Source organism: Pecten maximus, chromosome 13 (assembly GCF_902652985.1).
Source record: "Pecten maximus chromosome 13, xPecMax1.1, whole genome shotgun sequence".
Classification (NCBI taxonomy): Eukaryota; Metazoa; Mollusca; class Bivalvia; order Pectinida; family Pectinidae; genus Pecten; species Pecten maximus.
Window position 1 is genome coordinate 17,850,856 of NC_047027.1, and position 60,948 is coordinate 17,911,803.

At 36.4% G+C, this 60,948-nt stretch overlaps 1 protein-coding gene across 1 annotated transcript; it reads left to right on the top strand.

The window, feature by feature from the left end:
- The first annotated feature begins 21,393 nt into the window (after positions 1 to 21,393).
- On the top strand, positions 21,394 to 56,659 carry LOC117340511. The gene is made up of 4 exons (XM_033902270.1): positions 21,394 to 21,548; positions 54,433 to 54,791; positions 55,063 to 56,076; positions 56,529 to 56,659. The coding sequence occupies exons 1-4, from the start codon at positions 21,394 to 21,396 to the stop codon at positions 56,657 to 56,659; spliced, it is 1,659 nt and encodes a 552-aa protein (XP_033758161.1).
- The last annotated feature ends 4,289 nt before the right edge of the window (positions 56,660 to 60,948 follow it).

Consider the following 60,948-nt stretch of genomic DNA (forward strand, 5'->3'; position numbering starts at 1 on the left):
CCTAGATTGGTGTTCGCGTTTGCTTGCATTCGTATACAAATGAAAATACAATTTTTATCTGCATACGTATCGGCCGTATACATGCATGTGTATACACAATTACATGAACACGAATTCCCGTTCTGTGATCCTGGAATAAACCTATGTTTGGTGGATTTGAATTGTCTAAACAATAAATCATTATTGAATCTATCAATTATAATACATGTAACAACTGTCTGCCACGCATGTTGTTAAATCGAAATCCAAAGAAATAAGTATACATCGGATCTACCGTGTCGTTACTTACAACCAACTCTGTTCCCGCCAGAAGGCGCAACAACTTGCACTATATTTGGAGCATATCTATATTTGACGTGGGCTTTCCCAACACTTAAACTGACCATAATGGACATTGGCTACGTAGCAGATAACTGTTGACCGTAGATTATTTAGTCTGGGTATATGTTATATCGATTCTGCTTGAATTATAAAAAGGATGCTTGACTAAATTGTCCCTTTAAATCACATAGTATTTTAACAGAATAAGACCATTTCAATTGATATAATGTACAAATTCTATAAGAAAATCTCAGTCGTAGTTGTAATTGATTAAAATCTAGAAAATGATAAATTTGAGATACGGCCCTTTATTTCTAAGCACCACATGTTAGAGATACGTCCTTGTTCCTGTAAAGAATCGAAATGTCTGTGGGATTAAATAGTTGATTTATAAATATATATATACACCTTATGGAATTTTCAAAGGGAAGTTCTACCAAAGCTAAGCCATTGTCAAGATCAATCCGGTGCTCTGTCCAACAGTCTTTCAGCGTAACGTCATAGAAATCCTAAAACAGATAATTTGAATAGAAAATTAATACTTTTAACAAATTAATTTTTTGACGTATTTAAAGGTAACTTTATATAACGATTACATTCATTTTAAACTTACAAAAGTTGCGTTTAGTCAAGCGTTCGCCTCTGTGAGGAAGGCTGTGGTTCTGGCCCCTGGCCAAAACGTACCCGAATCTATAAAAAGGGTAGTTGCTAGAGTAGTTACTGCTCAGAATAATAGGAAGGGGGCAACTGGTTCACCCGTTGTCAGTATAATGTGACCGGGAGGGGTACACAGCTGGGTGTCTTCGGTAGCACCATAAATCGGCAGCACCATATATCGGCAATAATCTCCGACTATCACAAGTAAACTAAACACGAACTTGTCGTAGCCTCCAAAAACACAAATAACGCACTCACCACACACATGCACGTTGCACGCGCGGGAGACCGTCTTTAAATAACCCTAGCTGAAAGGACGTTAAACATTAATTGGCCAAGCCAGCAAACAAACACGTACAGAGTACATCTACAAAACAATACTGAAATGCTACGTTTGTAACCGACTCCTCGTCTGGTAATTATAGTTGAATACAATACGTAAGTACAAACACAGATAGAGGGATTATTTTCTGACAAAATAGGATTTTGCAATCTAATAATAGCCACGCACATTATAAAATATATAATTCAAATTTTTTAAGAATATTAACTACTTTGTTGTAGGGATGTTATTATTATTGTTAGGATTTACGCTTTACTGTACCTCCCACACAAGATGATGAGCTTCTTTGTTGTGAATTCTGTGTACACTGTAAGAATAAACTGCCAATACACCACCTGGCCGGAGCACACGAGTCGCCTCCCTCCAAAATGACAACTTGTTTATCCAATGAATAGCGGTACCAGCCGTCACTAGGTCAACTGTTTCATCCCCTTGGAAACTCATATCCTCAGCAAGACCAACACTAAATTCGACATTGCTTCTGGTTTTTCTTGCTTCAGCTATTTGTTCTTCGCTGACGTCTATTCCGATGACATTTTCCCATATTTGTGCCAAAGGAAAGGTACTCTGTCCATTTCCACAACCTACGTCAATGGCCTGGTTCAACGTGGTAGTCGCTGATTGTTGACAATATTCTTTAATAGTATCATACAGTTTCTGTGGATAGGATGGTCGGTATTTTGAATACAATTTAGCATGCTCCTCTCCCTTAAATCGGCCATGTATACCCATGTTATTTGAAGACATTCTGCAAAATATTCAACATACACAATTATTTAAAATTTCTCTTTCTTTGCTGTGATATCATTTTCCAAGCTTTCTATTCATCCTAATTTTAATCTATGATTTACCATCCGTTCCATTAATTGGGTTCCTGCAAGTTGATCCGGTATGAATTAAGTATAATGGAACGCTGCAAACCAGATTGACATAACGTTCGCGTGTTTTTTTTTTTCAAACGAACACCCAACATGGTAAAACTCAAAGTTATCGTTCCTTCCACTAACATACTTGTTCGTGAGGGTAAGGAATGGCAACTCTTGTAGCAATTGGATGGAATTGGAAGGCTTCATATGATCCAATTAATTTCAATAACTATTGGCAAAACGTTCATTAATGTTGGCTTTTTTAGTGATACAACTTACTAATTATGTACAATGCATATCCGTATACAAGAAAACAAACACAACCAGTCACCGTGTGCAACCATGTCACGGTTTGGTGGGTAAAATCTCACTAAATAATAGAAATATAAGCCATAGACAGACGTATACCTCCGCTCTAACTTGAACATTATCATTACAATTTACCATTTTTTTTGTGTGTAATTTTAATGTTTAATGTTTTCCAAGTTAAAAGCTGTTTTTATGGCTAACGTGAAAAATGTACTCTAATAAAAAAAACAGACAAAAAAAACAAAAAAAAAAACGAAAAAATATTTGAACATTCCATGAGTAACGTTTGATCACAATTTTAACATAAATCAGAATAACTTGTCTGATACTCATATTTCTAATACAGTAAGTTGTAAGCAAAAGTTACATTTTTATGGGTATCTATTGAAAATAACTAGAAATTTATATTAATATTAAAAAACAAGGATTAAATTAATTTAACACTTAATATTACAGTCATAAAGTACTTAAACAACTTAAATCTTAATTTCTTATTCCTTAATGATTTCATTTTGATAATGCAGGCTAAATAGGCGATAAAGATTTGACCTCATAGGTTCGGTTCTGTTAACTTTATCATAAAATGATTAAAATGTATACTTACATCTTGCGTAAATTACAATCCAGTTTCAGATCAAGAAACAGTTGAGGTGAAGGGGCCTGGTGGCGTGACAGCTGCAACTCACTTATCTGTTAAATATCTTTCCTCAAATGTATATATATATATATATACGTGGCAGATATGATAATTATACAAGAAGCTTTTCGAAAAGCCAATGAACGGTGCCTGATAGTAATAAATGATAATGATACATATAGAAATAAAATAGCAAATGTTAATATTTTGTTATCACAATCTGTGTTACAAGTGCTGTATTTACATTAAGGTTAAGGGGCATATCTATCTGAAAACAAATGCTGAATTTGAAAGTAGAGTTACTGTGTGGTAAGATGAAGCAAGGTATATGTGTCTACTGCACACAAGAGGAGCCTGTGTTTGACCGGATTCGACTCTAACGTATAAACACTTATTTAGATTTTACCTTGAAATGCAAATGGCAGCTATACATAATATTACACAATATGTCGTTAATATATGCTTTTGTGGACTCTATATTAATACTTTAACTAACATTAGGAATGTTAAAAGTGCGGGTTGGTTTGGTTTATTTTGTTTAACGTCCTAACAGCTAAGGTCATTTAAGGACGGCCTCCCGTGCTTGCGAGATGCATGCGTGAGGTTAGTGCGTATGTGTGTTTTGGGAGGCTGCGATATGTTCGTGTTAAGTCTCCTTGTAATAAGCCGGAACTTTTGCCGATTTATAGTGCTATCTCACTTAAGCATAGTGCCGAAGACACCCAGCAGCACACCCCACCCGGTCACATTATACTGTTAAAAGTGCGGAGAAAATGGTAAAAGGTCCTGCATCATCTGGTCCGACTGATTTGTCAGAGGCTGCATGTTTTCATGTGTAATACATGTATACCCTAAAACATTCTCAATTCCAGTAGAAACACTGAAAGAAACAAAATGTTTTAGATATTCTTTTTGTTTTTACTAATTTTTTTCGACAATTCTTGTTTTTGTTTTGCCTGTTTGTTATTTTATCTGTTTTTCCTAAATGCAATTTCAGACTGTTTCTTGCCGATGTTCAATAAATTTCATAATGGGACGAATTTGAACATGTTCTGCACCGAGAACAGACACGGTGGTTGCTCACAAAGAATGATTAGTGTAGATGTTACTTAATCCTGATTTTTCCTGATTTCGCACATAAACTTGCCAAGTTAATTGTGTTCAATCGCAACATTGTTCTAACCGATTTATCGGTTCCTTTCTGGCATGTTGGAACAGCTTGTTGCAATCTGCGTTAGGTATTCTTGGGAATGTAACAAAAGACAAAATCGTGTCATATTTGACATTTTCATTTTTATAGAAAGATCATACTTTTGACGTCATATATTATAACATTAGAACTGTTCTCGCTGTCGTCTTGATAGTTCTTTGTTTATTCATCTGTTGTCTGATATTCACACAATGTGCTATCAATGTCTTATGTTACAGCAAAATCGCTTCTTTTTAGGTCCCTCTTCCCTTCTACTTAAGTGTATTATTATGTCGAGGAATACCTGATGAATGAAAACAAAAACATATCTTATACAAGACTGAACTGACAAAAATGAGTATTAGTCCAGGAGAATAACCTATGTTGTGACTAGATAATACCACAAACCTATTATAGATTAAAATGCATGGCAACGACTGGTTTAGGTTTAGCGCCGCCTTCTTATAAGGGTCTCCCTTCTAAGACCTCATTCCTTGGTAAAAGTTGTCCTGTTCAGTTTTGTAAGAGTTTGTAAAAATCCTCGAAGTAAAATCTTTAATCTTTAAATAAAAACATATTCACTGAAGACTTTAACCGCTGTCGAAGTGTTGCGTTTGGTGTTATTATTTCCATCAATAATAGCGTCCTTTTCGTCGTTTGGAAGAATGGAAAACCGGATGTCTGCCATTTATTTTGTTGTTTCAAGCAGTGTCAAGGCCGTCGCCTCGCTTTTAATTACGATATCAATCTTATTTGCACATCCGGTTAATATGACTTTTATCGGGAATAACGCGATACTTTTTTAGCCGGTTAGAAACTATGAAAAATATGATTTTATAATAAAACAAACTGATGTAATCTAAATCTTCTCAAACAAAAGGAAACACCATAAGCAATGGTTATGGCTTACTTTCAATAATGACTTAATTTAGTTCAAGGAAAGTAAGGTATTAACAGACCGTTTTTTTGCCCCGTTTGGTCCTATTTTATTCCTCCGCCCATAACCAACTGATCGTCGTAGGGGCCTCGGGGAAGAAATCAAGGTTTTGACTTGAATGATTCAAAAATAGTGTGTAAATTATGTTTTATCTAATTTTGTGTAGTCGTTGAATAGAATTTAAAAAAACCCGTACGTACCCAAGTTTTGTCGTTTCAAAAAAATGGCCGTCAAGATTTTGCCTTTGATAGGTCGGATATCAATCAAGATGTAGCATGCCGCCATATACACACTTCGGTTTCAGGTTTCGACATATATCGAATGTTTTGTCGCCTCCTAGGCATCGACAACACCTAAGAATTTTAGCATCACTGACGAGTTCTAGAAGGACAAAACAACGGCATGATTGTGCAGTTAAACGTACTTCGACACGACTTTTCTTTACATTCGTTTTGAAGGTGTTAATATTTTGTGTGACGATTGTACGAGATTGTAAGATTGTGTTAGACACTTCTGATGGACTGTTAAATCGTCCGAGCGTCATTGACAGTTTAATTCATTTTGAATAATTAATATAAATTTTTACTTATTACTCTTTTGTAATCAAATATTGAAAATTCAAAAAATTGAATCTTGTTTCTTTTGAACCTTCCCTCTACCCGATTTGACATTTTTGTCGACATATTCCGAGGTCTGTATCGCCTCTTTCTGTTTCTAACTTTGGATTTTGAAAGATACTAATTCCTGCGTGTCATTGATACAACCGTTTGATAAGAAACATATATCGTTTTTAATGTTTTAAGATATCATTTGTAAGTGTATGAATAATATTTTTTATCTTTGAATTAATATTTTAGTTAGTATTATTTATGCTGTCAATGTATTTCACACACATGCAAAAATAGCTTACGATGTTTTTATACAAACCCTCTTTGTCAATTTTTTTTTATTATACTCTTCACTATGTATAAATACATGTACTTAGCACAGATGTTGTTTTTTTATCATCTTTAAAAGAAAACGGGTGACATATGTTGCATACATTTATATATTTATTCAAACAAAGCAACAAAAAACGTATATATAATGTTGACAAAAATATAATATCTTGTCCCTATAGCATTTTTATATTAATAATAAATACAATATAACAAGCGTTTTATGGCTATGTTTACATTTACATATATGATAAACTCTGTCTTTGCTAAATAAATACATGTACGTCTTTCATTTTTCATCAATTTCCCTGTATGTTCATTAGAAAGAATAGCATCTTCAGATCTAATTTCTTTCTGTGATTGATTCGCAATCATTCTACACCCACTACAAATCCTTACCGCGACGATGATCAATCAAAATGACGTCATAGTAACGCAATTATCTCAATCAATATCATCGCTGCGTTTTATTCATTCGTAACGCACAGCGAAGCATTTCCATGATGTTGATCAAAATGTAAGGTTAATAATATCTATGTTCGGATTGTTCTTTCAATGCTACAGGAGACGGAGAAGGTTAAGAAGATCTGAATTACTAGTGATAGTTGTACGGCATATTCGAGAGAATAATTTTTCAAAATAGTTACTAGTTCTACATAACGGTGTGTTAATAAGACTAGTTTGTCTTATAGGGTAAGGGAGATCATTTTGATTTTTTAACAGGTTCAACTTAGATTCAAAATACCAAAGAATCAAATAAATTAGGCGAAGTTTTGTCTTAGTTAACAGCGCCGACAAAAAAGCAATATGGTATTATTGTATATCGTAGACATCCTTGAGCCTTATGACTCTCAGTTTGGTTTATCGTTACTTAACGTCAACAGCTAAGGTAATTTAATGACGTTAAACAATAATGAACCAAACCAAACCAACGTGTCTTGTGAGGTAGGAAGTCAGTAATCTGAATCCCACACACGTTATGTCATGTATACGTAAATTGCACCATCATTTTAGATGAAAAAACAACACATTACAGCATTCGGAATACTCTATAGCTAATGATAATAATAATTCTTGCAAATTATATTTTTTGTTTACTTTGTTTACATGATTCGTATAACGCTTTGATTTACATTTCCGAATAATCACCCTGCTTTTCAGTCAATCTAAAGATTCAGTCTTTATCATTATATAGCACTACCACTAAAATTTAAAAGTGTCTTCACTCAAAATAACTACAAATAATACTTCGTCTGGTTTCCTTCCAAGTAACAACGTGATTGGAGTTGTCAGGGACATTGGTTTGACCTCCCCGGACACTGAATCTCTGTACAAAGTCCTCAATCTGAAATTAAGTCGATAAATAAGGATACCGTATTTGAAAGACAGAAATTCACCTTATATTACTCATAGCACATACATGTAAAGAAACAACCACAGTAATAATTGTTTTGATTAGTCCTACATATGCCAGAAATCTTATACTGACGAAGCAATCAAGCAATTGATCAGCAAGATGGATCTTGTTCAGTTTACTTTAAGATCCTTTTAAGAAGACAAAAGTGTCATCTGAAGACCCTGATTTACCACAAATTATATAAGATTGGTGTTAAAAAATCTAATAAAAGAAATGTCGACATTGATTAGAAATTCGCTTTCAGGTCCTTCGAATATATGAAAGCATTGGAACGATGAATATTTTCAATTCAACTTTATTCCGTAAGTTTAACAACCTTTTGGATCTCCTCCTTTTTTCTTTCCTAAAGCATTACTATACCCCCGCAACGAAGTTAGGGGGTATATTGGAATCAGGTTGTCTGTCAGTCTGTCCGTCCGTCCGTCTGTCTGTAGACACATTTTGTCCGGACAAATCCTCCTAAACCGATGGACCGATTCCCATGAACCTTCACACAATTAAGAATGATCATGTGTAGATGTGCATGCCACTTTCTTTTTCTCAAATTATGGTTGCTATGGCAACTGGTCACTATAAACAGGTTTTCCGATAAGAACCATAACTTTAAGTTTGTCCAGACAACTTCTCCTAAACTGAAGGGCCGATTTCAATGAAACTTCACACAAATATAGAGGACCATGTGTATATGTGCATGCCACTTTCTTTTTCTCAAATTATGGTTGCTATGGCAACTGGTCACTATAAACAGGTTTTCCGATAAGAACCATAACTTTAAGTTTGCCTCCTAAACCAAATGGCCGATTTCAATGAAACTTCACACAAATATAGAGGAACATATGAAGAAGTGCATGCCACTTTCTTTTTCTCAAATTATGGTTGCTATGGCAACTGGTCACTATAAACAGGTTTTCCGATAAGAACCATAACTTTAAGTTTGTTCGGACAACTCCTCCTAAACCGAAGGGCTGATTTCAATGAAACTTCACACATATATAGAGGACCATGTGTAGATGTGCATGCCACTTTCTTTTTCTCAAAATTATGGTTGCTATGGCAACTGGTCACTATAAACAGGTTTTCCGATAAGAACCATAACTTTAAGTTTGTTCGGACAACACCTCCTAAACTGAAGGGCTGCTTTCAATGACACTTCCCACAAATATAGTTTTCCAATAAGAACCATAACTTTAAGTTTGTCCGGACAACTCCTCCTAAACCGAAGGGCCGATTTCAATGAAACTTCACACAAATATAGAGGACCATGTGTAGATGTACATGCCACTTTCTTTTTCTCAAAATTATGGTTGCTATGGCAACTGGTCACTATATTACTGGGTTATATTAGTTAGCCTCTATTTCCAGTTCCAACCGTTCCAATTCACCATTGACTCGTGCAGATTGCGGGAGTATTAGTCAGCCATCCTGGCGACAGTTCTAGTTTTGCCTTGGTTTTGAGCAATAATAAAACAAATTGAAGTTCGCCCGTTGTCAGTATAATGTGACCGGGTGGGGTGTCCTGCTGGGTGTCTTCGGCAGTATGCTTCAGTGAAGTAGCACTATAAATAGGCAAAGGTTCCGGCCTATCACAAGGAGACTTAACACGAACATACCGCAACCTCCCATAACACACATACGCACTCACCACACGCATGCATGTCGCACGCACGGGAGGCCGTCCTTAAATGACCTTAGCTGTTAATAGGATGTTAAACAAAATAAACCAAACCAAACAAAATCGTGTAAACCATATCAAATCAGTTGTTGGTTGTAGCTATAATAGTATTTGTCAAGGTGATGTATGTAATTTTACCAAAGGTTGATAAAGACGTAATTATGTGTTGAGTAATTTTGATGGGAATATTATTGATGTAATCAATGTATTATTTTACTTCCTCTTTAATTTGCAATGACGTCGAACTTAAATGAGAAAAGACTGTTATTAAGATTAACAATAAGTTTAAAGACATTGATTCTACCGCCTTCGAGGGGACATGATCAAAATGTACAAGATCGCAACCAGATACAACCATCTACTGATATTCAGGTTTTGTTTTCTTTGTTTTGTTGTTGTTTTTTGTTTAACGTCCTATAAACAGCTGAGGACAGCTTCCCGTGCATGCGATATGCATGCGTGTGGTGAGTGCGTATGTGTGTTTCGGGAGGCTGTGGTATGTTTTTGGAGTAAGGAATCTGTCAGAAACAGGACAAGAGGAAACACCATCGTTAAGGAGAAACTTGTTTTACATTTCGTTCAGTCAAAACATGGAACAATCCTCCGGAGCAATTTTGCATTATTAAACGTATTAGAACACGTTAAGTAAAGGGCTAATTGATGTGTTATAGTCTGTGTTGTCTGCTAACCCCGTTAACATAGTCATGCAAATTCTATGCTAAGGAAATTTACAATAAACTTGTAGTTATCTTTATCAGTAAGACTGCCACCGTTGGCCACAACTTATACTATTTGTTCGACATTAAACAAATAAAACCAAACCGACCTATTTGTTCGAGTACTGGGGTATGACGCTTACCTTTGATGTAATTCCAGCAAGTCATCACTGTCTTGATTCTTTTGTTTAAAGGTTTGCCAAGCTTACCATGATGACAGGTAACCAATGTAGGCCTCGATATCGACTTTTCTCTCAATGTATAGGTGTTCCCTACAAGAAATATATTGATTGAATAAATATGTTATGCAAACATAGATGTATGTAAGAATCAAACCTCAGTTTTAAAAATCAAAAACGAAAGAATGTTGCTATTGTTATATTTTCGTTTGGTATTGATCTTAATGATGGTCGACCTGCGTTGTCAGACAAAAGAGGAAAAAGTCATAGCGCGGTAATAATAACGTGACATTGTTACAAAAAAAATACGCTCGTTAGTACATGTACCTCTATAAATTAGACGTCGCGAGAGGCTGAGATATATGCGTTTAGCGACCATAATTAATCAGTTCACAAGAAATTTCCATGTTTGGGAATATATATAATTTCATTTACGCGCAACAGCCTTTTAATGTTTGGAAAATTAAAGTTTTCAACGAAAAAAAGCTAATGCTTAAACACATCATCACATTTCCATCCTATCATTCCTTTATTTGGTACGAAAACATGTTATTCAATGACGTAAGTGCTTGTCATTAGATTGGTCAAATTACGTTAATGTTATGGTAAACTACTTTGACATGTTACAATGGTTGCTGTAAAAGCGAATTGCATATTTCCACACATACGTTTTCATAGATGAATACATTGTAGTACACATTTAACATTTTCTTCTCCTACACAGAATTCATTATCACATTTGTATCATGGAAGTATGATTACCGTACTTCTCCCTCTTAAGTAATGCATACTTTGCATATTTTCTCCTTCTTGCACAGATTTTATCAAAACAGTGTCTGCTAGACTGTGGATCTGTGTGTGAGGATGATTGTTATGTCTGTGCTGCGAGAGTATGAAACAATGAATGGATGCGTTAAAGACGTGTTATCGGAATATTACCTGGCAAACATCTTACAAACTATATAAAATTACCGATAACTTTTATAGTACGAATATAAGGCAAATGACTGAAGATTGAGGGGTAAACGAAATGATGAACAGAAAATAAGTATTGAAAGAGACTTCCTCTAATTTAGTAAGGGGTTGCCATACTTGCAGCATTACAAGTGCGTTCTCATTCGATAATCAGTAATTGTGACATTAAATGTTGATAAATGCACAAAGCCGTTATTTTTGTGAACAAGTTGGTGCGCATATTTCAAAATTTAGCATTTCGGGTAAAATTGTATGGAACCTACAGATTATCGTATAGAATTTGACATGCGATGATCAAAAAGTAAAATACGATTACAATCAATACGTCTATCGTCATTTTATAAATACACTCAGGTCAATCATTTAAATGGTAAAGCCTTGGTCGCAAAAGACTGACTCGTGTTAATAATAAAATCGATAATTACTCAGAACAGGTCGGTATTAAAGTGTAGCAAAAAAGAAAATGTTCAAATGCAGGTCAATGGGCGAATGAACGCCGACTAAACTGCATGTAGTATGCTACAAATTGATATGGCACGGCGATACCGAGCGTTACAGAATGCTATCGGAAAATGTACCTCATAAATCATTTGTTGGGCTTCTTTGAGGTGTATCCGGTCGTCCAGGAAAGAATATACTGCCAATACACCTCCTGGTCGCAGCACTCGCGTCACTTCCTCCCAAAATTTCGGCATATCAATCCAATGAACGGCAGTAGCAGTTGTCACTATGTCTACGGTTCCATCACCCTGGAAACTTAAGTCCTCAGCCTCTCCCACTCTAAAGTCAATATTCCTTGCGACTTTTCTAGCCTCTGATATTTGTTCTTTACTGATATCTAATCCAATGACACGAGAACATATGTTGGTCAAATGGAAGACTACTCTGCCCACTTCCACACCCGACGTCTATTGCTAGTTCCAAAGCATTTTTGTCAGATTTCCTACAATAATTTTGTATTTTGTTGTATACTTCCTCTGGGTACGATGGTCGGTATTTCACATATAACTCTGCATGTTCCTTCCCCTCGAATAAACTAAATTCGTTTGATCTTGTCGATGACATTCTGTGAAAAACCAAATGCATTAAAATGTAAGTACTGTATACTTGTATCGTAGTTTCCCCCATGTGATTTATTTTGATAATAAAGTATATCACAAAACATTGTTTTATTGATCAGTATCGACTGTCCAGAAACACTCACATCACGAATGAGATGTCGATTTAAATGCCCGACTACATAATAAGTCCCCTAAATTCACCTATCAGACTCGGCACCAATCCTTCTGGATTTCAAATAAAAATTGTGGATGGTAGCCTTGACCTATTACCTTTGATTTGATTACATGCAGTATTGATGGTTTTATTTATTTTATTAATATCCGATGATTTTTTGGTTTATTTAGAGGTTGATTTCGACATGGCAAATACCAAATAATGTTTGGTGTACAAACAAACCGGTATTTGTTTTGTCACTTCCATAAAATAAAACAACACGAGATCCCAGAGGGATCTTGGCCAGAGTCTCTGTATTTTTACTGTAGATTCAATAACTATGGACGGATTAAAAGGAGTGTCAGATTTAATTAAGTGACTGGTCCATAAATGGTAATTTTAAAAACCATGGAATTTCTCTTGTTTCCTTAGGATTCGATTTTGTTGACACTAATAATGTTGGTTTTGTTTTGTTTGAGTTTTACGGCCAATCGACAACTAGGGTCATGTAGGGCCAAACAATAATATCATTTTGATTTTAGATGTTAAAATCAGATAAAATTGGTCGTTGGTTTTGTAATATGGCAGAAATGCGTTAATCAATTGTTAGAACACATTTTGATTAAATTTGAAATATTTTTAGATCGCCGAGCTGAAGCCATGGCGCGGCGTCCGTCGTCCGTCAAAATTTAACACCCGCCTTTAAATCGCTACTCTTCATAAAATACTTGGTGGATTTCAACCAATTTTGGTCAGAAACATCGTTGGGGGAGGAGAAACAGATTTTGTATAAATGGTGACTCTGACCCTTAAGGGGTCAAATGGGCCAAATGGGTGGGGCTAAATAGGGGAAGTAGAGATAATTCCTTTAAATCGCTACTGTTCATAAAGTTATGAAGAGATTTAAACCCAATTTAGTCAGAAACATCCTTGTGGAAATGGGGAGAGATTTTGCATAAATGGTGACTCTGACCCCCAAGGGCCAAAGGGGCGGGGTCAAATAGGGGAGATAGAGGCAATTCTTTTAAATCGCTACTAGTAATAAAATTTTGAATGGAATTGAACTCATGTATAGCATCTCTGGACGTTAAGGGATAAACACAATTCTGATGTACAAATAGGTCCATGGGTCTTTTCCATCCCAAGGGGACTTAGTTTCTTCAAACACAATCATGTTGTAAAAAACAATCCTTGCGGTCTTTCAGGCCCTTAGAGTGTCTGGACTTCGTTATTTCTTTAAAGCAGTTGGGATCCCCACACATACGTATTAACGAATTGAACAGGAACATTATTTTGACGTTTGGTCAAATCCAGCCAGTTGAGCGATACAGGCCCCATGGGCCTCTTGTTTCATAATTAGGATTGAACACAAGTATATAAGGATTTCAAATAAAAATTGTGGATGGTAGCCGCCTTGACCTTTTACCTTTGATTTGATTACATGCAGTATTGATGGTCTTATTTATTTTATTAATATCCGATAAATTTTTGGTTTATTTAGAAGTTGATTTCAACATGGCAAATACCAAATATTGTTTTGTGTACAAACAAACCGGTATTTGTTTTGTCACTTAAATAAAATGAAACAACACGAGATCACAGAGGGATCTTGGCCCCCACCATTGAATGATCTTTATAGGTTCCATTTTTCCCTTTCTCTTACTAATCTGTGAAAACTGAGAAACATCCCTCCAGTACTATTCAAACAAGGGGAACTTAAATATGAAATATGAAATATTAAATATAAAGATGGCTGCCTGTCAGCCATGTTGTTTTCAGATTGGTTCCAAAATGCAATATGCATAACTAGGGACCATGGAGTACCTATATATGAAATTTCAGAAAGATCCCTCCGGTACTTTTTGAGAAATATCGATACCAAACTTTAATTTTCAAAATCCAAGATGGCTGTCTGTCGGCCATATTACTATCTGACTGGTCCGAAAATGAAATATGCATTACTAGGGACCAGGGGCAACCTATATATCAAATTTCAGAAAGATCCCTTCAGTTCTTTGTGAGAAATAGCGATAGCAAACTTCAACTGTCAAAATCGAAGATGGCTGCCTGTCGGCAATGTTGATCTCTGATCGATCCCAAAATGCAATATGCATCACTACATACCAAGGGAAACTTACAAATGAAATTTGAGAAAGATCCCTCCAGTACTATCTGAGAAATAGCGATAACAAACTTCAATTGTCAAAATCCAAGATGGCTGCCTGTCGGCCATGTCGTTTTTCGATTAGTCCCAAAATGCAATATGCATAACTACAGACCACGGGAACCTGCATATGGAAATGCATATGAGAAAGATCCCTTCAGTACTTTCTCAGAATTACCGATAACAAGAATTGTGGACGGACGGACGGACCACGGACCACGGACGCAAGGCGATTTGAATAGCCCACCATCTGAAAAATGTCCCTACAATTCTAGCATTTTAAATTTAAGATTTTTCCCTCTGCAATACGTGTATTGAGCTTCATATTTGAGCTCATAGAGAGCAGTATATCAATATTCTATTCCATTCCTATCAACCAATTAACAACGGCAACCTTATGATCATCCCGAGTCCCTGTGTTTTTTTTACTGTAGATTCAAAAACGATGGACGGAATAAAGGAGTTCAGTGGTAATTTAAAAAAACCATGGAATTTCGCTTGTTTTCTTAGGACTCTATTTTGTCGACACTAATAGTGTTGGTTTTGTTTTGTTTGCTTGTTTGAGTTTTACAGCCATCGACAACTAGGGTCATGTAGGGCCAAAAAATAATATCGTTAAAATCAGATAAAATTGGTCGTTGGTTTTGTAATATGACAGAAATGCGTTTAGCAATTGTTGGAACACATTTTGATTAACTTTGAAACATTTTTAGCTCGCCGAGCTTAAGCCATGGCGCGGCGTCCGTCGTCCGTCAACATTTAACATCCAGCTTTAAATCGCTACTCTTCATAAAATATTTAGTGGATTTTAACCAATTTTGGTCAGAAAAAATCCTTGGAGGAGGAGGAACAGTTTTTGTATAAATGGTGACGCTGACCCTAAAGGGGTCAAATGGGCCAAAGGGGCGGGGCTAAATAGGAGAAGTAGAGTTAATTCCTTTAAATCGCTACTGTTCATGAAGTTATGAAGAGATTAAAACCCAATTCTGTCAGAACCATCCTTGGGGGAAGGGAAACCGATTTTGCATAAATGGTGACTATGACCCCAAAGGGACCAAAGAAGCCGGGCCAAATGGGGGAAATAGAGGTAATGCTTTTAAATTGCTACTAGTCATTAAGCTATGAATGGATTTAAACCCAAATTAGTCAGAAACATCCTTGGGGAAATGGGAAGAGATTTTGCATAAATGGTGACTCTGACCCCCAAGGGCCAGGTCAAATAGGGGAGATAGAGGCAATTCTTTTAAATCGCTACTAGTAATAAATCTATGAATGGAATTGAACCATAACTTTATGACTTGTAGCGATTTAAAGGAATTACCTCCATTTCCCCTATTGGGCCCCGTCCCTTTGGCCCCTCAGGGGTCAGAGTCACCATTTATGCAAAATCTGTTCCCCTTCCCCCAAGGATGTTTCTGACCAAATTGGGTTCAAATCCATTCATTTTGGCACCTATATAACATATTTGTCCTTTGGCACCAACTCTGTTTACCTGTTGACGTAGTTGATCGAATATTAACGGTACATGTTGTACATGGTTATCTAATATTGTCTCAGGCTATACGACAGACGACTTCTGTGTTATCATGTATCAATCGATTATACTCATACCTAGGACTACCTAGGACTATATAAGGTTAGATATTACTGTACTGTTTTGTCGTTTCCAAGGACTGTACTGAGCAGTTCTACACACGTGAATAACCCAGATATAACTACTTGGACTCCGTCTTCCTCTCTTACACCATACACAACAATTCTACAAGTGACTACAAACCTTGTAGTTCACAATGTCAAACCGTTAAAACCATGCAGTCATGTGTCATATGACCTTAGTAACAAAGATACGGAAGGTATTATCGGGTCACATATCAGGCTAAAAGGCGTATCTACTTATATATGGCATATCTGCCTGCATATGTTAAATTAAGTGTGTTATTTTATCATTTATTGTTGTTTCTCAGATTTATTAATCTTTTATTTGCAACGTTTCCATACATATAAACATTTATGTTTTAACTCTTAAATATACACATTAACACGAAGCAATTAAATGACATTATATTGTATCTAAAACACATCAATGGATTTTCAAAACAGAACGTTGTTCAGTATTTAAACAGGGCAATGCTCTATATTTTGTTGAAAACTTTTGAGTCAAAAACATACTCACGTACGCCTCCTTTAGAACCTTTCCCCTTTTGAATGAGTTGAATATACTAAACACGAATGACCGTGTTCGTGTATTAACAATAAGATAAACATGCAGACCAACAGGCTTTATCAGAATAGATAATATATGCAACGTCATCAGTCAAAGTCAACACACAGGGAAAAACATGCACAAAATGGGACCATTGGTCTACAACAGTGAACAAATGAGTGAGGTTCATCCTTATAAAGATATGGGTAATGATTCTCAGTCATATATGCGTAATGGACTATGACGTTTCTATATGGGGGATGGGGTGCATAGACTATGGGGGTTCAGCCTTATGTCGGTATGTAACGCAACACCTTTTTATTTTGATGTATTTAATGTGTATTTGCATTATGTTTATATAATATAAGTTAATGCAAATATCTGATGTATTGTGGGATTTCTTTTGGGGAAAAGATCTTTTAATGTCTTTGTCTAAAATTTGTATATTATGTATGTTTATGATACTGATGAGTCGGAAGACTCAAAGTCAATAAAGAACTTGAACTTGACTAAGATATTTTCATCACACGTTTTTAATTTTCTTTGTTAACTCACTTTTGTTCTGACACCTGAGCGTGTTCAACATACTTCTCTCCAAGAGCTAACTGACTATTTGGTGAGTTCATATACTTAAACCATTAAGGATTTTATTGATATCTTGCAATGTAGTAATAAGTAGTTTGGCTTATTGTTTTGAAAAAAATCTGGATTAAGAAAGTCATAATCCCTTATTTTCATTTGATAATAACAATAGCTTATGAATTACTTATTGATGGAAGTCATAGGTTGTACTTATTTTGTTACAGTCCGTGTACTAGAAATCCAGGCTGGGTGTTATCAGAATTTGGGGAACCACCGTATGATATGTCGGGTAAGTTGTGATATTCCCTTGCTTAAACTGTATTTCAAAACCGCACGGCAAGTGTTTAGTGATATGCCATTGAACTTTTTGTAGTAAACTTACACATGTTGTATTTATAGTCAAATGTATGGAAGTTGTGAAATGATTTGGTAATTATCTAATTAAATATTTATATATCAATCTATTATCTTTTTGAAGTAAATAATTGGGATTATATACTCCAATTATTGATATATATATATATATATTCTAAAATTGTAATATTATGAGTATCATGATATGTTAACGCATCTATCATGGGGGATAATATGGCGGAGGGCGCAAACGGTGAGTATTAACTGATGTAAATTATCAATGTGTTTTCAACTTTATATGGCATTCTGAGTGAGTGTATCGATAGTTTTTTTCAATATAAATGTAATCTAAGGCGATGAGATAGAGATAATTGGTGTAATCAGTAAGCATCGTTGTTCTTTATTTCCAGTAAAAAGTTGATATATTTGCAGATTTCAGTGAAGTACACAGTTTTCGGGACTAAAACAACACCAGACAGTACCAACATAATAACGAAGTCGTAAAACTCGGAATCGATAAAGGGACGGTAAAATATGAACGAGAAATCTAGATGTGGAAGCTCATATGAAACCTCTTGTAAGGTACAAGGATGATACGAATATGTGTTTCGGCGGAGTAAACTTGTTTCATCGGCGGCATTTTCCAAACAAATAAAGGTCAAATCCTTAGACTAGATCACACTGGCTTGAGATTAAAGGATCCATGTCACCGTCTTTTTTAACTGTATACATTATATACAATCTTTATATAATTGAAAAAATGCTTAAAGATGTTTACAAAATGCACTGATACTTTGCGTATGAACTTTACAACAAGGTACAGTCCAATGTATATTAGCATTAGAATATCTGGTGTTATTATTGTCTTGTTCAATTCGCGACAACAAATAAAATTCGAACAGCGCATCTAGGCATTTTTTTATTTTTTTTTTAATAAAATATCTATAAAATCAAAATAGTGATACTCGTTTCTGTATTATCATTGCCTTTTGTTCAGACTTGCTCAAAACTGAATTGAAAAATAAACTACTCTTAGCGTCAAGGTGAAAACATTTTATTTACAAATACCCAACAATGTTAACTCCTTATCAAATATACAATCGATTGTATTTTGCAGCATTAAAAACATATTTTTTACTAAATTATTGAACGTTTGATCCGGAGTTTGTTGTTTATACTAGGAGTCTGCTTGAGTTTCATTTAAAATTACCTGAATTCAATTAATTCTTTTTGTTCTACTTCGCCTGCAGATGACAGATCTCGCATTTCTCAAGGAGACGATGAACAGTAATACGGATTGAACGATATGGGCTTTTTAAAGTAAATGATTATTCAATTAAATTTTCAAACAGTAGTCGTATCTTCGCGATTAATATCTAAACCACTTTTATTTTCCCCCGTGCTTTCATCCGATTTTCTTTTTTTATCAGCAATGATCAGCATCGAATACAACCGGATATCCGAAACATACAACTATCAGAATGGGGTAGGATTAGGTGAGGAATGCTAGATGTTCGTGAAATATTTTATAATTCATAAGTTCAATTCATAATTTCCCTTTATCTTGATTTACATATTTTGCAAAAATATGTATTCTATGTAGGTTTAGAATTTCACAATTTTATATAATTTAATTTATATTATCGTTAATTGAATAAATATTTAATGTTTCATTTACAGGCAGAACGTCGTGGACATTTCATGTTGGTGATAAGCAATAAGATTTTTAAAAGACATTCCATCAATGATGATTTAGATCGCACATGTTAACGGTGTAGCAATGCTTCACTTGCCTTTCACCAAATGCTTTGTTATGCTTCCGTTGCAGAAGTGTCCATATGACCTTTCACACCATGAATTACAATTGGCATTTTTCTTGCTTCATTGCCTTTTACATAAAATGGACAAAAATAAACGACAAAGTACATATAGATGTGAAAACAGGACAAACGTATACCACAAAGTCGATACAGAACTGTAAACAGGACAAACGTATACCACAAAGTCAAAACAGGACAAACGTATACAAAAAAGTCAAAACAGGACAAACGTATACCACAAAGTCCATACAGAACTGTAAACATGACAAATGTATACCACAAAGTCGATACAGAACTGTAAACAGGACAAACGTATACCACAAAGTCAAAACAGGACAAACGTATACCAAAAAGTCAAAACAGGACAAACGTATACCACAAAGTCCATACAGAACTGTAAACAGGACAAACGTATACCACAAAGTCAAAACAGGACAAACGTATACCACAAAGTCCAGACAGGACAAACGTATACCACAAAGTCAAAAAAGGACAAATGTATACCACAAAGTCGATACAGAACTGTAAACAGGACAAACGTATACCACAAAGTCAAAACAGGACAAACGTATACCAAAAAGTCAAAACAGGACAAACGTATACCACAAAGTCCATACAGAACTGTAAACAGGACAAACGTATACCACAAAGTCAAAACAGGACAAACGTATACCACAAAGTCAAAACAGGACAAACGTATACCACAAAGTCCAAACAGGACAAACGTATACCACAAAGTCAAAAAAGGACAAACGTATACCAAAAAGTCAAAACAGGACAAACTTATACCACAAAGTCCATACAGAACTGTAAACAGGACAAACGTATACCACAAAGTCAAAACAGGACAAACGTATACCACAAAGTCCAACGAGGACAAACGCTATGGCAACTGGTCACTATAACTGGGTTATCTTAGTTGGCCTCTAATTATCAGTTCCAATTCACATTGACTCGTGCAGTTGACGACAGACTTCGTGGTGAAAAATAATATTAAAAATACTATTTCGTAATGCAATCAGGAAAGTTATTGATGCTACAAATATGTAACTACACATAAGAGGTAGGTCAAAGTTGTCATTATGTCTTGCTGAAATAACATCGACCCGTCCCCGCTTACAGATGATGAATCAAATTATGAAGGCCTATTACATAAACACCTGGGAAAGCTTCTAGATCGTATATGGTAAAAAGATGGGCTATGGTAAAAATATAATCTATGGTAAAAGATGGTCTATGGTAAAAAGGTGGTCTATGGTAACAAGATCGTATATGGTAAAAAAATGGGCTATGGTAAAAATATAATCTATGGTAAAAGATGGTCTATGATAAAAAGATCGTATATGGTAAAAAGATCGTTTATGGTAAAAAGATGGTATATGGTAAAAATATAGTCTATGGTAAAAAGATCGTATACATGTATGGTAAAAAGATCGTTTATGGTAAAAAGATGGTCTATGGTAAAAAGATGGTCTATGGTAAAAAGATCGTATATGGTAAATAGGTGGTCTATGGTAAAAATATAATCTATGGTAAAAAGATGGTCTATGGTAAAAAGATTGTATATGGTAAAAAGATGGTCTATGGTAAAAAGATCGTTTATGGTAAAAAGATCGTATATGGTAAAAAGATCGTTTATGGTAAAAAGATCGTAAATGGTAAAAAGTTGGGCTATGGTAAAAAGATCGTATATGGTAAAAAGATGGGCTATGGTAAAAATATAATCTATGGTAAAAATATGGTCTATGGTAAAAAGGCGGTCTATGGTAGCAAGATCGTATATGGTAAAAAAATGGGCTATGGTAAAAATATAATCTATGGTAAATGATGGTATATGGTAAAAAGATCGTTTATGGTAAAAAGGTGGTCTATGGTAAAAAGATCGTAAATGGTAAAAAGATGGGCTATGGTAAAAAGATCGTATATGGTAAAAATATCGTATATGGTAAAAATATAATCTATGGTAAAAAGATCGTAAATGGTAAAAAGGTGGTCTATGGTAGCAAGATCGTATATGGTAAAAAAATGGGCTATGGTAAAAAATATGATCTATGGTAAATGATGGTATTTGATAAAAAGATCGTATATGGTAAAAAGATCGTTGATGGTAAAAAGTTGGTCTATGGTAAAAAGATCGTATATGGTAAAAATATCGTATATGGTAAAAAGATGGTCTATGGTAAAAAGATCGTATATGGTAAAAAGGATGGGTTATGGTAAAAAGATCGTATATGGTTAAAAGATGGGCTATGGTAAAAAGATCGAATATAGTAAAAAGATGGGCTATAGTAAAAATATGATCTATGGTAAAAAGAGCCGATGCAGGATACACAGCGTTTGAACCGTTTCGCATTTCAATTATATAATTTTTACAGTACTCCAGTCATAAAGTTACCAGTTTTGACAACAAAACAATATTCAGAGTCTGTTCTTATGTTATGATTAGTAACACCACGCTGAACATTATCAACTTGGAGACTTGCAGAGCTCATTGTTTTGTATTTAAGTTGTTCCGTGTCATTGACGATTCACAAAAGGTGCACCCACGAAATATTTGGAAAGCTCCACACCATGGAGGTAAAATACACACGATCTGTTCCTGTTATACAATATCGAACATATTTTGTAGTTTTCAGATTGACCATTGTTCATTTACAAGTAGTATCCTCATCCGTATCATTGCTTATTGCATCTGACATTGACGGTGTTAACATATGTCCTTTGGTCACCTGAAATCACAGAACACTCATATGTCATATTCTACTCTGCATTGACATGTGTTAGTTTTACGAATGAAACAAAAAAAATTAATTGCGATCAACATAAAAAAAACATAAACATACATTATTTTACTAATTGTTCCGTATCCTAATTTTTTACTTAGATGAAATCAAAAGATGTGTACCATGAAAATTAACAGATGATGCAACTCGATCAATCCCTTTTCTCATCGTCTTTATATCTTTATATACTTATTTCTACAGCATCATATGTACATAACTTCTTAAACTGACTTTGCGTCTTCCGAATGGAAACAATCACTTACCAGACGCTGTGCCATGAAGTTGTTCATATACGTTTGGATTAGAGCGGCCCTTCAACGACTCGTACTTTCTGTAAATAAAAGTACCCGTCATCCCTATTATGGACTTGATCATTGTGTTGTCCTTCAAATAAAAAAAGATAAATTAGTCAGTATTTTTATTTGAAACTAATGTGAGAATATAGGATAATATTACTAGTTGTCCGAGTAATTTGTAACTTCACATAAAGGAAAGGCGTGGAATTCGAAGTCATGGCACATTCATTCCTTATGTATGCACAACAGTATTTTCAGAAAAGTAGGTGTATATAGGATAACGAACACCGCATGCGACAGGCATGCGACAGGTATGCACACCACAAATACTTTTCATTATAAACCTTAAAAGTAAGAAAGAAAATTTCCTAAAAATCTATCCTAGACAACATCTGCAATCCAAGAACAAGAGGCGCAGAGGGCCTGTTCGCTAACCTGGTTAGATTGGACCAAACGTCAAAATAATGTTCAAGTTCAATTCGTTAATAGCTTTACTTGTTGATATCTTACAATTATATACATTAAATATGTTTATGGGGTCAGCATGCCACCGGTTTCAAAACACAACCACGAGTTTCAAGTCCCTGGGTTAGTTTGGTTTGATTTTATTTGTTTAACGTGCTATCAACAGGGTGAGGAAGTTTGGTTAGGTTTATTTTGTTTAACGTCGTATTAACATCTAAGGTCATTTAAGGACGGCCTCCCATGCGTGCGACATGTATGCGTGTGGTGAGTGCGTATAGGGTGAGGAAGACCCCAAGACCAAGGGCCTATCATTACATCACGACTGTTTACCTTTGTATGCCCAGCAATGCTATATATGGTAATTGGATGGAGATATCAACGGTTTCAAAAATACAAGTAGCGATTTTAAGGACTTTCTCCTATTTCCCTCTGGCTCCACGGGTCCGACTCATTATTTATTCAAAATCTGTTCTTCCCCAAAGGATGTTTCTGACCAAATTTGGTTAATATCTAATCAGTTCTTTATGACAACAGCTATTCAAAGAAAAAGTTAACGTACGGCGGACGCCACGCCATGGCATAAACTCGAAGGACCTTCAGACCAGGTGAGCTAAAAATTAGTACTTCGAAGTTTCATATAATTTTACACATCAATTATAATGAATGCCAGGTAGATGATCCATATTTCTAAATCACGAAGATATTATTTAGAAAAAAGAAACATGTTAACCTTCATTCAAATATAAAACATGGTAAACCCACCAAGTTTAAATGTTTTAATACTCTCATACGAAATTACATAGTAACTTTTTCAAACGATTTTAGTTACTTTAAAATTCTGAAAACAACTTACCAGGCATCGTATCCCGAAGTACTTCATAATGGTTTGGATTAGAGATCCCCACCAACGCCTCATAATTTCTATAAGTATAAAGTTAAGATTCTTAATACGGTAACTCCATTCGCATGTAATCACACAGATATGACGATACCGTAGTTTATGCATTGTAATACCCTCAAAAATCATAGCGAATGAATTGTATATATATACTTTAAGACGTGGTAATTTACGTCTTCAATTACCTACCGTTCATCCTCGTCATTGACCGGACATGTCGGGTTACCTGTAATCAAAACTGATCTGGTCAGATGTGATCTATTTATCACTAAAAAGATAAATAAATGTAATGTAATAAACACAAATCCCGAGAATATATATATATATATATATATATATATATATATTTACCATAGTCTGTGACATATTAAGATATTAACGAATTATGAAAGACTAAGACTAGTATGTGACAGTACATCTAGAGCATGAGAGGACGTTATCTTACATGCATCAGGACATTTCACAGATTTCTTGAACTTGTTTTATCACATGTTTCTATAACGTTTCATCACACATTTCTAAAACACGTCTTAAACACATTTATAGAGCACGTTTCTACAACTCATTTTTATAACGGGTTAGATTACATATTTGTATAACCCGTTTTATAACACGTATCTAATTACGCTTTTGAAATACAATTTTGTACTTCGAGCCGAATTCATCAAAAATTGTCAGAATAATTGATACGTACATATCATAAAGTGCAGCAATGCAACAGCACGTTTGGTCAGATGGACAACCCGATATAAACAAGAATGTTCAATGTTAATTGATATCTTTCTTCGACACACACTTCTATCCCGATTCAATGCCAAATAAGTGTAATCCAACTTGTAAATGACGACGTAAAGCGCCTTACCTTGACTATGCTCTCCAACCTCAGAGTATACAGAAGGCTTGGCAATGTCATTTTTATCTAGTTGTTGATACTGTGATCTATGTGGAATATAGATAACATTGAAAGATGAATGTAATGTTATAGCGTGAAAGAATATCAATTTAAATTTATGTCGTGAATGACGTCAGGGATAAGCAATGTAAAAATGACATACAATCGGCATTTAGTGAAAAGCAATGTTACAACATAAAACAAGCAAATAAAATTATATTTTTATTAAAGTATATGAGCTTAAAGTTAGTCTTACCGCTCGTTATCTTCACGAGATATGCCATCTGTAAATAAGATTTTAAATGTACATAATAAACTAAAACAGAATCAATGCATGTTCCTAACTGATACAGATTAAACCATATTCTCTATTAATGCTCATTAAAACAATACACAAATAATAGGAAAATTATGATTTGGAAAATAGCTACGCTTATTATTGCTTAACGTCCTATTATATTGTTTACCGACATGCACGCGTGAGGTGATGCGTATGTGTGTATGATCAAAGGGCAATAACTCTTACAAAAATAGTGGAATCAAAATTCCGTTCAGAGACAACTGGTAATCATGATTATAAAGCATTACAAGTTTCAAAGAATTCGGTTAAAATATGTAGGTGCATATCTCCAAAATTCAAATACCAAAATAAACAGGGCATTGATTTTGCAAAATAAAAAGTCGGATCAAACTTATCTCAGGGAAACCATGAACTACAAGGTAATAATAATGCACACCAGATTTCAAAGTTTACGACAACTGACGGGCATATAAAAAACTAAAAACACCAGCTTTTTTAGATTACTTTACAGGCCAACGGTTCAGTCAGATAAAGTATAATTAAAATATCTAGCAAAATTGTGTATCTGGTATTCCCCTAAAATATTTATTACCTCGTTCTGATTGTTGTATGCTCTGGAATTCCAGTTGTTCTTGATGCTGACCTTTGCTGGAACACCAAAGTAAATGATATATTTGAAGGGAAAAACTTTGTGAGCACGCAATATGATTTTTACCTGCAAAACGTTTAGCTTTTTAATCGACTATATATATAATATCTTTTAATTGATTTATGTTATGAAATGATTGGGGGGGGGGGGGGGGGGACCAATCGTTTACCAAGATAGTATCGAAAGATATGTAAACTATTTTACTTACGAACACGAAAGTCGTCTTTTTCCTATAAAATCAAAAAATAACATTTTACATTCGTACGAGAGATTTGGTTTGGTTTATTTTGTTTAACGTCCTATAAACAACAGCTAAGGTAGAACAAGGATTTTGAAAACGACAATTTAGTGATAATCTAAAGAAGTATAAATTCTATATTTGAGATATTGGTTTGGTTTATTTTGTTTGACGTCCTATTAACAGCTAAGGTCATTTAAGGACGGCCTCCCGTGTGTGCGACATGCATGCGTGTGGCGAGTGCGTATGTGTGTTTTGGGAGGCTGCGGTATGGTATGTTCGTGTTAAGTCTCCTTGTGATAGGCCGGAACTTTTGCCGAATTATAGTGCTACCCCACTGAAGCATACTCCCGAAGACACCCATCAGATATACTAGATAGTATACATTCATTTATTTATATTGCCTGTTCTTTTCTTTGTTTCAAATGTTAAATATGCAGGCAACCGTTTGTTTGCCGACGTTTAATAAAACTTGGAACATGCTGATCAGTGAGTAAACGAATGAAATATTTAAGACCGCAAGTGATGCAATGGGAGCATAAGATATTTTTAGTATTTTCAATATCCCTCGACCCCCCCCCCCCCCCTCCCGATTTCTCAGGATCTGGCATGAGATTGCCTAATCAAAATGAAATACAGTATTAAATAAATAAAGTACATTAATATATATTATATACATACGTGTGATCAATATCCAGAGTCCCACAATTACTAAAAAAATGACTACAGACGTAACGATCAGAACCGCTATTATTACACCACTGGAAAGCTCTAAACAAAACAGAAATAAATCAGACAATTACAACATATATGTTCTTCCTCAGATCAATCGGCATACTAGACAATCTTAAAAATTGACCTAGGAATATCACTCCTACATAATAGAATACATTTACAGTTCAGACTGATCCACATGTTATACATAACGCGAGAACGCTTTAAATACTCATTGTAAGCAGAACTACTTATGGTACGAACTGTTAGACGGAAATTGATAAAAATTGTTCAATAAAGTAGCCAGACAAGTTGCAACGAATGCTAAATCACACGCGAAGAATCCAGTCAAGAACATTTACGGTATTGTGCAGGTATGTAATAAATGCTAAAATGCGACGACAAATTTCATGACAACTGTTATATTTGCAAACCTGTTCGTGATGCAGTTGTTTTTAAATCGAAACCATAATCAATAGAAGTGTACTGCTAAAAATAGAGCAAGTTATAATAAAAAAACTTTCATTATTGTAAGCTTGCTATATACTGAAGTATGGTTTTTGATATTGACTTACGTTCTCGTAGTGTGCAACTAACTGTTTCAACCGACGTTGTGTTACCGTTCTCATTGTATGCTGAAATCTTGAAAAAATAATCGTGTCCTCTCTCTAGGTTGTAAATATTTACACTAAACATGTCACTTCCGTCAGGGGTTTTAGAAATTGCCACAGGATACACCACTTTTGACTTGCGAAATTTGTCAATGCTGAGCATAACATAGTAATATTGAGAGTTTCCTCCATCTCTCCAAGATACCTCTGCAGATGGGATGTTCTCGGTACAATCAACTGTCAAATTGTTTGGAAGACCAGGTTTCGCTGTAAAATGAATAAAAATGATGAAGATCGTTTCTCGGGACCACAGAACCAAATCAAAAATAGATTGTGGGTTTCCCCCGTTTGGGCAGAATATTTAATAGGGAAGGTGAAAGCATCGGAGCCTACCGATGGGATACTCAGGTGCAAGAAGTTTCCAAAATTGTATGTGTGGACTGGGCAATCATGCAGATGTAAAGAAAAAGTTATTTTTTCAAGTCTGTTTTCGTCAATTTTCGGTGCTGTAATCCAAACAAGATTGTGGCCCCCATATAAAAAAAAATTCTAGAATTTCAAAATATTCTATTTAAAGGTTGGCGAAATGACATTCTTCAAAATTATGTTGAGTGGACCAGTGTTGAAAACTCCATTTAAGCAGAATAGTGGTAAACGTTATTATTATCGTCTAGGGAAATCATTTAGCTCCCTGGTTCCTTTGATATGAATGGAATCAAATTGGCCACCTCAATAGAGAAATGTACAGGGAGTTGGGTCGTCAATATAGCGTTTTTGTTTAATAGTGTTTTTTTTAACATTGATTCGCTATCCGAGAAACCTATAATTCAAACGAGATACCAAATGCTTCAGCAAACTTATTTTTTTTCATAAAATTTCAAAAAACCTGAGATTCTGCTTTCATGATTTTTAGTTCCAGTGACAATTAATAAGCCATGCTTACCATGTCAAATCTGAGGAACTGTTTCTGTCTTCAACAGTTAAGTAATACTCCCAAAATACTCACGCTGTACAGTAACTCTGGTTATTACAGTGGATTCCCCAATAACATTTCTAGCTGTACACCTGTACGTCCCGTTTTCTGATATGTCCAGCTGTCCCAGTGATAACGAAGGTGAGGCAGCTAACATGGTGTTGTCCGGTCGCGTCCATACAAATGTACAGCCAGGTCTGCAGTCTGCTGTACATATGATGTCTGGTACCGTGTCTCCCTCTGTCCTGTTGAAAGTAGTGTCCGGCGGCGACAGTGCTATGGATGTATCCGGGCCATCTGTAACATTTTTCTTAATAATCAATTGTTTTCCTATATTTTATTTTCAGAATTTGTAAACAGAATAAAAGAACTATGGGTTATGTGACACTTGACCAAAGATATAAACATAATATTTTTTGTTTACATTCATAAATCTCCGAGTGATAACAAGACTTTTATTGAGGATTATTTCATATATTTGTTTTGGTTTGATTTGTTTAACGTCCTATCAACAGCTATGGTCATTTAAGGACGGCCCCCGTGCGAGCAATGTGCATGTGTGTAGTGGATGCGTATGTGTTTTGGGAGGCTACGGTATGTATGTGCGTCAAGTCTTCCTGATATAGGCCGAAAATATCTCTTGATAAAGGTTGAGCCAATGCCAATGTAGATTTTACATTTGCACCGGCCCCCAACGTCGATATCTTTTATTTTTTCACGGTGTGTAGATATATCAATATGAACAGTAGAAAAAAAGTAAAACAAAATCAAAAGATATTCGTAGAGCAACTACGACTTTCAGTAGAAACAACGGCTAATCATTTATATGAAATGAATAGATCATGTTGTTAAAACGAGCAACTTCCTTTGTTATATTTCCATTTAGATGTCCAATCCTTTTTCCTCAAACATCACTGACGAGTACTAAAAAGGCCAATAAAGCTGTATAGCATATGATCGGATATATAATGTCCGATGCTTAGCTCATATGTATATTATTTAGTCGACCTAAACATTATAAGCATAAACTAAAAAGGACATAGCCATATTTTCTTTAGGCAGCAGGGCATATTGCGAAACTCTTAAATAAAAAGGAAATATCATTCTCATCCATATACTCCAGGGATCAGTATCTGCAATAAGCCTTTCTCTTCGAATTTATAGAGTAAATCGTGACTGTCGAACACACTTGAATCAAATACATCTGATTTATTTGTGTAGTCAAGATAAGGACACGAAGGGTCAGGATGACCTATAGCTATCGAGTTTAATCCGTCGTCGTTTAAATGAATGAGGCTGGTCTGACCCACCACTGGGGGATACTACTCCTTACTCGAATACAACCAGATTTGTTCGAAATGTATAATTAATTCTAGTTTAATCCCTTAGGATGGAGGGGAGCCTCTACTGTAAGTTTCATTTCAAATGAGATTTTATGAAACAAGTCTAAGAGCAAAAAAGTTAACTGCGAGATGAGGTTGATCAAATCCCATATAAAATGGCAAAAGACAGATTTTGATACTTGTGATTATTTAGCTAAGACAACTTACATTAACACATGTTTTAAAGTAAATATGAGGATTTCTTTAATGGAGTGTTTATTTTTATGTCATTCAGAAACATAGACCATAACATGACATTACAATTGATGTTTGAATAGCATAGGTTACATTACACTAGTAGGTTGTGACATATCAAAAATATAACAAAGGCAACTCATTGGAAAACCGGCTGATTATGTAATCAAAATGTGTATGAAGAATTAATTGAGTGTATATGTTGAAACCAGATTTATCACAGTGTCAAAGTTGACATTAATCATCATTGTACACAATCTGTAACTTATCAACTATAGTAAGGTTAACCGTGTATAATGCTCTTGAAATTTACAGCAAACCGGAAGTCATGATCATTTTGTTTCTGGATAACTCACACTGTACAATGATATTGGTCGCTGTGGTGGACTCCTCCACAACATTCCTTGCAGTACATCTATACGTCCCGTGTTCTGATCTGTCCAGTTGTCCAAGTGACAACACAGGTGAGACAGTAAAGTTGGTGTTGTCCGGTCGTGTCCAGACAAAGGTACAGTCAGGTCTACAGTCCGCTGTACAGGTGATGTCCGATAACGTGTCACCCTCTGTCCTGGTGTAGGTAGTTTGAAGTGGGAACAAAGCTATGGAAGTACCGGGGCCGTCTGTTAAAAATACGTGTTTGATATATAGATATACATTGTATATATATTAACTGCTTTTGACAATTTAAAATGTAATCAAAATCCGTTTTCATATCATAAGAGATTTTATGGAACGGAAATTTCCATTTCTATCAGCATTTACAAGCAAACTTTGAAATTCAAGTTGAGGCTAACAGAATCCCATACGTGTTAAATATATTCATAATATTAAAAAGTTTTTTAGGTTTTTTTTTAAGTATGTTATTTAAAGAGTGCAATGCAGCAAATCTGGAAATGAAAGAACGATAAATCTGGACGTGTAGAACGAACATACAACATCACAAACTAATATTGCTCTGTGATTGCTTACATCATTAAACTTTTTCAGATAGACATTATTTAAGGATTTAATTTACTGAGTCACGTCTGTGGGGAAGTCAAACGGTATATTGAACACGTGTCATTAGTTACAGAACGGAAATACTTCCTTTTTATTTGAATGTTGAAGCAGTGCAATATTGGATACAATGCAATCTGATACATTAAAGCATTGATATCAACGGATACATACCGATCGAATTTAGAGTGTTGAAAGGTGACGAAATAACACTAATATGTAACACTTTTTACAGGTTGTCATTGAATTACTATCAAAATAATCACGGTTGTCATTGAATTACTATCAAAATAATCACTTAACTGCGTAAGTTATTTTTCAAACATCAATTCATATACGTAAAGCAGCATGCTGCAGCTCGTTATTAAATAAATAATAAATTGTAACTACGTTATGTCGTAGCAATAAGATGTATTGTGATATTAAGCACCTACTTGCTACCTTCAGTGTATAATCAGTACTGTTCTGTATTTCAGATCCAGGAAGATTAAAGTTGAAGCGTGAACAGAACCACACAGATCCATGGTTTTGCGACTTTGGCTGTATGACCCACCGGAACGCTATACCAAGACTTTCGTCAGACACTATACATGAGCAGGCATCCAGTTTACAAGGGATAATAGGGTTTACTGGGATAGCTCTTCTGTTTTTACATTGACTATCATCAACACGTAAATCGGCAACCTGGGTAGTGTCAGGCCGTCGGTAAAATCTAACAATGCTGGCCTTGTCGGGTACATCACACGTCAATGTAAACGGATTCCCAGGGACAGCGTACTCAGACGATCCAGTCAATCTAACAGCATCTAAGTGTATTATAAATGTAAACAGGAAATTCACAGTAATAAACGTTGACATCTACAGATTGGCATTTATTTTGCTTAAAATTGTAAAACAAAATTAATCTTTATAACGAATATGATATTTTGTTCTTTGGCACCCCTCAGATGATCAAACAAATTGTATTGATATTTTTAACGATTGGTATAAACTACCTTTTTGAGGGATTGGGTTTGGTTTTATTTGTTTAATGTCCTATTAACAGCTAAGGTCATTTAAGGATGGTCTTTTGTGCGTGCGACATGCATGTGGTGAGTGCGTATGCGAGTTGGGAGGCTGCGGTATGTTTGTGTTATGTCTCCTTGTGATTGGCCGGAACTGTTGCCGATATATAGTGATACCTCACCGAGGTATACTGTCGAAGACATCCTATCCGGTCACATTGTACCCACAATAGGCGAACCAGTCATCCAACTATTAATATGTTGAGCACTAAGCAGGAGTAGCACCTACCATTATTATAATACCACAAATAGCACCGCATGTAAAATTCGAACTAGCAACTGCTGTAAAGGATCGCCTTACGTTTCCTGTATAAATATTACCAGGTCCGTTGCCGCTTCTAGAGCCGTCTCTCTGACAAGCAGGAGTAGCAACTACCACTTTTAAAGACTCTGGTATGTCTCGGCCACCAGACAGTCTCACAGGGGTGAACGCTCAACAAAAAGCCAAAAGTTAGGCATTGTCAAGGGAGATATTTAGGAAGAAAAAAACATTAGGAAAGAGAACAGATAATATCCCAAATTAAGTCGCCTCTAACAATAAATTGCGCCTTACATGCAAGACACTTAAAACATTAAAACTGACAGTGGGCGACAATGCATCACCGTTTTAAACAAAACGCTTATCTTTTACAAACGCCAAGATAAGAACATTTACTGTTATGAATATAATGAAACCTTGCTGTCAGCTAAGGGCGTACGTTTTTTCACCAAGAAAAGAAACTTTGCATTGTTTAAGCATTAAATCCACTTTTAACTCACTAAATTAATGAACTAAATGCCGTATGTCATAATGAAACGCAACTAACGTCGCAACTACTTCAGACTTCCAGAATGCATAATTAGCGAAAAGTATTTCAAAGATATGAACTTATGGTCCAGACTCATCCGAAGCAAGGATTGGCATAAATACCTTGTCTGTTCGTCCCCTTTACCAGTGTACGACAGGGTTTCGACCAATAACTCCTCTGATTTAAATCAATATGACCACAGGCGTAAAGGTAATGATTGTCGTTGTGCTTAAATGCTTTGCATATAGTTTATGATGGATCAGACCTATTCGTTATATACATATCATCAGCAAGGCAAGTTATGATATATATATTGTTTACAAATAAGGATATAGTTAATACATACCTGACGATGATATTGCTGCAAGCAGTAGTAAGATGAAAAAAATAATTTTGATGACACATCGAGGTGAAATTCTTTGCAGATAGAATATAGACGTATATCTGTATACGTACATTTTGTGCGAACTTCCTGGTCGGTGTTATTCTTAAATATATATATATTGTTATATGTATATAAATAGCGGGCTTAGGATATGTATGTGTTAAACCGTGTTTCATCATATAACTGCACGACAACAAGCCGTTTGACATACCAGATTCTTTCGATCGTCAGCAATAGGATTGTCTGTAATATGATAAATAATATTGAAACTCGAGTAATTGTTCCAGAAATGAATCTGTCTTATGTGTCTAATACAGATTTCTGTAAGAAGTGAAATTCAACTCACTTACACGTGTGTGCGTGTGTCCCCATCAATATCATATAGATATATGTTCCCTTAATCTCTACCAATATGTTATTTGTATTGCTTGATTCATCAATATTTCTGAATTGAAGGCTCATTACTTTAAAGTTCCAGAAAAGCATTATGAATTACCAAAGCAATATCTTCAAATCCAAAAATACCTAACTATTAAAAAGATCAGGAATTGTAATTAAACAAATGCATTTATATATATATATTTCAGTAGATTAGCACCATGTGACCTTGAATGAAGGTCAAGCTCATCGATTTGAACAAACTTGGAAGCTTTTCCACTCAGCATACTTTAAATCAAATACCAGGTTTCTGGGCATCTTTGTTCTCAAGAAGTTGTTTTAATATTTTAGCATATTTGAACCATGAAGGCCAAGGTCATCCATTCGACGAACATAGTACCTCCATCACAGCATATTTAGCACCCAGATTAGTTTGGTTTGTTTTGTTTAACGTCCTCTTAACAGCTTAGGTCATTTAAGGACGGCCTCCAGTGCGTGCGACATACATGCGTGTGGCGGGCGCGTATGTGTTTTGGAAGGCTGCGGTATGTTCGTGTTAAGTCTCCTTGTGATAGGCCGGATATTTTGCCGATTTATTGTGCTACCTCCCTGAAGCATACTGCGGAAGACACCCAGCAGCACACCCGGTTACATAATACTGACAACGAGCGAACCAGTCGTCCCATTTGGTTTGGTTTATTTTGTTTAACGTCCTATTAACAGCTAAGGTCATTTAAGGACGGCCTCCCGTGCGTGCGACATGCATGCGTGTGATGAGTGCGTATGTGTGTTTTGAGAGGCTGCGGTATGCTTGTGTTAAGTCTCCTTGTGATAGGCCGGATCTTTTGCCGATTTATAGTGCTACCTCACTGAAGCATACTGCCGAAGACACCCAGCAGCACACCCCACCCGGTCACATTATACTGACAACGGGCGAACCAGTCGTCCCACTCCTAATTTGCTGAGCGCTAAGCAGGAGGAGCAACTACCATTTTTAAAGACTCTGGTATGTCTCGGCCAGGGGACAGAATCCAAAGCCTTCCTCACAGGGGCGAACGCTCAACTAAAGGCCAAAAGTGAGGCATTGTCAAGGGAGACATTAGGAAGAAGAAAGTTGTTAAGAAAGAAGAGAAAAGATAAGTTTAGTCGCCTCTTACGATCATGCAATGGGGGCAGCAGGTACAATTCTTACGCCCTACCTGCAGGGCAAGAAAACTCTGGTATGTCTCGACTAGGGGATAGATTCCAAAGACTTCCTTACAGCGGCGAATGATCAACGAAAGACAGAAAGTGAGACATTAGGAAGAAGAACGTTGTTAAGAATATATAAGATCCCAAATTTAGTCGCCTCTTACGATCATGCAATGGGGACAGCAGGTACAATTCTTAAGCCCTAACTGCAGGGCAGTATGCGTTCAGTATTTTTGGAGATGGACAACTGGTTCGCCCTGTTGTCATCAGGTTTTCGCTTGAACAAGGGTTTGGTTTGGTTTGGTTTATTTTGTTTAACGTCCTATTAGCAGCTGAAGTCATTTGTGGACGGCCCGCCGTGCGTGCGAATAACAGCAACATATTACTGCCTCCCAAAACACGCACAGACACTCGGCACACACATTCAGTTGGAGAGGCTGTCCTGAAACGACCAACGCTGCCGATAGAACTTTAAAACAAACGTCAAATAAGATATAATCCATGTATTTCCGTTTGTTTTAACAGAGTAAGTGTATACTTCCCGTGCTATTGGATTCTGAAATAAGTATTCATTTCCTTTGTGGTATGATGTATTTCCCTGTTTATTCCCCAGTAAGCATACAATTAAATTTTATCATGCTTATGGATTTTTAATTCGGTGTGATGCAGTGTTAGAGGAAAACTATAACAATCGACGGGAATACATTAAATTCACTCTTATTTGATGAATTGGGTTTTATTTAGTTTCAATTATAAGATCATGATTTTATTGATGTGATGAGACAGTTACGTCCAGTTCTGGCGATTTTTAAGGCTGACAGTTGCCAGTCGTCCATATTGTTTACAAAATGTAAGCACGTGGTTAGAATGACATCCGAGAGGTTACGGGAACATGTAAACAAAAGTTTCCGAGTAGACTTCTCACCTGCACTCTACTTCCGGAAACCGCCATTAGAAGCCGTAGACTAGTTGTAAAGAAATGGCGGACTGACCTGAGCTGTTAATAGGACGTTAAACAAAATAAACCAAACCAAACCAAACTAAAGACTGGACGCAATCGCCAATCTATGTCGGTAAGCGTTAAATATAGCTATTTATTGACATTTCTGAGAAAACCAACGTAAAATTGGTCGACGCCACTCGTTTGGGAACCTCTATATCTCCAATAGCTATATCAGAACTACTGACTATGAAAAAGGACTGAAAGTAAACAAATAAAAGAAAAAATCGATAAGTTTATACAGCATCATCAATATTATGATAACTGATATTTACACTTTAAGCAATTGTAAAAGATAGAGGTTATGGTAATGGACAATACTCTACTTTAACGGTAACTTGTATTCCCCAATACTGAACGACTCCCTCTGTCGTAATAAATATGCAAGCCTATCCAAGAAACTCTAGTGTTCATTAAACAATTAGTCAAACTACTGGAGATCTCAAATTATGAGCTAAGTATACCAATAACTTTATCCATAAAAGAGTCAGGACTCTAATCACAACTAATATTTAACCATTAATATCTGTTTCAATTTCAACATATTTTATTTACTGATGTTAATATCAATATAGGATTGGACATCAGGCAGAGCCTATATAAGTCCTCTCCTTACATCAAACAGGTAAACAAACTTAAACATATTTACATACAACAAATATTAGTTATATAATAAGAAGGGAGGTATCTTCATAGATTGTTTTGATTTTTGCATGATTAGAAGAAAGTAACTTCTTATGAGATGATTTGATTTTTGTGGTGAGACGTATAGATATGCCTATTTGGTCAAATTGAGCTTATTCCCCAAACAGCTACAGGCCGACAGTCCATATGTATATAACACAATAGCCATCCACTGATGGGGATCAAAACCCAGTTTTACCAAATAGGTATATATAGTTTATGAGTAACAGTAAAGCTTACAAATTATATTTTCAGTCTAAAATTGCTGCTGTAGAAGTCACCTCGTTTTAACATATATATTATATCAATTATATCAATTATATTACAACAATGCCAATTTCTATCAAGTCCATTCTCCATCATTTGTGCATTATAAAATAATATTATGGTGTTAGAGGTGTACTGTATCAGTTTCATGTATGTATTGTGTTACACATTTTAGTATGTAAATATTGACATTATTGTTACATAGCGCTCAGCATACAAGGAGTGGGACGACTGGTTAGTTGTCAGTATAATGTGACCGGGTGGGGTGTGCTGCTGGGTGTCTTCGGCAGTATGCTTCAGTGAGGTAGCACTTTAAATCGGCAAAAGTTCCGGCCTATCACAAGGAGACTTAACACGAACATACCGCAGCCTCCCAAAACACACATACGCACTCACCACACGCATGCATGTCGCACGCACGGGGGGCCGTCCTTAAATGACCTTAGCTGTTAATAGGACGTTAAACAAAATAAACCAAACCAAAAGTTACATAGATTACATCCTTTTAAAAGAGCATTAATATTATAGTGATTGTGATCATCTTGAGTGATTATTTGTGCTAAGTTTTGAATTAGATGTTGTCTAGCATTATCAAATAAAGGACATTCAAACATGAAATGTTGAATATTTTCACTTTCATAGTTACATACACATGCTGCTGATTCAACTATGTGGTCATTATAAAGATCTGAGTTTAGGTTTGAGGCATTATTTCTTAATTGGCAGAGTATTATGTTATATTTTCTTTGTTCATTGTACTTGAATATATTACCTCATATATGTCATTATTATTATCATTTGTATATTTAATTAATTGATTTAATGTATTAACATTTAAGATTCCTCTAATTGATTAAGCTCATTAAGAGTTGATGGGGAAACAACTTTTTGAATAACTTTCAGTTCTGCAAAGTGGGGGGTTGAAAAGACGATTATATTTAAGTGGATATCTAATGTGGGTGTTGTCATGAATGTGTGGTTCAACAATATCTGCAAGGTATTTAGGTGTTTCATTGTTTAGTATTTTGTACATTAATATAAGTTTGTGATTCTTTCGTCTACAGTCAAGAGTTTCAATTCCAGTTTCGATGTATAAGTCATCATGGATGTCCCCCTTCTTAATCCTGTATTATTCTCAGAGCTTCTAAATGGATTGATTCTAAACAGATTTTGTTTTAGTTTGTACAATTATCCCAGATTACATCCCCATATTCTAAAATTGGTCTTATGTATGAGGTATAAATGGTCAATAGGCTTTTTCTATCAAGTTTGTGTTTTAGCAATCTTAGTATGTTCATTCTTTTATATGCTTTATTAAAAGTATTATTTATGAGTGTTCCATTTGCCATCATTACTAAAAGTTAGACCTAAATGTTTATTATCCACAACACAATTAACCATATTATTAACAAATATAATATCTGGATTTAGTACCTCCCTTTTCTCGTTTATGAATTGTACCTGCTGCCTCCATTGCATGATCGTAAGAGGCGACTAAACTTGGGATCTTATCTTTTCTCTTCTTTCTTAACAACTTTCTTCTTCCTAATATCTTCCTTGACAGTGCCTAACTTTTGGCCTTTAGTTGAGCGTTCGCCCCTGTGAGGAAGGCTTCGGGTTCTGTCCCCTGGCCGAGACATACCAGAGTCTTTAAAAATGGTAGTTGCTGCTCAGCATATTTGGAGTGGGACGACTGGTTCGCCCGTTGTCAGTATAATGTGACCGGGTTGGGTGTGCTGCTGGGTGTCTTCGGTAGTATGCTTCAGTGGGATAGCACTTTAAATCGGCAAAACTTCCGGCCTATCACAAGGAGACTTAACACGAAAATACCACAGCCTCCCAAAACACACATACGCACTCACCACACGCATACATTTCGGACGCACGGGAGGCCGTCCTTAAATGACCTTCGCTGTTAATAGGACGTTAAACTAAATAAACCAAACCAAATTTCTCGAGAAAAGTACTGATTTTGTTTTTAATGAATTAAAATTATATCCCCTTTTATTGCCCATGTATTTATATTATCTAGATCATTAGTTAACTTTTCAGAAATTCCCATTTGGTTATTGTCTATTATTTCATATAATGAAGTATCATCAGCAAAGAGTTTAATTTTGCTTTCGATACAATTAATGATGTCATTGATATATATTAGAAATAAGAAATGACCGAGCACTAATCATTGAGGAACACCTGCATTTACTGTTCTGAATGTTGAATGAAAGCCTTCTGTTGATACTTGTTTTCTATCAGTCAGATAATTTTTAAACCACTGCAGTACTTTACCTTTAATACCACATTTTTCTAGTTTGTAGAGTAAACCTTCATGCCATACTCAATCAAAGGCTTTACTGATGTCACAGAATATAAATTTAATTTCATTATTTTTATCCAGGTTACTTACAATAGTGTCATATTTCTAATAATTGATTAATAGTGGAGTCTTTTGGTAGAAAACCTGACTGGTGTTTTGTAATTATGTCACAGTTTTTCATATAATTGAACAGATATTTAAGAATAACTTTTTCGATTATTTTACGGAAGCAAGGTGTGATAGATATTGGTCAATAGTTAATAACATCACTATTTGATCCTTTTCCTTTGTAAAATGCATTTATATTAGCTGTTTTCCAAGAAGATTCAATTATACCTGTTTCTAAAGTTGTATTGCATAACAGTGTTAGGGGATGTATTAGAGATGGGGATAATTGTTTGATTATTTAAGTATCATGTTGTCAGGACCAGGTGGTTTTTTATCATTAAGTATGAATAGCTTATCTTTAATGTCTTGCTCTGTGATAATGATATTTTCTATACTAAATGGAAATTATTTTCAAGTGGATCAGGGAGTTCAATGTTGATATTGAGCTAAACTAATTATTTAAACATTCTGCTTTATCATATGGGTGATGGATACGTGTATTATTATCACATAGTGGAGGCAGGCTATTAGATATATTATTACAGTTCATTACCGACTTAGCTATTTTCCACCATTTGCTAGTAGGAATGGTTTTATCATGTAGAGATTTTTGCAAGTTTTCATCAAAAAATTCCGTTTGGGTTCTCTTACAAGGTCAACAATTTCATTCCTCAGGTGTCTAAAATTAGCCCAATCTGTTTCTGAGTTAGTATTTTTAGCTTTACGGTGTATCCTATTTCGTTGTCTGATTTTCAGCCTAATATTGTTTTTTATCCAAGGTTTGTCATTCGGGCGTATAGTTATAATTATACAAGGAATACATTAATCTATTTGCTTATTAATGTCGAAAGATATCTGTTAGGTGGTTATTAAATTCATTAGAGTTTAAATTATTTGCTAATGTATCCCAACCAATGTTATTTATGGTCATATTCATTTGATCAAAATCTGCATCATAATAGATTAATTTTTTTTTGTAGGCTTTATGTTTAAATACAGAGTTTGAACAAGTAAAGTGAACAATTGAATGATCGCTGCATATTGGTGTTTTCACTGTAGTGTTTTTTAGCTCACCTGCCCGAAGGGCAAGTGAGCTTATGCCGTGGCGCGGCGTCCGTCGTCCGTCCGTCGTCCGTCTGGCCGTCCGGCCGTCCGGCCGTCCGTCCGGCCGTCCGTCCGGCGTCAACTTTTCCATTCAAGCAACTTCTTCTCAATAACCAAAAGGCCCAGAGACCTAATATTGGGCCTGTAGCATGCTGGGGTGAAGGGCTACCAAGTTTGTTCAAATGAATAACGTTGACCTTCATTCAAGGTCACAGGGGTCAAAAAGGCTAAAATCTTTAAACGACTTCTTCTCAATAACCAAGAGTCCCAGGGAGTTGATATTAGGTCTGTAGCATGCTGGGGTGAAGGGCTACCAAGTTTGTTCAAATGAATGACCTTGACTTTCATTCAAGGTCACAGGGGTCAAATATGCTAAAAAAAAATTAAACGACTTCTAAATAGCCAAAAGACCCAGGGACTTGATATTGGGTCTGAAGCATGCTGGGGTGAAGGGCTACCAAGTTTGTTCAAATGAATGACCTTGACCTTCATTCAAGGTCACAGGAGTCAAAAAGGCTAAAATCTTTAAACGACTTCTTCTCAATAACCAACAGATCCAGAGACCTAATATTTGGCCTGCAGCATGCTAGGGTGAAGGGCTCCCAAGTTTGTTCAAATGAATGACCTTGACCTTCATTCAAGGTCACAGGAGTCAAAAAGGCTAAAATCTTTGAACGACTTCTTCTCAATAACCAAGAGGCCCAGGGAGCTGATATTTGGCCTGTAGCATGCTGGGGTGAAGGGCTACCAAGTTTGTTCAAATGAATGACCGTGACCTTCATTCAAGGTCACAGGAGTCAAAAAGGCTAAAATCTTTAAACGACTTCTTCTCAATAACCAACAGATCCAGAGACCTAATATTTGGCCTGCAGCATGCTAGGGTGAAGGGCTCCCAAGTTTGTTCAAATGAATGACCTTGACCTTCATTCAAGGTCACAGGAGTCAAAAAGGCTAAAATCTTTGAACGCCTTCTTCTCAATAACCAAGAGGCCCAGGGAGCTGATATTTGGCCTGTAGCATGCTGGGGTGAAGGGCTACCAAGTTTGTTCAAATGAATGACCTTGACCTTCATTCAAGGTCACAGGAGTCAAAAAGGCTAAAATCTTTAAACGACTTCTTCTCAATAACCAACAGACCCAGAGACCTAATATTTGGCCTGCAGCATGCTAGGGTGAAGGGCTCCCAAGTTTGTTCAAATGAATGAATTTGACCTTCATTCAAGGTCACAGGAGTCAAAAAGGCTGAAATCTTTAAACGACTTCTTCTCAATAACCAAGAGGCCCAGGGAGCTGATAATGGGTCTGTAGCATGCTGGGGTAAAGGGCTACCAAGTTTGTTCAAATGAATGACCTTGATCTTTATTCAAGGTCACAGGAGTCAAAAAGGCTAAAATCTTTAAACGAATTCTTCTCAATAACCAACAGTCCCAGGGAGTTTATATTGGGTCTGTAGCATGCTGCAGTAAAGGGTTACCAAGTTTGTTCAATTGAATGACCTTGACCTTCATTCAAGGTCACAGCGGTCAAAAAGGCTAAAAATTTTAACAACTTCTTCTCAATTACCAACAGTCCCAGAGACCTAATATTTGGCCTGTAGCATGCTGGGGTGAAGGGCTCGCAAGTTTGTTCAAATGAATGACCTTGATCTTCATTCAAGGTCACAGAAGTCAAAAAGGCTAAAATCTTTAAACGACTTCTTCTCAATAACCAAGAGTCCCAGGGAGTTGATATTAGGTCTGTAGCATGCTTGGGTAAAGGGCTACCAAGTTTGTTGAAATGAATGACCTTGACCTTCATTCAAGGTCACAGGAGTCAAAAAGGCTAAAATCTTTAAACGACTTCTCAATAACCAACAGACCCAGAGACCTAATATTTGGCCTGCAGCATGCTAGGGTGAAGGGCTCCCAAGTTTGTTCAAATGAATGAATTTGACCTTCATTCAAGGTCACAGGAGTCAAAAAGGCTAAAATCTTTAAATGACTTCTTCTCAATAACCAAGAGGCCCAGGGAGTTGATATTGGGTCTGTAGCATGCTGGGGTAAAGGGCTACCAAGTGTGTTGAAATGAATGACCTTGACCTTCATTCAAGGTCACAGGAGTCAAAAAGGCTAAAATCTTTAAACGACTTCTTCTCAATAACCAACAGACCCAGAGACCTAATATTTGGCCTGCAGCATGCTAGGGTGAAGGGCTCCCAAGTTTGTTCAAATGAATGAATTTGACCTTCATTCAAGGTCACAGGAGTCAAAAAGGCTAAAATCTTTAAATGACTTCTTCTCAATAACCAAGAGGCCCAGGGAGTTGATATTGGGTCTGTAGCATGCTGGGGTAAAGGGCTACCAAGTGTGTTGAAATGAATGACCTTGACCTTCATTCAAGGTCACAGGAGTCAAAAAGGCTAAAATCTTTAAACAACTTCTTCTCAATAACCAAGAGTCCCAGAGAACTAATATTTGGCCTGTAGCATGCTGGGGTGAAGGGCTCCCAAGTTTGTTCAAATGAATGACCTTGATCTTCATTCAAGGTCACAGGAGTCAAAAAGGCTGAAATCTTTAAACGACTTCTTCTCAATAACCAAGAGGCCCAGGGAGTTGATAATGGGTCTGTAGCATGCTGGGGTAAAGGGCTACCAAGTTTGTTCAAATGAATGACCTTGATCTTTATTCAAGGTCACAGGAGTCAAAAAGGCTAAAATCTTTAAACGAATTCTTCTCAATAACCAACAGTCCCAGGGAGTTGATATTGGGTCTGTAGCATGCTGAGGTGAAGGGCTACCTAGTTTGTTCAAATGAATGACCTTGACCTTCATTCAATGTCACAGGGACCAAACAGGCTAAAATTTTTAAACGACTTCTTCTCAATAACCAAGAGTCCCAGGGAGTTGACATTGGGTTTGTAGCATGCTGCGGTAAAGGGCTACCAAATTTGTTCAAATGAATGACTTTGACCTTCATTCAAGGTCACAGGAGTCAAAAAGGCTAAAAAATTTAAACGACTTCTTCTCAATAACCAACAGTCCCAGAGACCTAATATTTGGCCTGTAGCATGCTGGGGTGAAGGGCTCCCAAGTTTGTTCAAATGAATGACCTTGACCTTCATTCAAGGTCACTGGAGTCAAAAAGGCTAACATTTTAAAACGACTTCTTCTCAATAACCAAGAGTCCCAGGGAGTTTATATTGGGTCTGTAGCATGCTGCAGTAAAGGGTTACCAAGTTTGTTCAATTGAATGACCTTGACCTTCATTCAAGGTCACAGCGGTCAAAAAGGCTAAAAATTTTAACAACTTCTTCTCAATTACCAACAGTCCCAGAGACCTAATATTTGGCCTGTAGCATGCTGGGGTGAAGGGCTCGCAAGTTTGTTCAAATGAATGACCTTGATCTTCATTCAAGGTCACAGAAGTCAAAAAGGCTAAAATCTTTAAACGACTTCTTCTCAATAACCAAGAGTCCCAGGGAGTTGATATTAGGTCTGTAGCATGCTTGGGTAAAGGGCTACCAAGTTTGTTGAAATGAATGACCTTGACCTTCATTCAAGGTCACAGGAGTCAAAAAGGCTAAAATCTTGAAACGACTTCTTCTCAATAACCAAGAGTCCCATGGAGTTAATATTGGGTCTGTAGCATGCTGGGGTAAAGGGCTACCAAGTTTGTTCAAATGAATGACCCTGACTTGCATTCAAGGTCACGTCGATCAAGTATGCTTAAATCTTTGAATGACTTTTAGTGAAAAGCCAAAATGCAGAGAGACATTATTATATTGGTCCTGTAGCATGCTTTCAAATAACTGCAGGATCCATATATGAAAAGATCACTGCATTGCAGGTGAGCGATTTGGGCCCATTGGTTCATCAATTAAACTAGTAAGGTTGTATTTAACTTACAGTCTACTTAGATGATGGTTACCAGTAATGTTCAGCATATCTACATTTATGTCACCTGTTATTATAATGTCCATAGCAGTATCACAGGCATTATCTAGAGCATGGTCATGCTTATTCCAGTATTCTACATTTGATTTGGTCTATATATACAGCCTAACAATATCTTTTTATCAATAAGTACTTCAATCCAAATCAATATCTGTTAGTTAAATAAGTAGAAATTATATCTACTAGTATATACTCAAAACTCCCCGACTTTATATTCAGACAGCGAATGCATTCACATAACTCGTCGGCTTTATTGTCCCAGATCTAGTTTGACCACCGATGTCTTATGTATTCCCTGCCCTGCAGGTAGGGCGTAAGAATTGTACCTGCTGCCCCCGTTGCATGATCGTAAGAGGCGACTAAACATGGGATCTTATCTTTTCTCTTCTTTCTCAACAACTTTCTTCTTCCTAATGTCTCCCTTGACAATGCCTCACTTTTAGCCTTTAGTTGAGCGAAGGCTTTGGGTTCTGTCCCCTGGCCGAGACATACCAGAGTCTTTAAAAATGGTAGTTGCTGCTCCTGCTTAGCGCTCAGCAAATAAGGAGTGGAACGACTGGTTCGCCCGTTGTCAGTATAATGTGACCGGGTGGGATGTGCTGCTGGGTGTCTTCGGCAGTATGCTTCAGTGAGGTAGCACTCTAAATCGGCAAAAGATCCGGCCTATCACAAGGAGACTTAACACAAACATACCACAGCCTCCCAGGGCACACATACGCACTCATCACACGCATACATTTCGCACGCACGTGAGGCCGTCCTTAAATGACCATAGCTGTTAATAGGACGTTAAACAAAATAAACCAAACTAAACCAAACGTCGGGTTTTGATTACATTGAAATTATGAATTTTTAAATAGCTGTTTAACACCTCTTCTGAAAGTATCCATTCTAGGTATGTATACCAGTAAAAGTCCTTTATTACTACTTTTAAGATAGTTATTCAGCCACACAATATACAAATCTGTTAAATAATTAGATTCTACACCAATGCCAAACCACAGAGTATATTTCACTCTGGTAGGTAGCTAGCTTCAAAGTTTTGGCCTTTAGTTGAGCGTTCACCGCTGTGAGGAAGGTTCTGGGTTCTGTCCCCTAGCCGAGACATACCGGAGTCTTTAAAAATGGTAGTTGCTACTCCTGCTTGGCCCTCAGGATATTTGGAGTGGAACGACCGGTTTGCCCGTTGTCAGCATAATGTGACCGGGTGGAGTGTGCTGCTGGGAGTCTTCGACAGTATGCTTCAGTAAGGTAGCACTATAAATCGACAAAAGTTCCGGCATATCACAAAGAGACTTTACACGAACATACCGCAGCCTCCCAAAACCCACGTTTGTAATCGCCACACGCATGCATGTCGCTCACACGGAAGGCCGTCATTAAATGACCAAAGCTGTTAATAGGACGTTAAACAAAATAAACCAAACCAAACCAAACCAAACTTATCCTGCTTAGCGTTCATTATTTTCGGATTCGGACATTGTCAGTAAAATATGACTAGAGTCCCTGCATATTATTGAAGTCGGGATCAAGTTTCGCGCTTTCACAAGGGAATCAAACGAATATACCGCAGCCTCCCAAAGCCACGCACACTCCAATCTCATATTCAGCTCTCACATGGGGAGGCCGTCCTAAATATATTTTATATGTAGAAACATCTACCAAGGGACAAAATTTAAAAAGGGATATGATACACGTACCCTTAATATGTGTTCACATTTTATTCTTAGAAATTGTACACTACCACGATGTCGCTTCATCTAAGGCAGGGTTCATGAGATTTAACTTACTCATTTTTGAAGAAAAACATCTACAAATAACCTACATGCGTATAGTTTAATAGCGATATGAAATATCCATGGAAAAAAAACATGTTTACAATAAGGTACTCGGTATATAGTTGAAGCTTTGTTTTTTTTCCATTGCGCAATCTAGTCATCAAAAACATTTAAATCACGGCATTTATAACATGAGCAAGATTAAAGCGTCTGTTACACCTGCTCACATATATAACCGATGGCTGTACCGCATGTGCCTTTAAGAACAACACCATCACGTCGAACTCGAACACAATCCCCATTGCTTCCAAGAATTTCGGTTATCTCTGGTCCATCTGTCCATTTATACGCATGCGCAATAGTGTCCCAAGCAGCGCCCACCCAGCAATCTAGAACAAATTAAACCGATTCATTTATCACGCAACAGGCATTTAAACAGATAATAATGATAAGATAATCATGAAAATATTTAAATGGACTAAAATGAAAGCTTCAGAGCAACTCAACTATCATCTCAAGCTGGTATAAAGGAAACAAGACATGATCATGCCGCAGTTTTCCAAACCAATCACGCAACTCACGACGAATGTATCTCGCGCACGGATGCCATCCTTAAATTACCAAGTGGTTAACTGTTGACAGTTACACTATACAAAGCAAAAGAAACCTCTGGTTGTGCAACGCCTGTGTTTTTTGTTAAGTATTTCATAATCAACCACAAAAGATGTCACACCAGAGTACTACACCAAAGTTTCAAACCAAGGCACCGCACAAAATGCCGGTAGGGCGTAAGAATTGTACCTGATGCCCCAATTTCATGATCGTAGAAGGCGACTTAACTTGGGATCTTATCTTTTCTCTTCTTTCTGAATAACTTTCTTCTTCCTAATGTCTCCCTTGACAATGCCTCACTGTTGACCTTTAGTTGAGCGCTCGCCCCTGTGAGGAAGGCTTTGGGTTCTTTCCTCTGGCCGAGACATACCACACTCTTTAAAAATGGTTGTTGCTACTCCTGCTTAACGCTCGGCATATTTGGAGTTGGACGACTAGTTCGCCCGTTGTCAGTATAATGTGACCGGGTGGGGTATCCTGCTGGATGTCTTCGGCAGTATGCTTCAGTGAGATAGCACTATGAATCGGCAAAAATTCCGGCCTATCACAAGGAGACCTCAAGAACATACCGCAGCCTCCCAAAACACACATACGCACTCACCACGCACATGCATGTCGCACGCACGGGAGGCCGTCCTTAAATGACCCTAGCTGCTAATAGGACATGAAACAAAATAAACCAAACCAAGTATATAACAGTCTGTATAATTATTGATGTCAAATTATATCGATACAATATAAAAAGGTTTGTAAAAAATGATTAGGGTTAATTTTTACAAATCTTTCCTAAGAAGCTAAAATTAAGACGTACTATTGTGCGTATTCCACATTAACACTCCTAGTGCTGCCTGTTTTGTCGTTGTCTCCGCGACAACAAGCCGACCACTAATCGACCTGCATTTATTGACGGCATCCGGCTGACTGGCCGTACTGGGACCGATGAACAGACACAGGCTTGATTCAGCATTGAACGTGTAAGGAGCGCCACAGGTTGTTGCAGGGTCTACAATAAACGCAAATAATTGTGAGTATTTTGATATCTGAGCGGTTGATTCGGGATAGCAACCAACATGTTGAACAGGTCCATACATGTAATTCCGCCTTTTTAATTTCCGTAGTTTCATGTAATAAGCCCAGGAGTCCCCTTTGCATACCTAAACAGAAAGTTTAAGGCTTATTGTAGAGCAATAAAATATTATTTATAAGCATATTCTAGCGTATTGATCTGTATCAAACGTTGATTGACTCAGTACCAGGCAACAATCCAAATAAATACGATATAAAACTAGAAATTGTTGGTTAACAATTTGACGGGCTTTTCACTACTTAGCATTAATGACCTAAAGGCTTGGTATTTTCAAACATAAAAAAACTATTTTAGAACACTTAATAGGTCATCCACATTCTAGTTTTGAATTAATCTGGCATTCGAGATATAACGTTTCAGCAAAGGAGTTGGACGAGGGGATATAACTCGTACAGCTGTATCAAGTTCCTAGGCCTCTTGGTTATTGAGTAGATGCCGTTTGAAGATTTAGCAATGATTGCAATCATAAAAAAATCAAAATGGCGTACAACTTGAACCGGAAGTGCTAAATAAAAACCGAAGGTACCAAAATCATCAGAATGACATACTGCATCGAACTATGTAATAATTTTCAAAAACTGAAAAAGTTCAAAATGTTGTGACCTTTAACCCCATAGCTAACTTATTTATTTGACCTCTGACTTGAAAACTTTTGGTGAGTAAAGGTTAGCGCCAGGCATTATCTACAAATAGCATAAGTACATGACCTCAGTAAAGTGAATGCTTTTTGAGTTTTCGCAATTTTAATTTTTTCAATACATGACGTCATGGCGGCCATATTGAATTTCGGACCGTCCCCATGATAACAAGACTTGGTCAGTATTATCTCATGGTCATTTTGTCATAGTTTGTCGCACTGGTGGAATTTGAGAAGCTTAAAATGTGAGTTTCTGGCATACCCAAAAGAATAGAAATATTCAAAATGGCGTACTGCGACAGCGGCAAATGTTACCGCAAAACTAGACATCAAAATCATCGGAATGACTATAAGACTCATATGTGTATATGTAGGATAGGGATATTCCACCAGAGGGGTCACAAAATGTGGTAAAACCCGAGGCTTGATCTGAATCAAACGTTGATTGACTTAGTACCAGGCAGCAATCCAAATTAATACGATATATAATGATAAACTAGGAAAGCAACTTTCAGAGTTTCCTAAAAATAAAAGCTATTTATATAGAATGTTGCCCAGTTGAAGAAATGACGCAAGTCAGGACATTGCTTTTGCACCATCAATCCTGATTACTTTATTTAATTTCATATTTCACTTGAAAAAATGGCAGACATTGATATAATAGCATTTTAGCTCAAAATTTTCTTAACACAAATCACTTCATGATGCTCGTTTTAAATGTAAATCCGCTGTCACGACACTGGTTCTCATGAAGTATCTTCTTGATGTTTTTGAGAAAGTGACATACTTAGTGTTTTCCTTAGTTTACATGTTTGGTGTCGTGAACACGGTAATAGATGCTTATCAGTCGGGGATACCTGGTCTTGCAATGGTATAGCGGTGAAATCTTGGTGAGACTAACGATTGTTATTATTATCTTTATTTTCTCCAACACAAAACAAACACAGTACCAACATCTTCAGAACATAAACTTATCAATGTACAAGCCCATTGATCAACTAGTAAGGCATTGGAAAATTAATGATGATTAAATTTGATAAAAACGTCCGTCCCTCGTCCGTTAACAATGCTTGTTATCACTATGTCCTAGCAAGTACCAAAGGGATCTTTCTGAAATTTCATATGTAGGTTTCCCTTAATACCTAGTTATGCATATTGTATTTTGGGACCAGTCGGAAAACAACATGGCCGACAGGCAGCCATCCTGGATTTTGAAAATTGACGTTTGTTATCTCTTTCTCTGAAAGAACTGAAAGGATCTTTCTGAATTTATTTAAATGTAGGTTATATTTGATCCCTAGTTATGCATATTGCATTTTTGGACCAGTCGGAAAACAAAATGGCCGACAGACAGCCATCTTGGGTTTTGAAAATTGAAGTATGTTATCGCTATTTCTCCAAAAGCACTGAAGGAATCTTTCTGAAATTTCATATGTAGGTTTCCATTGATTGCCTTCTTATGCATATTGCATTTTGGGACCAATCTGAAAACAACATGGCCGACAGACAGCAATTATTGCTAAATCTCAAATTTCATGTTGGTATCTCTTGTTTGACCCAAGTATGTATCGATTATATCTGTTACAATGACATGCCATAACATCTTAAAGGATTGTATGGTTTTGCATGGTATTAATGACTACTTTGTGTTTGACTTCATTACATATTGAGTTAATGACTTTTCTCGCATATGATCAACCTGGTTAAAAATGTACAGTATAGTATACACAGAAGGGTACGATTTTTAAATGCTCTGTAATATTATCAAGATAATTTTAAATGTACAATTATATAAATTCAACTTATAAAACAGTGTCCAAAGTTGTTGGGGATAGTCCTGTCAGCATTGTCAATCTAAGTCGTAACTACACCTATTTGATCAATAAAATGTACTATATCTATTTCTACCACAATACCCTGTGTTATTCAACTCTCAGACCATCAGTTAATCATTGCAGCTGTTGATTACCAATCTGTTTATACCACACGTGGTATAAACTCTGTACGCATTTTGATTGGCTAACACGGTGAACTTTGACCCAAGCTGCAATTGTTATTCAAAAAAGTATTTTTCATTTTGTGAAACATGCAATCAGTAATTTAAAAGCTATTTATTGATATATATAGAGGTCTATATATACTGGGATAAGGACATTCAATATCATCAGATGTTTATTTTATACAGTTTGTATGTTAAATTTTATTCAATTAGGATATAAATGCCTTTTCTGTCTTTTTGCTTCAAATAACGTTTTACCTATTTTATAAGATTGGAGTATTCTCTTCATAAAACAAAATTAATACTAATCTAATGGAGCTGCCTCTTTGTTAAGCATTGAGATTGTAATATGTAATGTGTTATATTATGTCCATGTTTGTACCATTGTGTATGTTACTGTTTTGGGAGAGGACTTATATAGGCTTTGTCTGCTGTCCAATCCTATTGTCATGTCGTGTCAATAAAATGTTTTGAAATGAAATGAATTGATGGCAATGATGCTGGATTGAGGGGCGTGTCCCAGCTGTAAGTGTTTGTCAGGTGACCGTTAAGGTCATGGGCCTCTTGTTGAGTAACGTTATACTTAACGTTTTGGTTGCCATCCCAACATTTAAGGTTCCCTTTCTCAATAAATCAATCAATTTCACCAAATGAAGTATTGTTTTAGTTCAATTAAAAGGCATAAGTATAAATTGCTATTTTTTGTGTATTATTAAAGGAGTTTCTGTAATATTTACGTTTATATATTTAAATTTACATTGCCAAAATTGTTGTGCAATGTAAGATATTGTACTCAAACTAATATTTGGTTGGTATATAATGATAATTTGATTATGACAACAAAAGTTGCAAAGAGATTTATTTTAAGCCTTGAACTACATTTATCTAGTAATGTTTTTAGTACATGATGTTTGTCTGTGCAGCTCTATCGTTTAATTAATATACAGACTAATTAAATTTATTTAAACAAGACCGTCTGAAACATGTTTTTGTTTGCTGTAATTCCATGTCGTACTTTTTACACGTACTAATGTGTAAAGGCATGTATGTGTGAATCACAACTTGGGGAATTTCATCAGGACTTGAAAAATAAACCGTTTAATGTATGTCATATTCTGTTTTTTCCTATGAAAGGTATTTTTCTGTTAATCTAGTTTTTACATATACACATTAAAATCTGCTCTTGGTTTTTATTTGAAACGCAGATGTATAACTCACCGGGAACTTAGGGCAAAGCAGATGTATAGCTTACTGGGAACTTTTACCTCAGGGCTGAGTCCTGACAGAATTAGCCGAAATGGTACAATTGAAGTCAAAAATTACTAATCATATCACTTGTTTCTTAAAATACGATATTTATGACGTAGAAGTGTTGTGTTAAGGCCGAGTAATGCCATCATCTTTATGAACGCATTTTCCTCAATTTTGTATAATTTTTTACCAAATGAAATAATATGAAATAGAAATGTCAAAGCATTTATTGGATTGTTATAAAATTCAGTAACACATATATGCTATAGTTTGTCAAATATGTATCTAAAATACAGCCTTCACTTACAACTTAATTTACGAAGGAAAGACAGAATGCAAAATTACATTTCAGTGGTAAAATCTACCACTCGTCTATCTAGCAAGATTCCATTTTGGCTTCCCACTGGCTATTCACATGAATAAGTACTAAGAGTCACTAGAGGCCGCTCTTCTTGGCCCTTTGATATTTGGCGCGGGATTGAACCCAAATTGATGACGTCGACTCGTGTTAATGATGTGCTGGATACAAACAACGAAATGGCTGACGCCGATAGGCCCTCTGGTGGTGAAATATTGAGTTCAAAATTGAAATTATATCAAAGGTGAATGATGTTATTTGTGTGATAAACTTAATCCATAAGGTTCTTGTTAACAGGGCATTATTGACTGGGTTTTTTTCGCCACCAGCCAGAGCACTATTCAATTTCTCGAAAATACTATGAAGTGTTCTCTTAACAAGACCATGATAAATAACTAGTTCATTTAAAAACTATTAAACTGATAATCTGAACTGACTTGTTTCTGACATCTCAGAAAATATTAGTTATAGCTAGGAGTACGCTTAATAAAGTTAGGATAAGAACATCTACAAATAAAGTATAAATATAATTATTACTAAATATTTTTTGTGTTTTGATATATTGGACAATAAAGAAAAATCACATTGAAATGATGTAGATTTGTTTGTTTCACCTCTCTAACCCAGTCTGACAGACTTATAGATTCGGTAACTGAGTATGATCCTGTGTTAGGATCGCTGAAGAGATAACTATTCAAAACAGCATCAGACGTGTTTACGTCAAGACTTGTATGAGACAATTTCAGTCAAACAGAAGCGACTAGCACAGATGTCTGAACGGGTCCATGATCTTGGAAAGAAGAAGAAATAAAATATCCTGCAGAGTGGACGCGCTATGAAGTCATTATGGTGTGAGTTTTGGAAGGTCGTATGCATAGCCTAAAGCGAACCTCGCATTAGAGATTGTGATGATGAATGGGATTCGTTATGTGTAACATTTGGTCTCTATTTCAGTGCATATTTACAGGTAAAAATGAAATCGGGGTGGGGGACATCCTAAAACTAATATGAACGAAAAATATGGATTTCTTTATAATGAATCGGTGTTTGACTTTTGCAGTAGAAAGTGATTTTTCCTCGCAGAAATCCACCAGTAGCCCCTCTAAAGGTCTATGATGAAACACTACACGCCAAGTTCGAATGATTAACTAACTTCAAGAATAATTTCCTACAAAGTAGAATTAATAGTGGCAGAAAATATTTCAATCAGGTTAGTTAATGCATTTAATAATCAAATTTAAATAATATTTCTGACGGTAAATCGAACTTAAACATGTAAGACATAAGATATTGATGATACCCAATAGATGATTGGAGCAGCCATTGGAGACAAGCAAATGCTTGTCCGGTAGCCTTTGTCCAGCGGTTGCCTGGATATATATATACAATTTCTCAGAAGAAAGAAAATAAACACTTGAGTAATGCTGCCAGAACCAATTTTAATTAAAAAGCACAAGAAACCGAATTAACCACTCTTTAACATGGAATTGGTATCCCTCATTCGCTAAACAGAAATTTTCTTGACCCCGCTGATACCTAGTGAAAGAAAACTATATAAATTAGTCGATACAACATTCATGAATTTAAAGATATTGTGGTCTGCATTAAAGTACATTAATATATAAATTAACAACTTAGGTGACGGGGAAAATAGGGAATAGTAAGGGGCTTAATCAGGTGATATATTGACGTCCCTCACAGGACTAGGGTAAATCAAGAAGGAATTCATAGTAAGTTTACACAGGATTCACGGGTTTGAGAGGGATGTAATGTTCTGGGTTAAATATTATTGATAGGTGGAATACATAAGACATCGGTGATCAAACTAGATCTGGGACAATAAAGGTAGGGGTTTAATGATACGATTGCAGATATTAAGAGTCTCCATCCAGCCTATCACAAGGAGATTTAACACGAACGTACCGCAACCTCCAAAATAACACGTACGCCCTCACCACACGCATGCATATCGCACGCACGGGAGGCCGTCTTTAAATGACATTAACTGTTAATAGGACGTTAAACAAAATAAACCAAACCAAAAGTATACCAGTACGACATCGTCACTGGTCATCGAAAGCGTGACCATTGGCTTAATGAATGGTAAGGACAAGTGACACGTGTCATCAAAGGTTGTCGACCAAGAGAGAGGGGATTCAAAGTAAAGTTTTCCATTGTCCTGCTGTAAGGACGAAACATTGTATCCCATCAGTTTATGTACTTTGATGACTATGATTGGGATAGTTTCCTTCCTTCTCTCCATAAATAGCTTAAAGATGAGAATCATAAAACCCTCAAAAAACGAATAGGAACCATTTCTTTTCTTAATGTAGGAAAGCAGTTAATTACGAATTTGAAGGTTGGTTATGTGTCAAGTCAATTATGATATACTATATTCATCTAAAATCATACGCTTAGAACAAATTACAATGAATGTATTGAATTCCAATTACCTGATAACAATGACGTTGGTATTGTTGTCTGCGATGTAGTAGCTTGTGATGTAAAAGTAAATGGTGATGTACTAGTTGTTGTCGTAGTACTGGTTGGTGATGTAGTTGTTGATGTTGTTGGTAGTGTAGTTATAGATGTTGTTGTTGTTGTTAGTGATGTAGTTGTTGATGTTGTTGTTGGTGGTGACGTAGTTATAGATGTTGTTGCTAGTGATGTAGTTGTTGATGTTGTTGTTGGTGGTGACGTAGTTATAGATGTTGTTGGTGATGTAGTTGTTGATGCAGTGGTTTGTAATGAAATTGTAGATGTAGTTGGCGATGAAGTCGCCGATATAGTAGTTGATGCAGTTGTTGGATTTGATGTAAGTGTTGATGTAGTAGTTGTCGACGTGGTCGTTGATGTAGTTGTGGATGATACGGTAGAAGTTATTGATGTAGCAGTTGATTGTGAAGTTGTAGTACTTGCTGCTGATGTAGTAGTACCCGTTGAAGATGTTGTAACAGCAGTTTTCGGTGAGGTACTAGTGAATGTTGATTCAGCAGTAGTTGACCACAACGTCGTAGAACTTTGTAATTCTTGGGTCGTTTGAAATTCCGAGGAAGATTGTGTCTCTGTAGAAGTCGATAGATTATATTTGTGAACATTATAATTTTCCACTAAATCAAGACATGATCGTTAGTTATCCTTGACCTAGATTTACCAGATACATGTCATTGAAATAAAATCGAAAGAAAGTAGTTGAACTCTACTGTAATGATTTTCTAACATTACCTGTGGTTGAAGAAGATGGTGCAGTAGTCGTAGTGGGTGATGTAGTCGTACTTGTTGATGAACTCGAAGTTGGTGAAGTAGTCGAAGTTAATGGTGAAGTCGTAGTTGGCGTAGTAGTTGTAGTCGTAGTCGGTGTGGTAGTGGTGGTCGGTGTGGTAGTGGTGGTCGGTGTAGTAGTCGTAATCGGTGTGGTAGTGGTAGTCGGTGTGGTAGTGGTAGTCGGTGTGGAAGTCGTGGTCGGTGTGGTGGTCGTAGTCGGTGTGGTAGTCGTTGTCGGTGTGGTAGTCGTGGTAGTCATTGTCGGTGTGGTAGTCGTAGTTGGTGTGGTGGTCGTTGTCGGTGTGGTAGTCGTGGTCGGTGTGGTAGTCGTAGTCGGTGTGGTAGTCGTAGTCGGTGCGGTGGTCGTAGTTGGTGTGGTGGTCGTAGTCGGTGTGGTTGTTGTGGTCGGTGTGGTAGTCGTTGTCGGTGTGGTAGTCGTGGTCGGTGTGGTAGTCGTGGTCGGTGTGGCAGTCATTGTCGGTGTGGTAGTCGTAGTCGGTGTGGTAGTGGTGGTCGGTGTGGTTGTCGTAGTCGGTGTGGTTGTCGTGGTCGGTGTGGTTGTCGTAGTCGGTGTGGTTGTCGTGGTCGGTGTGGTTGTCGTAGTCGGTGTGGTTGTCGTGGTCGGTGTGGTTGTCGTTGTCGGTGTGGTTGTCGTGGTCGGTGTGGTAGTCGTTGTCGGTGTGGTAGTCGTGGTCGGTGTAGTAGTCATTGTCGGTGTGGTAGTCGTGGTCGGTGTAGTAGTCGTTGTCGTGGTCGGTGTGGTTGTCATGGTTGGTGTGGTAGTCGTAGTCGGTGTGGTAGTCGTTGTCGCAGTTGTTGTAGTAGATGTAGTCGATGCCGTAGAAGTTGTTGATGATTCAGTCGTAGTTTGCGGAGTTGACGTAGTTGCAATAGTTTGCGATGCAGTAGAAGATAACGATGTGATAGGTGTTGATGTTGCAAATGTAGGATCTCCTATAAATCGAGAAAAATACATTGATGTACAAAGTACCCAAGTTACTATTGTTATCAAAAATACTAGGTTTGTTTGTACAAATTCTATATGGTATCTTTATCTTTTATTGATAATCAGGACAAACTGTTTTGGTTTTTTTTTTTTTACATATTTCATGATACGGGCGATTTTGCAATACTGTTCGGGATACCTCACTAATTGAAAAACATGTGTAAAGAAATTGATAAAATCATCATTTTTATACAAATCGCATGGGCAGTTTATGATGACGCGATTGATAGGATCAATATTCCTTACATGTTGTTACTATTTTGATTTTGATTGAAAGTCAAACAAAAGCGTGTTCCGTCGACGGGATATCCCGGCTGTTCCGTGGACAGGTATATATCGGCCGTTCAATGAACAGGGATATAGTGGCTGTTCCATAGACAGCTATATATCGGCTGTTCCGTGGACAGTAATATATATGCTGTTCCTTGGACAGCTTTTTATCGGCTGTTCCGTGGACAGGAATATCTCAGCTGGTCCGTAGACAGGGATAGTTCAACTCGATGTAAGCCTCATGCTGCCCAGTTTAACTCTTGTACTCGGATTGAAGTTCTCCTGTCTACGTGACAGACCCATGTTAGATTCTTGTTAACGTATTGTTCTATACGAAAACTTCTCGATTATGCTATTTCTATTGAACCCGATCTTACTCTACTGCAGGGCTGTGCGATGTAATAATATTAAGGCAAGTGTGTACTGTAGATAATAAGCCACTTAAACGTCGAATTATTTCATAAAATTGCATAACAAAAAGGTTCGATATACACACATATATATAAGAATTATTTCATAAAATTCCATAATCCAAACTTTTGAAGAAAAAAAAAGATCACTCACGCATACAAATTGTACTTCCATTGTGCAGCATCACACAGGTACTAAATCCGGGACAAGTCTCTTTGTGACAGCCATGTACCTAAAAAGAAAAAAATGGAAAACTGTAAATTATCTATCAAAAGAATATAAATTAGTTAATTAAAAAAGTTGCTTCAGAATGGTATCCTAAAATATTAACATATGTAAATTAACACACGTTTATAACAAAGATACTTTGTACTTGTATTTTTCTTCGTCTTTGGTATTTAGGTTTAAAATCTTTCCAACTATATTGGTGGTTGTTGTCTTGGTCATTTTCATGATGAATTCCGTTTCTCTTTGAGAGAAAGGTTGGGTTTCAAAATTGCCTAAGAAGCAAATAAGATACCTTGTATGTGCTATTTGAATTCTTTGTAGTCCTACATTTAAAACACATGCCTCTAATTCCAATAGCGCTATGTTTGTGCCAAAAATGGAGAGAAAGAAAAGAGGTATGGTTTTCGTAAAAGAAATGCTACAATATCAGGTCTTCATTTTTTATGTAAAAACTAAACAGGGGGCATGCTGATTATAACATGTCATATATCATAGATGCAAATCAAGAAGTTACAACTTTTAATCCTTTTCAGATTTTCTGATGAAGCCAGGTGCCAGTGATATTTGGTATGTGCTACATTATATTGTTCGAAGGTATTCAATGTCTAACTTTCGAAAGTCACAGTATGCCATGTCTAACTTTCGAAAGTCACAATCATCCGCAGTTGCATCTAGTTTGACTAAAAGTGACTTGGCCCTTCTGGTAAGTTCTGGCTAATTTTTGACATATATGGGTCATCGGATTCCATTGAGACATTATGTTACTATTCTAACGAGGGCCTCAATGACATCAATGAGATTGTTTGAGGGAAGTTGTATTTTGAAAAGAAAAACAGCCATTGCTTGAATCGTGTGCGATATGACTCCAATTTACCATTTAGTTATGGATCTATCAAGGTTAGCTTGTAGGTCGTCATTTTGAGTCTGCTCAGGGTTTAGATCAGACGGCATATAGTCAAACCACTTGATTCCAAATCTGGCAAACGATGCCTTAACCCTTGATCAACAACGACATTTTCATCCAGGAGAGACAAGTATGAAAGTCGCCCGCTTGCCAATAAAAAATGCTTTGGAGAACATTGTGTTGTGCTCTAGAATGTTTTCTCTTGTAAGATGGTTTTTCACGTCCAAGTAACAACGGAACAATAGATCTGTCTAATGCTTTTACTATGGTATATGTTTTCGATATACCGGAAACTGACACGTTAAAAAGGGTTAAACACTGTTAAAAAGCAATGTCAAAGAACAAAAATGAGATATTATATATCGTATTTAACATCCTAATCATAATAAACAGCGAGTGTCATTTAATTAAGTGGCATCTAAACAGCAAATCCAGTCAAACAGTGATATTTTTCAAGCGTATAAATTGTTACTATGGTGCAATTTAACATAAATAACTTTATGAACTTTTCGTATGTATTATGGCAAACCTTAAGACTTGCTGTTGACATGTAATTTGTTCAGTTATTTGTAAATTTCAACGAAACATGCGAAAAATGCATGTTTCAGGGGGACATAAATTAGCTCATTTGTATCGCATATATTGCACAAACTAGCAATGTCGTTTTGCTCACAAATGTCTAAAGCACAACTGCCCTGCAGGTAGGGCGTAAGAATTGTACCTGTTGCCCCCATTGCATGATCGTAGGAAGCGCCTAAATTTGGGATCTTATCTTTTCTCTTCTTTCTTAACAACTTTCTTCTTCCTAATGTCTCCCTTGACATTGCCTCACTTTTGGCCTTTTAGTTGAGCGTTCGCCCCTGTGAGGAAGGCTTTAGGTTCTGTCCCCTAGCCGAGACATACCAGAGTCTTTACAAATGGTAGTTGCTACTCCTGCTTAGCGCTCAGCATATTTGGAGTTGGACGACTGGTTCGCCCGTTGTCAGTATAATGTGACCGGGTGGGATGTCCTGCTGGGTGTCTTCGGTGGTATGCTTCAGTGAGGTAGCACTATAAATCGGCAAAAGTTCCGGCCTATCACAAGGATACTTAACACGAACGTACCGCAGCCTCCAAAACACGCATACGCACTCGTCGCACGCACGGGAGGCCGTCCTTAAATGACCTTAGCTGTTAATAGGACGTTAAACAAAATAAACCTAAACCTAAACTATCTAAAGCACAAAATAGGAGAATTGGTTTGACCAGATTTGACTTTATCATATGTATAAACACTGTTTTTATTTTGACCTTGAAATGCAAATGGCAGTCGTGAATAATATACAATTATGGCATATTTGGAAGCATTTCAATCATCAAAAATGCTCTTATTAGACACTATATACAACTCTAGACATGGCAAGAAGACTGTTTTTAGAAAAAAAAGTCCTTCTTAGTATGATCGGATCTCTTAAACGTATGGTATAGGAGCATTTTTATCAATTGAAATACTTCCCTATATGCCATATTTGTGTAATATTATTCAAAGCAACTATTTGCATTTCAAGGTCAAAACAAACGTTGAAACGTACATAAAGTATAATCCGGTAAAACAAATGCTCCTACCCTGTGTTATAGACACCTGCTAGTATAACAGCTGGGCTATTTTTCAGGTGTGGTCATTTGCGTGACTAACAATGGTAAGCGTCTTCTGTTTCACGACCGACACTCGCCATACAAATCTAGGTTAAATGAGGTTTAAGGCATATTCTCAAAATACAGTTACCATATGGCGGTTGCAACGGAACCACCTGGCATTTAACCAAGTACAGGTCACACTTAACATCACACAATAAATTAATCCCGAATTGGATCATGATGTCGAAAAAATATATGAGCGGTTTCTTTGAACTAATTGTGCAATAATTTATACATGCCACTTGATTTCGTGTGTAATTCTGACATTTCGGATTGACCATCTGATTTCCTGATAACATTTAGCATAATAACCTTCCAATAGATTTTTTAGTCCAAACCTACCGAAAAACATTCATAGTACCCAAGGTATAGACATATATCTAATTAACACCAAATTGAAAACAGTTAAGTGTATTAACAGCGCCCTATATGATTGAAAGTTACGTACATAACATGAGGCGAAGCACGGTAGATTTCATCGGGACACTTAATCATTTATTCTGTTCAAATATAAAAATCTCTGTAACTTGTTAAGTTGTGTATATGTCAATAAATTGTTTTAAATTTAGCTGCTGGTTTTCATCTTTCTGTTATTATCACAGAACAGTATGTAACTTTTGAATGATGTAAACAATGTAACGTATTAGCTTTTGGAGAGTGGTAATACTGTAAACGTGGTTATTTTCGCGGGGGAGGGGTGGGTTTGATTTCGATATGTAAACTTTAAGCGTGAATCGTTTCCGCGATCGATATACACTATAAATCGGCAAAAGGTCCGGCCTATCACAAGGAGACTTAACATGAACATACCGCAGCCTCCCAAAACAAACATACAAATTCACCACACGCATGCATGTCGCACGCACGGGAGGCCGTCCTTGAATGACCTTAGCTGTTAATAGGACGCTAAACAAAATAAAACTAAACAAACCAAACACCTTTGTAATTCGAGGCAAATTGATATCAATATAATACGAGTTTACAATAGTGTAACGTATTAGCTTTTAGAGGGTGGTAATAGTGTAAAGTATTAAACTTTTGGAGGATAGTAATAGTGTAAAGTATGTAACTTTTGGAGTGTGGTAATAGTGTAAAGTATTAAACTTTTAGAGGGTGGTAATAGTGTAAAGTATGTATCTTTTGGAGAGTGGTAATAGTGTAAAGTATGTAACTTTTGGAGGGTGGTAATAGTGTAAAGTATTGGCTTTTAGAGGGTGGTAATAGTGTAAAGTATGTAACTTTTGGAGGGTGGTAATAGTGTAAAGTATGTAACTTTTGGAGGGTGGTAATAATGTAAAGTATGTAACTTTTGGAGGGTGGTTATAGTGTAAAGTATGTAACTTTTGGAGGGTGGTTATAGTGT

What these genes read in the sequence shown, in the direction of transcription:
- LOC117340511 (XM_033902270.1), top strand. Translation starts at nt 21,394, where the DNA reads ATGGGCTATGGTAAAAAGATCGTATATGGTAAAAATATCGTATATGGT. An exon ending in GGTAAAAAATATGATCTATG is followed by an intron (nt 21,549 to 54,432) that starts GTAAATGATGGT and finishes TGTTGTTGTTAG; the next exon opens with TGATGTAGTTGTTGATGTTG. An exon ending in AAAATACATTGATGTACAAA is followed by an intron (nt 56,077 to 56,528) that starts GTACCCAAGTTA and finishes TTCCTTGGACAG; the next exon opens with CTTTTTATCGGCTGTTCCGT.